Raw genomic sequence first — 71,662 nt, forward strand, 5'->3', positions numbered from 1 at the left:
TGACTTTGGGACTTTGTTTGTAACTGTGAAGAATTATCAGGTTAAAAGGTTGCAAAGTTGATTATCTGAATGGAACCTGTCTATACTCTCAAGAGAAGACCTTTGCTCTACAAAGACAGATGGACCAGTGAAACTAGACAGGAACCGAAAACCTTTTCTCTGCCTTTTCAGTTCCATCACCTCTGATCCATCTTAGAGCAACTGTGTTCAAACTGCTAGCTTGTGACTTTGAATACAGTAACAATCTCAAAGACTGGTTTGATTGCAGTTGGAAAAAGCGAAGACACAGAGAGGCACAGACAACCTCAGCACTATTCCAGGACCCGATCCTCAAACAACTTCTAATGAACTGGTTTGATGAGTATAAACAGGTTCACATGACATTACCACAGACTGGGAGCTCTAAGATGTTAAACTGATGGATTGCTTAATTTAACTCTCTCATTGATGTTAATCTGTAACTGTGAACTAAATCACTTCTTATTCACTAGCTATTCTGTAACTTTGTGAACTGAATCACTTCTTTTTTCACCTTCATTATATAGTTGAATTTTTAAAGTATTGGATTTCCCAGATAATCTGAGACTACCACACGTCTTGGTCAAACTTAAGGGATGATGGTCTTAAATAATTTAACACTCTGAATCTTCTTGACAATATCTAAAAAAGTTGTGCTATGTGGGTGAAGCCTTTAATATAGTGTTTTAATCAATGAATAAAGCCTGAAAAATCTTCAAATGATCCAAGTAAGTGAAAGCTTACTTATTGTGGTTGAGGAAGGCACTGACAGAGCTGAAGTGACTGCTGACTGTAGAGTGGGGGGTACAGTCGAAGAGGAGGGAGATGATGTAGCCTTGTCTGTTGTCTGTGTTGATGTTTCTGCCTTGGCTGTATAAAAAAAGTCATGAATATGGTTTGAAAAGTAAATACAGACAGACAGACTAAAACAGTCACATTTAGATATGTACAGTATATGTACTTATTTGAGGCAGATTCAAACCCAAGTAAAAGGCATGAATGAATACACAATTGGAGAAGTGTGATCTCAGGTGTTCTTGATGGTGAGGCTTATACCTGCTGTAGATGCTGCTAATGGGGTTGGACTTGGAGTCACATTCTTTGTATCCATGGTAACTGTAGTGGTGAAAGTTATCTCTGTAGAGTTCAATGTTATACCTGAAAAGAAATTAAAAGTAACTGATCATTTACATTTATTAGAGTCCCCAATAAAGCCAATTTTGAACATATCAGTTGACACCTGCTGTAAACTGTATAGTTATACAGCACATACCAAGATTCAGAGCCTCAGATCTACTGTACAGCTGTACCGTACACACCAAGATTCAGAGCCTCATGTCTACTGTACAGTTATACAGCACATACCAAGATTCAGAGCCTCATATCTACTGTACAGCTATACTGTACACATCAAGATTCAGAGCCTCATGTCTCCTGTGCAGTTATACTGTACACACCAAGATTCAGAGCCTCATATCTCCTGTGCAGCTATACTGTACAAACCAAGATTCAGAGCCTCAGATCTACTGTACAGCTGTACCGTACACACCAAGATTCAGAGCCTCATGTCTACTGTACAGTTATACAGCACATACCAAGATTCAGAGCCTCATATCTACTGTACAGCTATACTGTGCACATCAAGATTCAGAGCCTCATGTCTCCTGTGCAGCTATACTGTACACACCAAGATTCAGAGCCTCATGTCTACTGTACAGCTATCCTGTACACACCAAGATTCAGAGCCTCAGATCTCCTGTACAGCTATACTGTACAAACCAAGATTCAGAGCCTTGTATCTACTATACAGAACCATGCACCCTACAGTTCAACACAAACACAGTACATTGTTTACAATAGCTACACAACACACATGCAATATGTATTGTATGCAATTCCATGTGCTGGGCCTCTGCCCTGTTGCACTGGCCTTTACACTTACACATTACAATGCAAATCTTTTCACAGAAGCCTTAGTTTCTACTGTGACTGCGCTGTAATATCCAGGTAATGGCTCTCAACAGGGTAAGACTTCAGAAGATTTAAAGACAATGGTAATGACTACACACCTAGCCTGCTCTACTACATGCCTAGCGTGCTCTACTACAAGACTAGCCTGCTCTACTACAAGCCTAGCCTGCTCTACGACAAGACTAGCCTGCTATACTACACGCCTAACATACTGTAATATGCTGCGGTTCATTTCAAAGTTATGTAAGAGGGAAAAGAAGATCAGAAACAAAGCGTCAGGTACACTAGGTATTTGTTATTACATCCCCCCCCCCCCCCCCACAAAGGGATAGAGTGGAGATGGTGGGAAGCCTACAGGTACAATTATATCTGTAATTGTGATGACACTTTGTCAGGACGCTCTTTAGCATTGGTTATGTATATTAGGGTCTGCCTGTGTGTCCATCTTAAGCATTTCAGTTTTAGCTCGACATTCATACCAGCTCAGAAAGATTTACATTTGCTTCAGTAGTTTAATGAACTTTAATGATTGTTTTTCACAATAAATGGGACATGTTATGTTTTTTACCACTTGAAAACAGGAAACAATTTACATCCGTTACAGAGAATTCAGAATAAAATCTTTTTCCATTATTTCCTTTCCCACAATCACTTTGTTACACCGACCTCAGGGTGGTCTTAGAGTTGCCATCACACAGCATGCTGCTTTATAAGGAGGATGAGATAAAGAAATGGACCCTACCTCTGGAAACGTTAAAACATATGATCCACAAGAGAACGCAGGCTCGCAGATCCACCTTTTCCAAGTACATGTTCTCAGGGAGCAGGCTAAACCCAGGCTGTTACTTGTACTGCACTGGAAAAGGTGGGTGTGATTCTGAACTCAATATTTTAGGGCTTCCTGCTAAAGAATGTGAGGAAACAGATTGAATTCACTTGGGAAAAACATTCTGGAAAACTGTTATTCATCCACAGTGTGACTCAGAAGGGTGTGAGCTATCGTTCTGCATCACTGCACATTTCCAGACAGTAATCATTTACACACACACACACACACACACACACACACACACACACACACACACACACACACACACACACACACACACACACATATATATATATCTCACACACACACACACACACAATCATTTTATATCCCTTCTGTGTATCGAATCTGAAACACAGTTTGTTTGTTTGTCTCTCATTTTGTTACTCCAGTTTTGGATTTTAGGAGATGTTTAAAAAATCACATTTAAATGAAAAAAAAAGAGATACTAAACTGTCAGTGAAGTGAAAAGGCAAAGCTGTGCAAAACATTCTCCCTCTGCCACATGACGAAGATCAAGGGTTAATATCAATACAACAAATATTTAATACATTGTGACACAAAAAATCAACCATGGCCTGACCTTTGAGCCATCACATCAATTTTGTGACATTGTAAAATTATCATTTGTCTGGATGACTTTACACGGAGTGACCTATACAGTATATTTCTTAATGATTTATTCTCTTTCCTACTGATAATTAAAAAAAAGGACTTCATCTTTGGATTAAGGTTTTACTATGGGGAAATTCTTTATAATAACTGAGGTTCTCAGAAAATCTGTTCACTAATCCACTGAATGAAAAAAACAAAGACAGAGACCAATGAAAAGGGAAGAGCACACCGAGATACATTCACAGTGTGTGAGATAGTGAAGAACACACCCAGATGCATTCACAGTGTGAGAGCTTGTGAAGAACACACCCAGATGCATTCACAGTGTGACAGCTTGTGAAGAACACACCCAGATGCATTCACAGTGTGAGAGCTTGTGAAGAACACAACCAGATGCATTCAGTGTGTGAGGTAGTGAAGAACACACCCAGACGCATTTACAGTGTGAGAGCTTGTGAAGAACACACCCAGATGCATTCAGTGTGTGAAGTAGTGAAGAACACACCCAGATGCATTCACAGTGTGAGAGCTTGTGAAGAACACACCCAGATGCATTCAGTGTGTGAGGTAGTGAAGAACACACCTAGCTGCATTCACAGTGTGTGAGCTTGTGAAGAACACATACAAATACACTCACAGTGTGAGAGCTTGTGAAAAACACACCCAGATGCATTCACAGTGTGACAGCTTGTGAAGAACACACCCAGATGCATTCACAGTGTGACAGCTTGTGAAGAACACACCCAGATGCATTCACAGTGTGAGAGCTTGTGAAGAACACACCCAGATGCATTCAAAGTGTGACAGCTTGTGAAGAACACACCCAGATGCATTCACAGTGTGAGAGCTTGTGAAGAACACACCCAGATGCATTCAGTGAGTGAGGTAGTGAAGAACACATCCAGATGCATTCACAGTGTGATAGCTTGTGAAGAACACATCCAAATACACTCACAGTGTGTGAGCTTGTAAAGAACACACCTAGCTGCATTCACAGTGTGTGAGCTTGTGAAGAACACATACAAATACACTCACAGTGTGAGAGCTTGTGAAAAACACACCCAGATACACTCACAGTGTGAGAGCTTGTGAAGAACACACCCAGATGCATTCACAGTGTGAGCCTGTGAAGAACACACCCAGATGCATTCAGTGTGTGAGCTTGTGAAGAACACATGCAAATACATTTACAGTATGAGAGCTTGTGAAGAACACACCCAGATACAGTCACAGTGCTGGTGTTGGAGCTTGCAGGTAAGCATTGTTTGAGATCTTGCAGAAATAAATATTTCTTATTTGTATCTATTTTAACATGCTTTCTTTTAAAAACAGACTTATGGTACTTTTTTTTTTAGTAGCTTATCTATAATTTATATCAATAAACACGGTACATAGACATACCAGAGTTTATTCAATTGATCTAAATAGTGGAATATCTAACTGTCATTGATTAAATCATTAAAAGAAGGGGACTTTGTGTGACTGGGGTTTTCATTTCAACCAAAGGCTTGCATGGTGAAGGTCTCAATGGTCGCAGGCCAAGGCAAAAACCAATCTTAGGAAAACGTCACAAGGATAATCGCTTAAAGTTTGCAAAACAGCATTTGAATGATGGATATGAGTTCTGGTCAAAGGTTTTGTTGGAACGATGAAACAAAAATCAAACTACAGGCAATCCTCAACTTACGATGCTTCGTCTTACGACGCAAGACTCTTTTGCATTATTACCCTGCTTCGACTTTACGACGTCCATATGGCATTTATGACACAGCGAGACTCGAGCCATGCATCTTTTGTGCATGCTTGGTGTCCGAACCGCAGAACGTGTGGTCGCAGAACAGTTAGTCTAGTGTTTTTTTTTTTGTTTTTTTTTTTATGCATGTAACTGTTTTTCTGTTTTGTTTTGCTTTTTAATTTATTTGCTTTAGCAATGTCTGATAAGAGCAATTTAGTCAAAACGAAACCTAAGCTGTGAACTCTGTCACATGATGAGAGGCTTAACTTCAGGCGATCATGTTTCCTGCTACGAGTACCACATACACACTCTGAATACGTCATTGGAAAGCCCAGAGTCTGTACTTTTAAACAAGCATCTGAGTAGGTAGGTGTCTGAGTAATATGAGCGTAACCACTGGGCTGAGTGTAAAGATTTAAATAAATATTTGCATGGGTACAATATAACGGGTACTTTTTGTAAAACTATATTAAATGGCTGAAGAGTTAGGAACGTAATTTATAACATTGTTCCTATGGGAAAATGTGCTTCGACTTACAACGCGACTTTCAGGAACCAATCGTGTCGTAAGTGCGAGGACTGCCTGTATTTGGTCGTGCTAATGGTTGTTAGCTTTGGAGAAAGCATGTCAAGCATGGAGGTGGTAATATCCTTCTGGGGCTGTGTGGAAGGGGTGTGGGTAATTCACTGACTAGGAGACAGACAGGTGTACTTGAAAACACCACACAGGTGCCCAGTTTTATTTTAGATCGGTTCTTGTTTTTTCTCCGGCAGAGGGCACTGTTGACCGTGGGCTGCCTATCAACGATGATAGACAGCACCACGGAAATACCACAGCTGGTACACAAACAGCAAATGCACTTGCAGGTGCTCAAAGAAATAATAATGAAAACAGAAGGCGAAAAGAACAATGGAAAATAAAACAGTAATAAAACTACAAATAAAAGGTGCTGCACTCGGCAGCGTTATCCCGGTCGCCGCTGCCCGCACGACCCGGATCACCGTCCTACTCTATCGGCTATCTAGCCTGCTCTTTCACAATACGCCGGGGTCTGCCCAAGGATTCCCCGCTCTCTCTCTCTCTGTGAATCTTTAATTTTTATTTCTCCCCCGGCTGATTCCCGGTCCCGAATCAAAGCTTCCGCACTCTTAGCGCGTTTAAGTGGGCAGACCTGAGAAAACAACAGAGCGTTATTTTATAGGACCAACAATCACCCAAGACCCGCCTCTCAGCCATTCAGAGAGGGGGAAAGTCCACACACCCACTTTCCCACCTCCCCGTGTCACTGCCATGACTCACAGGCGGTTGTTGGGCGACTGCCGCCCTCTTCCTGCAGCCGGTGAACACGCCAGCAGAGTCAGCACAGATCTCTTCCTGTTACAGGCTGTTATTTCTCTAATGGCACAGGAAATTAAGTTATAATACATGATAAAATTGATTCTGTAGCATACCAAAAAATATTAGCCATTCATCTGAAACTCTCTGCTACAAAACCTGGTTTAAAGAGCTACTGGATGTTCCAGCACAACAACGATCCAAAGCACACATCAAAATTTACTTCAGAATGGTTTAAGAAGAATAAAATCAAGGTTCTGCAATGGTCTAGTCAAAACCCCGGTCTAAATCAAATTGTGAATCTTTGGTATGAGCTGAAGGCTGTGAACAAAAGAAGTCCTTGGAATTTGAATGAACTGGAACAATTTTACATTGAAGAATGGTCAAAAATCATTAAAGAATCATGGCAAAAGCTCATTAACAATTATCAATATAGTTTAAAAGAGGTTAATATTGCCAATGGTGCCTCAACTAGCTATACATTTAATTTTCCTTGTGAGGATATGAATACTTTTAAATTACCATTTTTTGAGTTTTGCAAAACAAAATTGCTGAAATAAATAATTATAGACATCTATTCTTGTAACTTTTTGTCCTCAAAATATACTACTACCATTCGCCAACATTTCTGGATCAAACATTTTGCAAAAATGTATTTTATTTGCCAAATATTTTGGTCAGCATAATTAAGTAACTAAATAACATAAATAAATAACAGAAAATGTTTTTGAAATTCATACCGCAAGTTTATTTCTTTGTTTTAGTGTGTTTTGTAATTCATATTCTGTTAAGTCACAAAATTGCCATTCAGCTGTTTTTTCGTGTTTGTTAGGAGTTGAGGTGGAAGGCGTTCTTGAAAAGGAGCAGACTGACAGTGATGTGAACCAATCACATGACAGACGGAGACTATTGCCGGTGGTGTAAGGGTATGTGGGCAATAGTTAAACCTATTTTTGCTCCTATGATGAGGTTTTAACCAATCACAGTCAAGAATTTTCAAGCACTGACTATAATAGTGTGCAGTGCAATATATATATATATATATATATATATATATATATATATATATATATATATATATATATACAGTACTGTGCAAAAGTTTTAGGCAGGTGTGAAAAAATGCTGTAAAGTAAGAATGCTTTCAAAAAAAGACATGTTAATAGATATTTATCAATTAACTAAATGGAAATTGAGTGAACAGAAGGAAAATCTAAATCAAATCCATATTTGGTGTGACCACCCTTTGCTTTCAAAACAGCATCAATTCTTCTAGGTATGCTTGTAAAAAGTCAGGGATTTAGTAGGCATATAATCAGGTGTATGATTAAACAATTATACCAAACTGGTGCTAATGATCATCAATTCAATATGTAGGTTGAAACACAATCGCTAACTGAAACAGAAACAGCTGTGTAGGAGGAATAAAACTGGGTGAGGAACAGCCAAACTCAGCTAACAAGGTGAGGTTGCTGAAGACAGTTTACTGTCAAGTCATACACCATGGCACAGCAACAAGACACAAAGTAGTTATATTGCATCAGCAAGGTCTCTCCCAGGCAGAAATGTCAAGGTAGACAGGGGTTTCCAGATGTGCTGTCCAAGCTCTTTTGAAGAAGCACAAAGAAACGGGAAACGTTGAGGACCGTGGTCGGCTGAGGAAACTTACTGCAGCAGATGAAAGACACATCATGTTTTCTTTCCTTCGCAGTCGGAAGATGTCCAGCAATGCCATCAACTCAAGAATTGGCAGAAAACAGTGGGACCCTGGTACACCAATCTACTGTCCGGAGAAGTCTGGTCAGAAGTGGCCTTCATGGAAGACTTGTGGCCAAAAAGCCATACCTCCGACATGGAAACAAGGCCAAGCGACTCAATTATGCATGAAAACACAGGAACTGGGGTGCAGAAAAATGGCAGCAGGTGTGCTGGACTGATGAGTCAAAATTTGAAATATCTGGCTGTAGCAGAAGGCAGTTTGTTTGCCGAAGGGCTGGAGAGCATTACACAAATGAATGTCTGCAGGCAACAGTGAAGCATGGTGGAGGTTACGTTTGGGGCTGCATTTTTGCAAATGGAGTTGGGGATTTGGTCAGGATTAATGGTCTCCTCAATGCTGAGAAGTACAGGCAGATACTTATCCATCATCCAAAACCATCAGGGAGGCATCTGATTGGCCCCAAATTTATTCTGCAGCATGACAACGACCCCAAACATAGAGCGAAAGTCATTAAGAACTATCTTCAGCGTAAAGAAGAACAAGGAGTCCTGGAAGTGAAGGTATGGCCCCCACAGAGCCCTGATCTCAACATCATCAAGTCTGTCTGGGATTACATGAAGAGAGAGAAGCAACTGAGGCTGCCTAAATCCACAGAACTGTAGTTAATTCTCCAAGATGTTTGGGCCAACCTACCTGCCGAGTTCCTTCAAAAACTGTGTGCAAGTGTACCTAGAAGAATTGATGCTGTTTTGAAGGCAAAGGGTGGTCACACCAAATATTGATTTGATGTAGATTTTTCTTCTGTTCACTCAGTTTGCATTTTGTTAATTGATATATATATAAACTATTAACATGTCTATTGTATAAAACATGACGGGCTGTACGGTTTCCATGATATATACCATGCCTGGGATGATGATAAGGCCTGAGGCATCAGCCAAGTTATTGGATTTATTTCCATAAAATTAATGTCTATATTTTTTTCTTTAAGTACATTAAAAAGCCCATGCTGTCGTTCTTTTTTGTGTGTTTTTTTCAATCTTTTTTTCTTCTGTTTCATTTAGCTGTTCCTCATCAACTGTTGTGTCTGTTCTTGCTGGTGCACTTATTTATTTTTCTTATCAGTTATTGAGTGTACCTTAATGTGGGGGTAAATGCCTTGTCTGTGTGTCAGATGGTGACCTTATTTTATGTTACTGATGGCCACTGTAGCTGTGGTGGGATGTGGTTGTCACTGATTAAGTACCAGGAAATGTTTGAAATAACTGCATCACACACATTAAAAAACTGCTTTATTAGTTTCTCTTGCTTTAGTTCTCTTTAATAGCTGGTCAGAGGGATGAACAATGTGACAGTAGTCCCAAGCCCTGTGAAGGATGCTCTGCCGGTCCTCATCACCATTGTAGTGCTTTTCCTTCTGGTGGCTGCCCTCATAGTTCTGGCTGTGCAGCTGCAGCAGATACAACTCCACTGGTACACAGAAGCTCTGCCTCAGGACATGGAGGATTCTGGTGTTCCCAGGTTAACCCTGTGAAACTGACTGGGCATTCTGTGGAAATTTCTGAGACCTTCTACCCTTAGAGAAAGCCAGCGTCACACGCAGTGCTCTTGCCAGTATCATCTACACTGTGGAAACATGGACCCCAATGTGGTTATCTGTATGTTTTTCATTTTGCCTCACGTGGTGGGTTCAAGGTAGGGTGACAGCCAGGACACTGAATGCTGCTGCATGTCTTTTTTGGGGTGCATCTGCTCAGAGATGTACAGCTGTCACCTGAACTCAGTGTTGCTACATTAATAACAAGTGGCCCAGATATGAAGTTTGATTTGCAAGAATGCTTACTGTCGTACAATGCTATTAATGATGTTGATGATTTTTTGTTTCAAGCAGATACCACAGAAGAACAGGGGTTGCTGGAAGGAGCCGGGTTAAAGCTTAAAAAAGCTAATGAAATATTCTGTTTTCCAGAGGTTCAGATCGGAGCAGAGAAACGGTCTCAAATCAAATTGCAACTTGGGCAAACACTACCACAAGCAGACAGAGTAATGCACTCTTTTCTGAGAAAGAAAGATATAAGAGTACATTTTACAGCTACACACATACTTTACATGTTAATTGACTTGCTTTGGCGGAAACGAGGAGTCTGCATCGAAGAAGGCAAAATAATTATTCACCACAATGATTTAATAGATGTGAGCAATAAGAGATAGAGGGAAAATAATAAATTGATATTGCAAAAACCTTATGGCAAGAAAACAGGGTTTCTTAGGAAATTACAGTCGATTTTATGAGGGTTATAAAAACTAGCTACTTCAAAGAGAAACTGGATTGAACCAGATGCTTTGAAGTTAGGGTTAAGACAAATGGATAATTAATCAAGTGATAAGAGATTTGTGTCTTTTTCTGACTGGTTTATAAGGAAAAATCATGTCATTGACAGACTGCATTTAAACTGAGAATAAGAACATAAGAAAGTTTACAAACAAGAGGCCATTCAGTTAGTAGCTTATTGATCCCAGAATATAATCAAGCAGCTTCTTGAAGGATCCCAGGGTGTCAGTTTCAACAACATTACTGGGGAGTTGATTCCAGACCCTCACTATTCTGTGTAAAAAAGTGCCTCCTACTTTCTGCTCTGAATGCCCCTTTGTCTAATCTCCACTTGTGACCCCTGGTCCTTGTTTCTTTTTTCAGGCTGAATAAGTCCCTTGGGTCGACACTGTCAATACCTTTTAGAATTTTGAATGCTTGAATTAGGTCGCCATGTAGTCTTCTTTGTTCAAGACTGAACAGATTCAATTCTTTTAGCCTGTCTGCATATGACATGCCTTTTAAACCTGGAATAATTCTGGTCGCTCTTCTTTGCACTCTTTCTAGAGCAGCAATATCTTTTTTATAGCGAGGTGACCAAAACTGAACACAATATTCAAGATGAGGTCTTACTAGTGCATTGTACAGTTTTAACATTACTTCCCTTGATTTAAATTCAACACTTTTCACAATGTACCCAAGCATCTTGTTGGCCTTTTTTATAGCTTCCCCACATTGTCTGGATGAAGACATTTCTGAGTCAACAAAAAATATTTTCAGTATCTCCCATATGATATTTATAATGTACATTTTTATTTCCTGCGTGCAGTACCTTACACTTTTCTCTAGTAAATGTCATTTGCCATGTGTCTGCCCAGTTCTGAATCTTGCCTAGATCATTTTGAATGACCTTTGCTGCTGCAACAGTGTTCGCCACTCCTCCTATTTTTGTATCATCTGCGAATTTAACAAGTTTGCTTACTATACCAGAATCTAAATCATTAATGTAGATTAGGAATAGCAGAGGACCTAATACTGAGCCCTGTGGTACTCCACTGGTTACCACACTCCATTCTGAGGTTTCTCCTCTAATCAGTACTTTCTGTTTTCTACATGTTAACCACTCCATGTGTTTCCTTGAATACCTACTGTGTTCAGTTTGAGAATTAATCTTTTATTCAGGACTTTGTCAAAAGCTTTCTGGAAATCTAAATAAACCATGTCATATGCTTTGCAATATCCATTATCGATGTTGCATCCTCAAAAAAATCAAGCAGGTTAGTTAGACATGACCTCCCTTTCCTAAAACCATGCTGATTGTCTCTCAGGACACTGTTACCATATAGGTAATTTTTCATTTTGGATCTTATTATAGTTTCCATAAGTTTGCATATAATAGAAGTCAGGCTTATTGGTCTGTAGTTACCTGGTTCAGTTTTGTTTCCCTTTTTGTGAATACTGAAATGTTCTTGGTATTGCTCTGATCCGTGCTTGGAAAGAGGACACCAGCAAACTGTTGTCACCATGTAACTTTTAAGATGCCTAGTTGTAACTTTGCAACTCAGAACATTCATCTTCAATAAACTATACTTACCTGGACTTGAAAAGAAGCTCTTTTCTTTTCTTCTGTTGTTTCACATTGCAACAACCCCAACAGTATTGTACCTACTGGTCACTATAACATAAATGACACAGTATTGAGCATTCCCCTCCGGGGTGAATTGCCTGTCCTACTGTCCTAGTATCAAACAGCTCACTGTGCCTATGCGTAAGTCACACAGCACTGGCTAGCGGGCAAGGGTTTTATTTTTTTTATATACTGTACATAGAAATGTCCAGACTGTGAAAAACAAATACATTCAAAACACATCTTTGTGTTTTTATCCCAGTGTTTAACCTTGAGTTTTTACCTTCTTATTTATGCTGTAGCCTACTTGTGACCCCATTACTAATAGTATGTATTGCTAACAACTAGTTTCAGAAACACTGGTGTACATAAATAACTTTATTTAATATAAATTGAAAAAAGCTGTATTTTCTGGTAACACTCCAATGAGTGCATTTGTACAAAAAAGAGGCTATAGTCAGGGCCATAACAAGAGCTGCCATTCTCCCGAGGTCATACACAGGTTTCAAGCTCTAGCTGCAGTATTTATGTGACTGCTTGGTGATAACTACTCAACCTCCAAAAATCTGTGTTACATGGCAAACCAACAGAGAAAATTAAATAATCTTTTGTACTTTACCAGAATTTTTACATTTTACATAATTGCTCTTATTGAAATCATTCTCATCCATTCATTGTACTTACTATGTGCTCATTCTGGACTTTACTCGTATAAATACTTTTCATTTAAGCCAACTGTTCTTAGTTGAACCTGCTCCTACAAGTAATTATTTACTGTATTCTCAATTCAGCTCCAGTACTTTGCCACGACACGGTCATTTCATATTACACAACGACAAGTGCTTATCAAAATATCAAACAAGTTGGACTAAATTACTGCCACAAATGATCAAGTATGAGGTGCAGGCCTATGTACAGTATTTTAAAACTTTTCATAGAAATCATTCTTTTTCACAGCAAGTTAATAAAGCCACAATCCAAATCACAGCTCCCATATAAATCTATTTGCAAAGGCTAGAAGTATAAAACGAATCAACATTCATTCATAGATTGCAGTGCCATATTCTTAATTGTTCAATGAATGAAAATATTTCTAAATACATCATTACCAAATGAAATGGTGAAAATAAAGAGCAGCTTTTTGTTCATCTAAATCACAGCAATGGCAAACACAAGGGCAATCATTTTCTTAAAGTGAAAACTCCCACATTTTCCTCACTGGTCAGCGCTAATGGAATTCTGCCTTCAGAATCACAGCATGAAGGGGGCAGTGCAATGCAGCGCACATGTGAAGCACGTTTCTCCACGCTTCCATAGTGTCTTCTTCAATTATTTGAGGCAATATAAATGTTATCAGAAACACTTTCTTTATTTTTTTATTTTGCATATTTTGAAAACAGCTGATTTTACTTATTTCTTAAAAAAGTCAAAACAAATAAGAAATAAGAAAAATGCTTTCTCATTAATAAGAATACTATAAACTGCCACAACCTACACATTCCACCTAAGGCTGAACAAACTGACATTTAAGTGTGGTTACTCAAAAGACTTCCTCACTTTTACATTCAGCCAAGCTCCAGAAAAAACATCGCCATTCTCAGGTCAGGGTGCCGATTACCAGCTGAAAGGTTGGTCTACGTGACTTGTTAGACCTGAAGCTCTAGGAAGCTGTAATTATTAAACCAGTTTACAGTGTTTTTGTTATCCTTAGTGTTTACTGAATACAGTGTTAGAAGTGAGACAACAGTGAGCGCGGTGCTTCGTTGCTGATCATTAACGTGGGGTCTTGAGACATGGCCTCGTGCTGGTCAGTCTGCACCTCCGAGCCTTCGCTCAGGGAGTACTCCTCCTTCTCCTGCTGCTGGAGGTGTTTCAGAATTTCCTTCGAAAGGAAGTGAGGATCCCCCGCGGCCTGGGAGTCTGCAGGAGAAGCAATTCAATTAACTTAAATTCCCTTCCATTCAATCATTTCAATTCCATTCCAATCAAATCAATTTCATTCCATTCAATCATTTCAATTCCATTCCATTCAATTCCACTCAAATCAATTCAATTCAATCATTTCAATTCTATTCCATTCAAATCAGTTCAATCACTTAAATTCCATTCAAATCAATTATTTCAATTCCATTCAAACCAATTCAATCATTTCAATTCCATTCCATTCAAATCAATTCAATTATTACAATTCAATTCAAATCAATTCCATTCCATTCAATTCAATTCAATTACCATGATGAGTGTCCATGTCTCATTTCCAAAAGGCCAATAGAACCCAACAAACAGTTCCAAACAGCTGATACGTATCACAGGCACCACCTCCTGCATCTACAGGTCGTAGCAGGAGTGTGGCTGTTTACAGGGGGACCCAATGAGGGAGGAAGACTGTGGGGTCTTTGCAACCGAACAGATCTAAATATTGCCACTGAAATTCTTCAAATTTGAAAAGGTGAAAATGAAACATCTAACAATGCATGACAGTCTCTTTAGTACACTTCTTTCTGAATTTAGTTGTATTTTTAAATATATTGTTATTATTTATTTTGCTTACAGTTCCAATAGTGACATCCCTTTACGTGCACTTCAGACATGGTGCAGGCATCGCTCTCAACTGACTGCACTGCAAGGGTACTCTTGTGCTATCAGTGAGGTTGATTCAGATATTCTGTCAGTTAACATGTCCAGCTGCTGTCCTCAATGAATAAAGCTACCTGTGGTATCTGCTACTTGCAACCAGTTCTGGTAAATGTACAGGGTTCTCATAATTGCAAAGGTAAGAATGGGAAAGAGTGAATTTATAGGTTAAAATGTATTCTGTAAATATACCAGATTATAGCAAAATCAATTTAAAACATCTATACTGGGCTTGAAGTGTATACCTAGTTTGGTGAAGATTGGTGCATAATCAAGCCAGTTATGGTGCATGTAGAGTGTGACAGATGGATTGATGGACACAATATGGCAAAAATATAAGAGAAAAAGACTGACATGATGTTGCCAGTTACATAGACAGCAGCGCTTTACCAGGCAAACTGAAACTCTGGTGCTTTCAGTTTGGTCTACTACCAAGACTGCTGTGGCCACTGACTGTGTACAAGGTTTCCTTGACAACAGTTGAGAAGCTGGAAGCTTTAATCAGTTCATACGTCAGGAAATGGTTGGGAGTTCCACGCTGCCTCAGCAGAGTGGGACTTTATGGTAAAATAATACTGCAGCTACCAGTGTCTGCTCTAACCGAGGAATTTAAGTGCGCCAAAGTCCGACTGGAAATAACATTAGTAGATTCACACAACAAATGCATAATGGAGGCAGCACCAGTGTTGAAAACATGAAGAAAATGGGCAGCAAAGAAAGCTGTGGAAGATGCTAAGGATGCCCTTTGAATCAGAGATATTATGGGGCAAGTTCAGCATGGAAAAGGAGGTTTTGGTCTCAGTTCAGCTCAAAGTCAATGAGGTGCAAAAGTGGTAGAAGAGGATCAGGTGTGTAAAGGCCATTTCTCAGGCCAAGCAGGGAGAATGGATGAGATGGGACAGTGTGGAACAATGCAAGATCAGCTGGCAAGACCTATGGACAATGGAACACAGCAGGATAAGTTTCCTCATCAGATCAGCAATGATGTTCTCCCATCACCACAGAACCTAAACCTCTAGGTGGGTGAGGATCCCTCATGTCCTTTGTGTTTATCACCTGCAACATTAAGGCACATTTTGACAGGATGTAAGGTGGGTCTTAGCCAAGGCCTTAGCATTGGAAGCCAAGCGTAACCTGACCAATAAGTTGCCACCAGTTCCATCAAAGCATTACACACAAAAGACCATATTGCTCCGTCCAGGAGAGCAACCACCAAGAAAAGGTGTAAAACCAAGCCTCGTCTAGGACAACTGGAAGCTGCTAGAGACTGGAAGATGCTGGCAGATGTTGGTCAACGGCTTATTTTTCCACCTGAGATTGCCACCACTAACCTTCGACCAGACACTGTGCTGTGGTCTGGATCAGCACGCCTTGTTCATCTGGTAGAGCTAACACTGCCATGGGAGGATGCTGTGGATGGCGTATGATAGGAAGAAACTTTGGTATGCTCAACTAGCTGCTGAAGCGGAACAGCGAGGACGGAGAGTCCGAGTTTACCCAGTGGAGGTGGGTTGTCGAGGATTTGTGGCACACTCTACAACCCGGTTTCTCAGAGATGTCGGGTTCAGTGGCCAAGAGTTGTGTTGCATAGTGAAGAACTTACCTGAAGCAGCAGAAAGGAGCAGCAACTGGCTGTGGTTAAGAAGGAAAGATTCTGGATGGGGATCTCAAGCACAATAGAAAGAAAGAAACACACCTGAAGACCCTGGAGATGTACCCTACTTAGCTCAATCCAGACAACTGTCATGCTGATGGGCTGGGGAGACCGCACTGGGTTGATCCCTGGAGCCAGCATCACAGCCTTTATGTGTACTGATGCACTGGGGAGGCAAAATGAGCTGATCCCTGGAGCCAGCATTACATTTCAGCAATCAACACCAGACAGAAATATATCTATATCATCAGAAAAATGGAAAGAAATGCAAATGGATGGAGATGCAGATGGCTCACATTCGTTTACTGTAAAGCTACGTCTTAGTTGGTGCTTATCTTGGCGAGAGCCGAGTTCAAATCAGCATGAAGTTTTTAACATCTATGTTCATGTAATGGAAATCTGCACTGGTTGTAAAAGCACTAATGATCTTGAAAGATTTCTGTTAGTATTTCTAACTGTATAGTTTGTATTTACGGTACACTATACTGCGTCTATGAGTCTGCGAGTCTGGGTTGGGAAAAAGCATCTCTTATAAATTTCAGCTCAGTAGTTATTAGTGTTCTCTCTGTAGCAAAGAAGAATATGTAAAAAATATAGCATTGTATTGGTAATAGTAACTTACTTCATCAGCTTAATATGTGCAATAATAAATACCGGTACGATTGTCTGCAGCAGCTATTTCTGTAAGTGTGCAGCTTGTATGTACTAGATATGTAGGGTGTATGTATGTACTAGGTAGGTGTGGTGTATGTAGGCTATATGTACTAGATATGTAGGGTATATGTACTAGGTAGGTGGGGTGTATGCACTTGTGATGAGTCAAAGGGATTTCGGTCTGTGATTCAGCCTCCCGACAGTAGATGGCGTCAAACCAACTCGGGACTTCCCTTACCAAGATCTCGTGACCATGGCAAAAGTCATCTTTTGAGGGGCGGCACCTTGGTGAGGGGCGGAAGTACGAGTATGTAAATTCCAGCCACTGGAGTCAAGTGAAGGATAAGGACACTTGTCAGTTGGGGATTGGTGTTCCACTGACTACAGAGGTGGGACATTACATACTAAAGGGAACGTACTACTGTGTTCGGGGTTGGTCCGAAAGTAAAATAGGAGGAGTAACGGGTGGAGGGAGAGACTAGTTTGGTGCAGCGGGATTTAAAAAAAAAAACACTAACATTTCTTTTGTCTTTTTTTGTTTATGTATGGTTCGCCATGAAGACGATTAAAGACGAGTTATCATGATCTGTTTTGGATTTCACCCCTGCACTCCTTCCCTCACACCATTTTGTTTTCTTTTGTTATTTAATTATTTTGTTGTGTATAGATAATAAAAATAAATTATTTTATTTCTGTACACATAAATTATTGTCTGGACATTCCATTTAATACACTCGCGCCTCACAGCACTAATTACAAGAAAAAATACAGTTTTCCCCCTGGGGCCATGAATCTGAAAAAGCTTTATGAAGACATTTGTAAGGTCATTTCAGTAATGCTCTCACAGGCATAAAATCATGCTTATTTTTTATGTGCTGATTTCTGGTTGTTTTCAACCTCAGCAATTGCTAGAAGTAACGCTGAAATGACTTGACAACGAGTTGAGTTTTTTACTCTGTGGAGGGTGTACAGTAATACGTCTCGAGGTAATCGTGTTGGCCCAATCCAGTTCTCCAAGGTTCTGAGAAACTGTTACACTGAAAAAGCAGGGTGTTGCAGTATCACTTTAATGTTAAAACTGCAGCCAAACATCACATCAATGCATTGGAGCAAGGGAAACCCTGCATGCAAAGATGGGAAACTATTTTTGTTAAACTTTAACAAATAGTGTTTTGACAATAAAGAACAGTTTTTTCATCAAATTTAAGCAAATGCAATCGCTAAGATTATCGTTCGCTTAAAGAGAATGTCAGTTGCTCCTGATTTGCTAGCTGCTAGACTCTTTTCCCTTTCGTTTGTGTTGTACTACGTTTCCTCAAAATCAGGCCCACTGACTTCTCATTGAAGCTTTGTCCTTTTACATTTCTAAAGGCTGCACAGTGTTGTGCATATCTCTTGTGTTTTTCACTCAGGCAGCCTGGTATATTTGCTCATTGCCTGTGTCTTTGGCTTGTATCCTCCCTCAGCTCTGCCACGCCCAGCTGTTTCACTCAGCAGTAGTTCTGGTATCTCAGTAGTAGCCCAGTCACCCTGTATTGTAAAACAACTTACCATCATACATAATGAAGCGGTAGCTGTTCCTGCAGTCTCGTGAGTTGTCCAGAATGTCTTTCAGAGTCCTGTAGAACAGCTTGGCCTGTTCCAGACGGTCCTCTCTGCTGAATTCTGCCAACGACTCGTTAGACATCCCATACAAGGACAGCAGAGGTGTGGCATACTCCAGCACACAGTGATGAGGCTGTGAACACAAAGACACACTGGGGTTAGGCACGCTCCAGCACACAGTGATGAGGCTGTGAACACAAAGACACACTGGGGTTAGGCATGCTCCAGCACACAGTGATGAGGCTGTGAACACCAAGACACACTGGTTAGGCACGTTCCAGCACACAGTGATGGGGCTGTGAACACAAAGACACACTGGTTAGGCACGCTCCAGCACACAGTGATGAGGCTGTGAACACAAAGACACACTGGTTAGGCACGCTCCAGCACACAGTGATGGGGCTTTGAACACAAAGACACACTGGTTAGGCACGCTCCAGCACACAGTGATGAGGCTGTGAACACAAAGACACACTGGTTAGGCACGCTCCAGCACACAGTGATGAGGCTGTGAACACAAAGACACACTGGATAGGCACGCTCCAGCACACAGTGATGAGGCTGTGAACACAAAGACACACTGGTTAGGCACGCTCCAGCACACAGTGATGAGGCTGTGAACACAAAGACACACTGGTTAGGCACGCTCCAGCACACAGTGATGAGGCTGTGAACACAAAGACACACTGGTTAGGTATGCATCAGACTGTGTTTCCAGAGCGGGCTTGTTTAAAACAACGCCATCAGGATATATGGTGACCACATTACTTTCTGGTTTGTGAAGGTAGTAGTTTATTGGCATGTTTCAACAAATGTTTTTTTCTTGAAGTTGTGTAAAGCCTTTAGTTATTTAGTATAACATTCTCTAGTTCAAAGTGTTGTTGCTAAATGCATTTTAAATTTTTAAAATGCATTTTCTAACCAGACAGCATATTGTTTGCACCCTTCTTGTTTAAAGCCTGAAAGGAAGGGAAACCATCTTTATGAAAGCAGACAACACATTGTATGCACCGTTCCTTTTTCATTTTTCACTTTGTATAGCGCTCTGGGAAGGGTGCTATATAAAAATACATTTGCATTGTATTGCATTGTATTTTATGTACTCTCTCCTACACCAAAATATGTGACAGATTTCAAAACACAGAATAACTTGGAAGGGACATGTTGCCTCTTTTCACAAGCAAGTGATACAAGTGAAATACACATGAATAAAAAAATTGTGTGCCAAATGACACAATGCTACCTAGGCGTACCACAGTGAAATCTGAACAGAAATGGAAAGTGAGGTTTCAGAGGGCTGGAAGTGCACTTATTTTTACATATAGAGTACATTAATTTTACATATAGATTATATTAACTTTACATATAGATTACATTTTAGAACATTAATAAATAGTTCCAAGCAGTTTTCAAATATAGTGCACAAACAGCACTGTTACAAAACTGTACGTACAAATAGAGCACCACAAATGATCACATGCAAGATTTATTAATATTTTCTAGTGCCCACTAGTTGACTATTTTTACCTTGCATGTTCCACGCTGGCAAATATATAGTAGCACTGGTTTCAACACAAGAAAGGGAGGGTCAGTGACAATGCTGAAAATGCTTTAATAGGACAGGGATATGCTGAACTGTGTTTGTATACGTACCCGTTTAGCATCATCATAAATCGCATAGAGGCTGTGCTTGTAAACTCTTGTTCTAACACCCGCCCGGTCAATCACAATGTCTGGAAGATTTTCTAGGAATACTATGTTAGAATCTTCATCTTCCAACTTGTCTGGGATTGTGCAGCTCAGAGGCATTAGAATGTGGAGCTTCCATGTATCCTTGCACTTTAAAATTGAATTCTTATTTTTGTCACAGAAAATCTGGATGGAGTCCTTCAGTTCTGCAATATAATAGAAATTCAGTCATCAGAAGGACCCTTTAGAACACCCAGTTCTCTGTGTTATCTGCTCTTCTATTTCAGAATTAGGTTTCCAGTTTAAAATGTGTTAAAACGTCTGAACAGCAAAATCTCCATTTTGGTCTATAACATAAAACACAAGGACAGTAAGATGCTCATCTATACAAAGTAACATGTCTTAATGTCCACAGAGCTAACAAAACAAATCCAGTGTACCTTACCTAGTGTGAATTACTTTCATTTTGTAGGTCTAACATACATTGTTTGCCCAATTTGGAATGTCTAATACTTTTTTCCCCTCACCACAACAATTCCCCACACAGCTCAGGAGAACTGGACTTTCAGTGGGCATCCTCAGATCCCACGACCAAGCCAGCTTCCTGTTTTACACCCAGGAACTTGTGAGCAGATGTCAGTGAGTTACCAACCACTGGAAGACAAAGACCAGCCCTGCCTTTACCAGGGGAGACCATCAGGGGTCCTTGCGCTCCCCTAACTGCATGACTCACCCTGCATACCATGCGACCAGACCTTACCAGGGGAGCCATCCAACAGGAGTTACATAAGGAACACAGACCACTGAAAAACATGTTGCTGAGAGTTCTGGGAGAATTAGAAGAACTCCAACTCATTTTCAATAACCAATATCAGGTTTTCCAATAAATGGCTGTGTTCTTGTTATTTCTTCCCCTCTTAAAATTTTTTGTATCAAACGTTCCATTTACTAACTCACAAGTGGCAGCTGTAGTCATGCTGTATTTTAAGGGCCATGTTTTTAGTTTATAAACTCTTAACAAACTGTGTAAATTTTTAGCTAAGGTTTGGGGTTAGGGTTAGGAATAAGGTTAACAAAATCCTGATTTAGTTTGCTAAACATTATTACAGTAACAATTTGAACAGATTTCAAGCATATGATTGACTAGGTATTGATCATCCATAGCCTCTGGTGTTTGCAGTTTTAACATGGTTTATTAGCTGTTAACAGTGGCTCTGGCCACACTGACCCCTGCGGCCAAGCAGAGCTGACTTCGACCCCTGGCGAAGCAGTTCCAGAGACTCCAGGCGATGCGGAGCAGCTGGCAACCCCAGGTGAGGCAGAACGGCTGACAACCCCAGGCGATGTGGAGCAACAGGCAACCCCAGGTGATGCCAGGCAGGCATCCTTGGGCGAAGCGAGGCAGGCATCCTTGGGCAAAGCGAGACAGGCATCCTTGGGCGAAGCGAGGCAGGCATCCTTGGGCGAAGCGAGGCAGGGAGTCAGGACAAGCTGGGGTGCGGGTGTTGGCCCTCTTCTCGGCCACTGTGGCCGGATGGTTCTTCCCTGTGCTTCCCTCAGCAGCCTATGAAAGGGCTGCTGAGGACCGCCAGCATCTATTCCTGGTCCTTCTGGTGCAGGGAGAAGCAGCTCCTGATCCTCTCCCCCTGATGGTGATGGAGGCAGAGGCTGCTCCAGCTCCTCTCCTCGTGATGGTGAGGGAAGTGATACCAGCAGGCATTCATCCTCTGCTGGTGGGGGAAGTGATACCAGCAGGTATTCATCCTCTGCTGATGGGAGAAATGATACCAGCAGGCATTCATCCTCTGCTGGTGGAAAGGGACCCAGCAGGCATTCACCCTCTGCTGGTGGACGGAGACCCAGCAGGCATTCACCCTCTGCTGGTGGACAGGGACCCAGCAGGCATTCACCCTCTGCTGGTGGATGGCGACCCAGCAGGCATTCACCCTCTGCTGGTAGACAGGGACCCAGCAGGCATTCACCCTTTGCTGGTGGAGGTGGAGGTGGCAGAGACAGCTCCTGCTGCTCTGCTTCTGCCGGTGGAGGTGGCAGAGGCGTGTAGTCTCCTGCCGGTGAAGGTGGCAGAGGAAGAGGCAGCTCATGCTACTCTACTCCTGCCAGTGGAGGTGGCGGAGGCAGAGGCAGCTCCTGCTGCTCTGCTACTGCCGATGGAGGTGGCGGAGGCGTGTAGTCTCCTGGCAGCGGAGGTGGGAAAGGCGTCTAGTCTCCTGGCGGTGGTGGTGGGAGCAGCATGTAGTCTACCATTATTACAGAGGACTGGTATGGCTCTCCCTCACTTGCAGAGGAAAATGATGAAGGCAGAGGAAGCACCTGCTCTACTCTCCTCCAGGTGGTGACGGTAGGGGAAGTGATACCAGCAGGCACTCACCCTCTGCTGGTGGAGGTGGCAACAGCAGTCTCTCGGGCTTTGGTTTCCCACAGTCCCCCCGTCTGGGCGCTGGATGCTCACGGTCTCCCCGTCTGGGCGTTGGACGCGCAAGGTCCCCCTGTCTGGGCTCTGGACGCACGGGCTCCTCCCACAGAGGCATTACTTCCGGCTCTATATATTGCATGGGGCAGATAGCCAGCGTGTGCCCATATGCCCCACAGCCGGGGCAGATCTCCGCCGCGAGGTTCTTTAAAAAAACCTCCCAATTGCCATCCCCGACCTCTTCCTGCTGTGGCTGCTGCTGCAGATTTTTTCTGCCCCTCCTCCTCCTCACCTTCCTCTCCTGGGCCGGTTCCTCCTCCTCCTCTTGGAAGGGGCAGACAGCCACCATGTGCCCATACACCCCGCAGGCAAGGCACCAGCCTTGGTCCTCCAGACCATTGAGGAGCTCCTCCAGGTATGTGGAGCCATCTCTCCAGACTTCCAACTGCACGTGACTTAATAAAGTGCAATTCCCCGTGCTCACATATTATTACATTTTATTTGCATGTGAAGTGCTGTGCAATCCTTGTGCCTAAATACAAGGATTTACATTTTAAACACCTGTGTTACACAGACCCGTTTATATCCCGTGTAGCAATGACTATACACCAACATTAACACACAATACAAAATACACACAGGGATGGGCACTTTGCCACATCATGGTAAATAAGTGTGTAAGCATGATAATGTTAGTTTGTAAGCATGATAATTATAATGAAAAAGGAACAATAAGGAATGATAAAAATAACAAATATTAAACAGGAAGGTAATGAAATGTAGATCATAGGAGATAAAACACACTTACTTGGCAGAACCAGTTTTAAATATCCTATGTAAAAAGACCAGGCCAAGCCATGAGCAACATTCATCTTTCTGTTCTCACATATTGTCGAGATTTCCACTGCCGTTGGGCTCTAAACATGAAGAAACAGCATTAGAAGCCATTGGCAAGCAGGGATACTGTATTTACTCACTGCAACAAACAACGTTAGGATAGCGTTCAGTTTGCAACACAAACCCACAAAACTAGGGAAATTGAGCCATGTTCTACCAGGACATTGCAGCATAGACTGGGGAAGTGTGGCGTCTCCCCAGAACCCACATGTGTAATAGATGGTCTGCCTCCACTACCGAGGAGTGTAGAAACAAATCAATGAAACAGATAGCAGTGTCTTGTTGAGCAGGGATGAGAGGTTACTCATTTCCAAGCAATAAAGCAATAGCAGCAGCACATAATCACACTGCAATGTAGTGCTGTGACAGACTGCACTGTCCCTCTGTAACACTGCGACAGACTGCACTGTCTCTATGTAACAATGTGACAGACTGCACTGTCCCTCTGTAACACTGTGACAGACTGCACTGTCCCTATGTAACAATGTGACAGACTGCACTGTCCCTCTGTAACACGGTGGCAGACTGCACTGTCCCTCTATTGCCCTGTGACAGACTGTACTGTCCCTCATTAACACTATGACAGACTGCACTGTGACAGACTGCACTGTCCTTCATTAACACTGTGACAGACTGCACTGTCCCTCTGTAGCAATATGACAGACTACACTGTGATAGACGGCACTGTCCCTCTGTAACAATGTGACAAACTGCACTGTCCCTCTGTAACACTGTGACAGACTGCACTGTCCCTCATTAACACTGTGACAGACAGACTGCACTGTTCCTCTGTAGCACTGTGACAGACTGCACTGTCCCTCGTTAACACTGTGACAGACTGCACTGTCCCTCTGTAACAATGTGACAGACTGCACTGTCCCTCATTAACACTGTGACAGACAGACTGCACTGTCCCTCTGTAGCACTGTGACAGATTGCACTGTCCCTCGTTAACAGGGTGGCAGACTGCACTGTCCCTCTACAGCGCTGTGACAGACTGCACTGTCCCTCATTAACGCTGTGACAGACAGACTGCACTGTCCCTCTGTAATGCTGTGACAGACTGCACTGTCCCTCTGTTACACTGTGATGGAGTGCACTGCCCCTCGGTAGCACTGTGACAGACTGCACTGTCCCTCTGTAGCACTGTGACAGACTGCACTGTCCCTCTGCAGCACTGTGACAGACTGCACTGTCCCTCTGCAGCACTGTGACAGTGTGACAGACTGCACTGCACATAAAGGTTCTGACACACCCACTATGTCACTGAGGGCAGGGACAGGGAGATGGACAGACTCACTTATCAGTGCAAAAGAGTCCCCAAATCAATAGATGATTAAATTACTCACCCAAAATTGTGACCCCGTGAATAGCATGAAACAGGCGCATGCTGTGAGAATACAAATCCAATCTTCAAGTTTGATGGAGACAAAACACAGAAAGACTGCAACACAGACATTTTTCCAACTGAAACATGCCTTCAAAACTTCTATTAAACTGCTTCTGTACCTGCAAAGGGGTTACACAACGTAAGGATATTCATGTCATTTAGAGGAAACAATATAATTATGTTATATTTGTGTTATAATTTGTCAATTTGGACCTAGTAGAATATAATAGCGTACAAAGCTATGAACATTTCTTGTAGGGCAAAGAGTAGGCAGTTACTAAAGTAATTGTATTTTACAAAACAATTCCTTATATCTGACTGTGACAAAAGATAGAATGATTCTTGGTGATAAATCTCCCTCTGACCTGTGAGGACGCTGCGTAAAGGGAACAGTGCATTGGACTGGATGGCCTGACGATTCATTCCCAGGGTTAGGTGGAAGTTGGCCATCTAGAAAGGAGGCGGAGCTACGGTACACCTAGTCATCGTCCCAGAAGGGAAGCGATGTGGAAACCTTAGATCGGAGGAGAAACGGCTGCACTCGAAAACCAAGGGGGCATGACTGACAGTTTATAAGGGAACGTAGCAAGGTTCCTTTTGTTACGGTTAAGGTTGAACTGCTAAAGGCCAAGTGAAACGTAACTGTGTTTTGTTTGCTTGTTTCATCTAACTGTTGTATTTCTTATTTGTTAAACAGCTAACACAATCCGGAGCGGTCACTTCAGGTCAGCACAAACCCGGACAACCATCACTATTGTTTACGGATAAATTGTATTTGCACCACTAGCACTAATAGCATGCACCCTGGACTTGTCCTCATGTTTGTGTATTATGTGTGTTTAAATACCATGCTTATTATTTTGGGACTGAACCCCGTGTTTATTTAACTGAGCAGAACTCATCGTTGGGTACTGCCAGTCCTCCATTTATTGTTTACTGTTGTCATCACTATATTGGATTACAAACTAAAACCATCAGTTCACCAGTACTTTGTTGTCTGTCGTTATCTTGAACACTGCATCACCTCTACACCTGCGCACTGCAATCCACATTGCCACACTGACACGTTGCACTTCCATTAACTACATAGGTCTTAAATGTGCAGTTTTTAAAGAAGCATGTGTTATTATCACAAACGTGTATTTACTTTGTAAACAGATATCTGGTGCTCTACACTGGGCTAATGAAAGTTCCAAGTCTATTACTGCTTTACTTTCTTGCTCATTTCACCCAGCAGTGTCTTCTGGGTCAAAGCATGTTACTGGCTGAAGGTGTGTCAGTCAATAGGGGAAGCAGCTGATTATTTTTTGACAGGAAAGAAGCCATGCAGGGGTGGGGACAATTTCACTCTCCAGGAAGTGCAACAGAGACTAAAAGCATGGCTTGCTTAAGCATTATTAAAGCACTGTTGAGTTGTGTGTCGTATCTGCATTGTCTTGCAACAACATCCAAGGACAAGACTGGACGAAAGGCACTGACCATTGTAGTCAACTAGTTTGGGTAAAATCCCAAAAAGGACAAGGACTAAACAAGACACACAGACTAGAAAAGTTGACTGAAACAATAATTATTATTCCCTGTAGGCCTATTAATCTCTGTGTCAAAGAGAACCCAGAACTTTAACTCTTAAGTGGTTCATTTTTATCAGCACTGTGTTAATAAAAGGCACACACACTTACCTTGGTCTGAACTGAAAGACTATTTCCTCTGACAGGTGACAAACACCTTTTAAAATTCCACAAAATGAAAAGATCAATCCAGGAACAGCAAAACAATGAAAAATATCATCAGTTTGAACAATCAAAGCAAAAACTGAAAGCAAAATCCCAAAGCAGATCGCAGAGTATCTTGCCAGCGGCCCGCGGGGTTGAGGGATCTCTGGGTTGTCTGGGTGGACTTGCATCTGAAAGAGGAATGAAAAACTCATGAGAAAGAGGAATAGCCACTGCTATACTGCTCTGATTTACAACCCCACCCCCCAGGTGACCTGTGTGCATGGCTCTCCACACCCCCCAGGTCACCTGTGTGCATGGCTCTCCACACCCCCCAGGTCACCTGTGTGCATGGCTCTCCACACCCTCCAGGCCACCTGTGTGCATTGCTCAACACAGCCCCCTGGACACCTGTGTGCATGGCTCTCCACACCCCCCTGGACACCTGTGTGCATGGCTCTCCACACCCCCCTGGTCACCTGTGTGCATGGCTCTACACAGCTCCCAAGTCACCTGTGTGCATGGCTGTACACACCCCCAGGTCACCTGTGTGCACGGCTGTACAAAGCCCCCTGGTCACCTGTGTGCATGGCTCTACACAGCCCCCAGGTCACCTGTGTGCATGGCTGTACACACCCCCAGGTCACCTGTGTGCATGGCTCACTACACCCCCCTGGTCACCTGTGTGCATGGCTCTACATACCCTCCAGGTCACCTGTGTGCATGGCTCTCCACACCCCCCAGGTCACCTGTGTGCATGGCTGTACACAGCCCCCTGATCACCTGTAAGCATGGCTCTACATACCCTCCAGGTCACCTGTGTGCAAGGCTCTACACACACCCCTGAAGCCACTGACACTGAAGTCGCCAACTACGACCTGGTAAAGCGAGCCATCCTATGCCGGCTCAACATCATGGGGAAAACGCACAGGGTAAGATTCCAGGAGTAACGAGGATCCCCAGTTACATAAGAACATAAGAAAGTTTACAAACGAAAGGAGGCCATTCGGCCCATCTTGCTCGTTTGGTTGTTAGTAGCTTATTGATCCCAGAATCTCATCAAGAAACTTCTTGAAGGATACCAGGGAGTCAGCTTCAACAACATTACAGGGGAGATGATTCCAGACCCTCACAATTCTCTGTGTAAAAAAGTGCCTTCTATTTTCTGTTCTGAATGCCCCTTTGTCTAATGTCCATTTGTGACCCCTGGTCCTTGTTTCTTTTTTCAGGCTGAAAAAGTCCCTTGGGTCGACACTGTCAATACCTTTTAGAATTTTGAATGCTTGAATTAGGTCGCCACGTAGTCTTCTTTGTTCAAGACTGAACAGATTCAATTCTTTTAGCCTGTCTGCATATGACATGCCTTTTAAGCCCGGAATAATTCTGGTCGCTCTTCTTTGCACTCTTTCTAGAGCAGCAATATCTTTTTTATAGCGAGGTGACCAGAACTGCACACAATATTCAAGATGAGGTCTTACTAGTACATTGTACAGTTTTAACATTACTTCCCTTGATTTAAATTCAACACTTTTCACAATGTATCCGAGCATCTTGTTAGCCTTTTTTATAGCTTCCCCACATTGTCTAGATGAAGACATTTCTGAGTCAACAAAAACTCATAGGTCTTTTTCATAGATTCCTTCTCCAATTTTAGTATCTCCCATATGATATTTATAATGTACATTTTTATTTCCTGCATGCAGTACCTTACACTTTTCTCTATTAAATGTCATTTGCCATGTGTCTGCCCAGTTCTGAATCTTGTCTAGATCATTTTGAATGACCTTTGCTGCTGCAACAGTGTTTGCCACTCCTCCTACTTTTGTATCGTCTGCAAATTTAACAAGTTTGCTTACTATACCAGAATCTAAATCATTAATGTAGATTAGGAATAGCAGAGGACCTAATACTGATCCCTGTGGTACACCACTGGTTACCACACTCCATTCTGAGGTTTTTCCTCTAATCAGTACTTTCTGTTTTCTACATGTTAACCACTCCCTAATCCATGTACATGTGTTTCCTTGAATCCCAACTGCGTTCAGTTTGAGAATTAATCTTTTGTGCGGGACTTTGTCAAACGCTTTCTGGAAATCTAAATAAACCATGTCATATGCTTTGCAAATATCCATTATCGATGTTGCATCCTCAAAAAAATCAAGCAAGTTAGTTAGACACGATCTCCCTTTCCTAAAACCATGTTGACTGTCTCCCAGGACCCTGTTACCATATAGGTAATTTTCCATTTTGGATCTTATTATAGTTTCCATAAGTTTGCATATAATAGAAGTCAGGCTTACTGGTCTGTAGTTACCTGGTTCAGTTTTGTTTCCCTTTTTGTGGATCGGTATTACCTTTGCAATTTTCCAGTCTGTCGGTACCACCCCTGTGTCAAGAGACTGCTGCATGATCTTGGTTAGCGGTTTGTAAATTACTTCTTTCATTTCTTTGAGTACTACTGGGAGGATCTCATCCGGCCCAGGGGATTTGTTTATTTTAAGAGCTCCTAGTCCCTTTAACACTTCTGCCTCAGTTATGCTAAAGTTATTTAAAACTGGATAGGAACTGGATGACATGTGGGGCATGTTGTCAGTATCTTCCTTTGTAAAAACTTGTGAAAAGTAATCATTTAATATATTTGCTATTTTTTTTCTTCATCTACGATTTTGCCATTTGTATCTCTTAAACATTTAATCTCCTCTTTGAATGTTCGCTTGCTGTTGTAATATTGGAAAAACATTTTGGAATTCGTTTTAGTTCCCTTAGCAATGTTCATTTCTATTTCTCTCTTGGCCTTTCTAACTTCCTTTTTGACTTGCGTTTGCAGTTCTGTGTACTCTTTCTGCGTACTTTCTTTTTGGTCCTTTTTTAATGCTCTGTAAAGTGCCTTTTTTCGCTGAATATTTTTTTTTAATTGATCTATTAAACCATTTTGGCAATTTAGTTTTACATTTAGATTTGTCTACTTTAGGGATGTAATTGTTTTGCGCCTCTAGTACTACATTTTTGAAGAACAACCATCCTTCTTCTGTGGGTGTTTTCTTTATTTTACTCCAATCTACTTCTGCTAGTCTCTGTTTCATACCTTCATAGTTTGCTTTTCTAAAATTGTAAACCTTAGCTTTAGTCATTACTTTTGGGGTTCATGCCCCAGGGTGGTTGCGCAGCAGTTGTGTGACCACATGGCGCACTGGCTAAGCCCTGCCCAGAAAACGGGTCTGCAAATGGGCGGAGGCATAGCAGTGGAGCAATTCTGCCATGTGGATACGGCGCCACAACCCCGCCACACTGGAAGCAGCAATAAACTGGCTGAGGACTCCCTGGTCTCAGCCCACACCAACCTGTCCACAGCTCCTGTCCGCCAGAGTAGCTGTACACCACCTCCTCTCTCTTCTTCACCTACAACATCTTCGGCCCCAATGGGCAACTTTGCCTCATCTTCATGGAGGTCAAGGTTGGCCCCCAGCAGGGGTAAAGCTGTTACTTTAACCCTGTTGTCATATCAGCAATGAGACAAACATATAACCAATGTTCCCTCCTTCTCCCCTATCTGTTTTAGATATAACCAACAGGGGCACCAGGCCAGGCCAGGCCAGGCCATCCCCATCGGTAATGGAGTGTGACATGGTGGCATGCAAATTGGGCATCTGAAGTGGGTAACAGCGGGTAAAATGGTCGGGAGGGGCCTTGTATTGTTAATGCAGTTTTAGGCAAGGTGAAAACCCACACATTAGTGGACACTGGGTGTGAGCAGACCTTAATTAAGGCAGATCTGTGTCGTGGCAGCCACAAGGTCAGGTAGCAATCTCCTGCGTCCATGGAGATACGGTGTCATACACCACCCTAAAAGTATATTTATCGGTAGAACCGATAAAATGCCACCTAGTAGTTGGGGTCAGAAAGGCTACCACACCCAATAATTCTGGGTCGAGACTGGATAGATTATAGAGAATTAGTTAAATGAACTGCAGTCTCAAAAAAAAGAAAGGGATATAACTGAAGTTTTTCCTTTTCAAACTGAAAAGTTTTCCCCCATTTTTCATCCAAGAAAAACAAATAAGGAGAGACGGATACAAAAATGGGAGGGGCATTAATGAGACAAGGCTAGGGTTTGCTGGGAGAACGCTCCAAAGTGTGGGGCCAACATAATGACTTGTCACTACTGCATGCTTGGGGACAGGTCTGGTCTATTGAAGCTAAGGATGTTGACAGTGCAGTATCAAGGGGCAATTACTGTATAGGGTAAACTTAGCTGCTGTCACAGGACAGCCTGTAACACAATTGGTTACCCCGTTTTTTTGGCCCGAGGTCATGAGCTGACGCACGATATCACTTTTGCGGGGCTCCTCGGAGCTGACAAAACAAGGGGACGGATATTGGCTTGATCCTATTGGGTAGGATGTCATACTGATATGTTGAAATATGTAGCCACATGCCCCGACTGCCAGCGAGTAGCGCCGGGTCGAGTGCACCCCGCCCCTTTGGTTCCACTGCCGATTATTTCTACCCCCTTTGAACGCATTGCAATGGACATAGTGGGCCCATTGCTACCTTCTTCTTCCGGATATATGCATATATTAGTGGTGGTGGATTATGCAACACGGTACCCGGAAGCAGTTTCATTGAGGCCAACTAGTGCAGCTGCACTTACCAAAGAATTACTGCAGATTATGGCTAGAGTAGAGATCCCCAAGGAGAGCTTGACAGAAACCAACTTTCTGTCTAACACGCTACAAAAAGTGTATAAAATATAAAAAATACATCCCATCAAGAAATCTGTTTATCATCCACACATGGATGGTTTGGTGGAACATTTTAATCAGTCTGTAAAACAGAAGCTGAGACGTTTTGTAAACCAAGAGCAAAAGCATTGGGCATTTTTTCTTCCCTACCTCCTTTTTGGCATGAGAGAGGTGCCACAGAGTTCGACAGGGTTCTCCCCTTTCGAGCTCTTGCCTGGCCGACAGCCTTGCGGCATCCTCGATCTGTAGAGAGAGGGTTGGGAGGAGCACAAAAGCTCATCCAAACATGTAGTGCTGCATGTGCTCCTACTATGAGATAGTCTGGATTTGATTGTCGTTTGGCCCAGGAGAACCTCAAATCGGCTCAGCACCGGCAACAGCAGCATTACAATAAAAGTGCACTAATTCCAACCTTTCAACCAAGAGACAAGGTAATGCTGTTGCTTCCCTTCTCAGAACCAAAATTATGTGCTAAATGGCAGGGGCCATATGAAGTGATTCGGGCTATAGGAAAGGTGAATTATAAAACTAGATTTTATCATGTAACTTTATTAAAGCCTTGGGAGGCCTTATATATAGCCCCAGACAAATGTACAGGATGATTTATTCCCCTGTCCAGAGACCCTAGCATTAAAATCATTTAGATGGGGGAACAATTTGTTCCAGAGCAGCAACGGGAGCTGCGTAAGCTTATTGAGGATTTCAGCGATGTTTTTTCTGATTTGCCCGGCAGAACTAATTTGGTTGAATATGACATTATCTCTCCACCAGGTGTCACAGTACGAGAGAGGCCTTACCGGATCCCAGAAAGTCGAAGGAGTGGCGATCGCAAAGAGACATGGGACATGCTCAAACTTGGGGTGATTGAATCTTCCAGGACAGCAACAATCGCTTCTGTGTAGACTTCCAGAAGGTAAACGCTATTGACAAGTTCGATGTGTACCCCATGCCTCGGGTCGACAAACTTCTAGATAGTCTGGGAAAGGCGCAGTCTTGTCCCAAAAGGTTGATGGAGTAGAACACCCATATTGTATATCAGTAAAAAGATGCTCCCTCGGTAGCACAACTACTCCATAGTTGAAAAGGAGTGTTAGGCCATTAAATGGGCTACTCACTCCTTACGATACTACCTGCTAGTACTCTCATTTGATCTTGTTACAGATCATGCTCCACTCAAGTGGTTAAGCTTAATGAAGGATAGCAATGCCCGGATAACTTGGTGATATCTGGTATTGGAGCCCTTCATGTACCACATGGTACATCGTGCAGGGAAAGACCACCAAAATGCAGATTATTTTTCCTGGGAGGGGGGAGTAACAGGAAAGTTAAATTCAACCGAGTGTTCCTTCGGCTCCACTCTGAGCGGCCTGTGAGGGCGCTAAGTAATGGGAACAGAGTACCCTGGACTACTTGGCCTGACACTTTATTCCGAGGGTTTCAAGGAAGTCGGTCATTTAGAAAAGGGGTGGAGCTTCGGTACACTAACTCATTGACCCAGAAGGGAAATGATGTGCCAGCCACGGATTGGAGGAGTGGCTGCAATCGTTTACCAAGGGTATGACTGACAGTATAAGTAGGGGTCGAAGCGATGTAATCCGTTCCTTCGTTTTGGTTAAATAGTAAAAGAACCTAAAAGGACATGTATTGTAACTATACGTACTGTGAGTGTTTGTTTGTTTTGTCTAATTGCTGGCCAGCACAAACCCAGAACAGCACTGCACTCATTTCGCAATAAACTGTATTTGTATCACAATCACTCATTCATGCATTAAACAGACTTGTGAATGTGTTTTGTGTTTAATGTGAGGATACAATAACAGGACTATTATTTTGGAACCAAACCGGGGATTATAAAGTAAGTAATACACATTGCTGTATTACTTACCAGCTTTATTATTTACTGTTTGTTTTGCCGTTAGGCACTGGACATAAAAGAAATAAAAACAAACCTTTGCACCTGGATTGTAATTCTGTCTGTTCTTTGATCACATGCACCTGCACAGTATTAACCACTTTGTCAGAGAGAGGCTGTAGGAAAGGAAAGGAAGATTGTTAAAAAGGGAAATATATTTTAACCCAGGATTGGAATAATTAAACCAAAGTATACTATTAAACCAAACTTTCTATATGTATTATTCTATACTTGCACTGCATTCACTTGCAGCTGTGTTCAGGAACTCCCTGGTACCAAAAAAGAATAACATCAGTTCAAAAGTTCACCTCACATATTTTGGAAATGTAGGGGAGGTGGATTATGGGATGATGGCCCATTAGAAAGAGTTACTGGGTGTATTTGAAAATGTTATTCACTTGAAAGACATGAGCTGTCAAGGCATATTAATGTTTAAGATTTAATTATGACTTATGATGTAAAAAGCAAAGCAAAAGCTCCATGAAAACCGAGGTAAAATCCTAGTTAATTGTCACTCAATTTGGAACTACAAGCTGATGTAATCCATGCTCTGAAGATCTCTGATCCACCTGATTGCTGTTGCTTTGCCTTTGAAGGCAGTTTCTGTCCTTACATTAAAATCTACACTTCCATAAATATTTTGGAAGAACTATTTTGAATCTATATCTATTTTATATTGATGCATTGCTATAAGGGATAGGATTTATGTTTTAGTTGTGGAGAGCCTGATGTCACGAAGCCGGAAAAATAACAAACAGGCAGGTACTGCAGATGCAAAAAGACGCAGCGCACCGTTTACTAAACACACAAAAATAAATAAAATATTTAAACAAAAATAAACCTGCTCACAGAGCTCAAAAAATAAACGTTCAAACAAAAATATATCTTGAACACAAAACGCTCAGGTCCAGCTGGGCAGTAGCTTTCACTGCACTTCTGAGTTTTAGTTTTGTTTCATATTTCCTCTCACTCTGCCGTACTCTATACACCCCACCCAGAGTGCAGAGAGCTGCAGGATTTTATTTACTATGGCCGAGGGGTTAAACTATCAATTCTCTCATTACCCCTCGGCCACATTCTGCACAAGTTTTAAAATTAGCACCTGGCAGAGGACGGTCTGCCAATCTCGTCTCTGCCGGAAAACATCTAAATAAAAAGAAAACAATAACAAAACAAACGTGGCCAAGCCGTCAAAACAATAACAAAACACACGGCATTCCACTGTCATATATATACAAATATACAATACATAAATCATAATAAACAAAACTGGGCAGTAGCTTTCACGGCACTTCTGAGTTTTAGTTTACTTTCGTTTTGTTTTAAATCTCTCCTCTCGCTCTCCCGTACTCTCTCCTTTGTACACCCCACCCAGAGTGCATAAAATAAATAAACAAAACTCAAAATAACACAGGGGCAGAGGGGGGTGACCCCGTTCTAAAAAGAAATACTGTACAGGGCTACTCATATCCCTATATAAGATATATATATTATAGATATATAATATATATTATAATATATATAATATATATATAATATGGTTTAGACTTTAGGTTTAGACTTTAGCAGTGGGGGTTTTAGCTTTATGCATGCACAGCTTAACGGTAAAACATGTTATAATCATAAACGTGTTAAAGTACTAATGCTATCATACCTGTTAAGGCACTGGACCTCCCAGATTGCCTGTCAGTTTGGATTCGACGTAGTCTGTAACCCTTACAAAAGTTTATAGTTTGCGGCAAGCTTGTAGCTAATGTGCCGCAAGTTTGCAGATTAAAAGGTTAACCACAAAATGTCGCCAGATGTTTGTAGTCATTTGCCAGTAGTGGCTAACTTTAAAGCAAACCTCTGGCAACCATCAGATTGATTGTCGCTAAAGGCAAAAACTTTGCCAGAAGTTTGCCAGAAAAAAAAATGACTGCCACCACCTCACCCTTTGTTCTGACAATCTAATTTGCAGTTTTTCTGACCCTTTTTTTGTTCAAATTAGTTAAATGCCTAGCTATTTAGCATCCTCTTCTACGAGAATAATAATTTGAAATTTTTTCTCCAGCTGTCGATTGACGGCTGGAGTTGACAATATCTTTTTTGGCATTTAAATAGAAATACTACTAATAAACACAATATTAAAACATGCATTTCATGGAACAAAAATTAATACATTTGATGTGACAGCTCTGAGTAACAGAGGTAGCATGTAATTAATGTGATATATGGCACTGTTACTGTTGGCTTTAATCTCGTGTTTTTTTTTTCTTCTTCTTACTGAAAAGCAGTGTTATCAATTCTGCCTGTTGTAAACTGAATTTTTTGGGATTGTTGGTCTTCATTTAGAATAGAAAATTCCCCTGGAAAGTAAATACAAGTTGTGTTTCTTTGAAATTATATTTAACCAATGATATCCATTTGGTCATGTGCTTTTCTGTATATTAATTAACAACAACCAATGGTTATATATTCGTTTTGCTGATATTATCTTGCAATGCATGTTTTACTTATCAATACTAACTAGTCTGCAATAACACGGGCCAGTGGGGTCGCGTAGTCATTTTTATTGTTAGGAGGAGGTCGCAGTGCAGCGAAATTTGAGCATCAATTCGAACATTCTGCGAGCTACGAGGTCTCGAGCAGATAGCAGGTCTATTTAAATGCCTAAAAGGCAAACGTCATAGAAAAATTCCAATTAGCATCCTCGTAAAAGAGGATGCTAAATAAATAGGCATTTAACTAATTAAAAGAAAAACCAGAAAAAGGACTGTAAATTAAATAAGAATTGTAAAAAGGGAGGTGGTACAGAGCACGCCCCCTAGGGTCCACTGGTCGACAAATGATGCCATGTCGCCAGCAGACTCCGCGTGGGCGTGCTCTAAATGAATCCGGGAACGGAGGAGGGCCCTGAACATGTGGCCAGCCCTGAGGAAGGATCTCACAGAGTTTAGGATTCTCTCGAAATCCCCCCATTTGTCCAGGGCCAGCTGAACCTTATCCCTGCGGTGGGTGGTGGCCTCCAAGAAGTCCAAGAGCTCCGCCGCAGGGATGTTCGGAGAAGAGGAGGACAGAGCCTCCGAGCCCGCGCCGCACGCGGACTTCGACTCCTCCTCCCTCTCCTCCGGTTCTCCACCGCCCCCCTCGCGGTGAAGAAGCACAACACACTCACGTTGGTGAGTGAGCGCGTTGCGTCTTATTTTGATTTTCACCGAGTCTCCCGGCGTCCCACCCCCGGGGGACGGCGCGGGAGACATCGGCGGAGGGACCCTCGCGGGCGTCGTCTGCACCCTGGATTTAGGGGGCGCAGACGGGCGCCCGACGCGTGCCGCCGAACCCGACGGCATGGGTCCCTCTTTCGGGGGCCGAGGCACGGTCTCAGGCCCATCCCCGACCCTCGGAGTGAGGGGATCTACCCTCTCGGGTTCTTCCCCGCCCTCGGCCACGGCCACCGCCTCCCCGCCAGAGCGAGGAACCCGGGGCGGTTCTTTCTCCGGGAGGGGTGGTTCTTCACCCCCCTCCGGCTCCTCGGCTGGGGTCTCCCGCATTTCCGCGGAGCCCGCTTCTGCCTCGGGTGTTGGTTCAGCCGCCCCCTCTTCGGCAACACCAGGTTCTGGGCCCGTGTCGCGGTCGGAGGAGGACGGCGCCCGAGGCAGCCGCTCCGCGGGGGAACCCTCCTTCGCGATGGAGTCGGGGCCGACGTCCGCGGTCTCTTGCGGCGCGAGGAGGGGAACCGCCTCGAGGGCTTCTTCCGGTCTCTCGGCGGGGGCCTCCTCCATGGGCTCCGCTTCTTCGGCGGAGCCCCGGACCGCCTCGGCAGGTGGATGTTTCTCCCCCTCTTTGACATGACGAGGGCCGAGGCCCCCGTTGCCGGTGGAGGGGGGACGCCGAGGCGGGCGTTTGGGTATCGGGGGGCTTTCTTTCGTCCCCCCGGGGACCCTCGCCAAGAGACCGGTTTTAGTGCACTTATGTGCACAGGTGGGGAAGAGGCCTTGTGCTTTCCTCTTCCCCCTTATGCCGCCAGAGACGGTCCCCCGCCCCGTCGCGGCAGCGGGGAGCTCGCCTTCGGTGGCGTTTCTCTCCACCCGCTCGGGGAGATGTTTTATTTTACAGGCGGCTTTGCCGCCCTGCCTTGCAGGGGGTTCTGGCGAGGGAGTCTCCTTTTCGGGAGCGCCCCCTGACCCGCCGCCAGACGACGACGGTTTCGTCTCCCCCCGCTTGGCCTCCCCGGCGGACCCGGCCGCCGCCGCCTTCTTTTTGCTGCGGCCGGCGACCTTTGATGTTACTGGCAGGGGGGCGGGTGTTGTCTTGCCCCCCTCCGCGGGCCTCTTTGAGGGCCCCGGGGGCGAGGTGGACTCGGAGGGGCGCGGTGCGGGCGCGGGTGGCTTTGCGCCCTGCTGGAGCTTGGGGCACCTCTTCTTCTGGTGCCCCAGCTCCTTGCAGTGGTAGCACCGCACCTCCTCCGATGAGTAAAAGATGACATAATTGGTCCCCTCGAAGGGGACCACGAAGCTGCCCTCCGCCACGTCCTGACCCGCCAGTTGAATGGGCACCTGGCGGCGGAAAGATAATATGTGGCGGAGGTGCTGGTCTTTGCAGCCTAGGGGGAGGGGGTGGATTGATGTCTTTATCTCCCCCAAGGCTTGCAAATGGGGCCTGAGCAGGTCGTCCCTCAAGAAAGGTGGCACGTTTGAAAGGACGACCCTAGTGCCCAGGCCCGCGAGCGGTTCGACGGGGATAAAAATCCCCGCCACCGCGAGACCCCTCTCGATTGCCGTGTTCGCGGCGGCCTCCGATTTTAAGAAAAATACGGCTTTCCCATACATTTTAGAGGCCGCCACGATCGCCGATGGCCCCACCACCTTGGCCATGGCCTTGACAAAGCCCTCAATCGAGAGGGAGTCCTTCAGGAGGCACCGGACTCCGTGCCTCCTGGTAATGTTTTTAAAAGGTGCTGCAGCTTCCGCTGCAGCCACCTTTGCCCACTTTTTCGGGGCTTCTTGAGGTTGCCCGCTCATTTTTAAATTTTTAATTTTTATTTATTTATTTAAACAAAAACAAAAGGAAACAGACAGACTCACCCCTGCACTCCAATAGTGCAGGGGTGCGCAAAACAAAATAGGAAAAAAGAACTAAAGTTTTTTATTTATTTTTTCAAAAAAAAAGATTTAATTTTGTTTTATACAACAAAACAAAAATAAACACACACCCCTGCACTCCAATAGTGCAGGGGCAAATAAAAAATCAAAAGTGTTTATTTTTTCAAAAACCAAACTAATTTTTAATTTTTTTTTTTTTTTTTTTTTTGTAGTAAATATAGCAAGTGGCATTTCAAAATCGCATATGCCTGATTTTACTTTAGTGAAAACGTTTATCTTTCATATCGAAACTTGTCTACTTGCTAATAATTTATTTACCATTCATTAAATAATAAACATTTACGGTACATTGTCCATATTTTATTCATAACTTATTCTAAAAACGATGAGCTAAATAAGCTAATTGTTTACAATTATTTAAACACTGGCTGACCGTTTTAGTATCAAACAATTTATTGTGCAAAAGATTGAATGAGTATTGGTTGCATTTTTATAATGTGTCGTTTAAATGCATGTTTTTCAGATTTATTTAGCCTCGTTTAAAACGCTGCTCAACATTTGTACAATACCACCCTGTCGGCACTCACAATAATGTCAGGATCATTTCGCTGGGGAAAACATTTGTTTGTTTGTTAATATTAATCATGTGCTTAAAGTGCAAAATGCACAGAATTGCGTCATAAATATATAAAATGTATATTTTTGTTCAGGTGTATCTGTTGACAGCCGCTGTTATGAAATGAATCATGCTAGTTTCACGACTGTATATATTTAAGCAATTTCAGCTTGCTGCGATTTACATGGGCTGAAAAACAAGTCTTAGGATAAGTGGAGGTCTGCCACTTAAAGACATAACAACAGCACATTTCAGATAGTTAATGCTTGCAGACCAGCATAGTAGGAAATCCAATGTTATTCATTTCTGTCTAAATGGGCCTGCTGAAGTACTTAAATGTAAGTGAAAGTAATTTTAGTAAGTGTAACTTTTGTGTCTAATACAACTTATAATATATATATATATATATATATATATATATATATATATATATATATATATATATACATACATATATACATACACACACATACATACAGTGCCTTGCAAAAAGTATTCAAACCCCTGACCAATTCTCTCATATTACTGAATTACAAATGGTACATTGAAATTTCGTTCTGTTCGATATTTTATTTTTAAACACTGAAACTCAGAATCAATTATTGTAAGATGACATTGGTTTTATGTTGGGAAATATTGTTAAGAAAAATAAAAAAAACTGAAATATCTTGCTTGCATAAGTATTCAGCCACCTCTGCTGTGGTCCTGATCTCAATCCCATTGAGACTCTGTGGCACTATTTGAAAATTGCGGTCCACAAGCGTCGTCCAACCAACCTGAACAACCTGGAGCAAATCTGCCAAGAAGAATGGGCCAAAATCACTCCGACACTGTGTGCAAAGCTGGTACATACTTACCCCAAAAGACTTAAAGCTGTTATTGCAACGAAAGGTGGCTCTAACAAATATTAATGTGTGGGGGTTGAATACTTATGCAAGCAAGATATTTCAGTTTTTTATTTTTCTTAAAAATATTTCCCAACATAAAACCAATGTCATCTTACAATAATTGATTCTGAGTTTCAGTGTTTAAAAATAAAATATCGAACAGAACGAAATTTCAATGTACCATTTGTAATTCAGTAATATGAGAGAATTGGTCAGGGGTCTGAATACTTTTGCAAGGCACTGTATGTATGATTGTACACATGTATGTTGGGTTGTGTAATATATATATAATATATATATATATAGATATATATCAAACATAATATCTAATGATATTATATATATAATATATTATATATATAAATTAGTTGTATTAGACACAAAAGTTACACTTACTAAAATTACTTTCACTTACATTTAAGTACTTCAGCAGGCCCATTTAGACAGAAATGAATAACATTGGATTTCCTACTATGCTGGTCTGCAAGCATTAACTATCTGAAATGTGCTGTTGTTATGTCTTTAAGTGGCAGACCTCCACTTATCCTAAGACTTGTTTTTCAGCCCATGTAAATCGCAGCAAGCTGAAATTGCTTAAATATATACAGTCGTGAAACTAGCATGATTCATGTTGCTTCAGCAGTTAAGTACTTTCATAACAGCGACTGTCAACAGATACACCTGAACAAAAATATACATTTTATTTATTTATGTGCATTTTGCACTTTAAGCACATGTGTATATTAACAAACAAACAAATGTTTTCCCCAACGAAATGATTCTGACATCATTATTGTGAATGCTGACAGGGAGGTATTGTACAAATGTTGAGCAGCGTTTTAAACAAGGCTAAATAAATCTGAAAAACATGCATTTAAACGACACATTATAAAAATGGAAACAATATTCAATAAATCTTTTGCACAATAAATAAATTGTTTATGATACTAAAACGGACTGCCAGTGTTTAAATAATTGTAAACAATTAGCTTATTTAGCTCATCATTTTTAGAATAAGTTATGAATAAAATATGGACAATGTACCGTAAATGTTTATTTAATGAATAGGAAATAAATTTATTAGCAAGTAGACAAGTTTCAATATGAACGCTAAACTTTTTCACTAAAGTAAAATCAGGTATATGCGATTTTTGAAATGCCACTTGCTATATTTACTACTAAGTTTAAAAAAATAAATAAATAAATTGGTGGGAAGTGAACTTGAACTCGTTCATGGCCCACGGCAAGATTAACTTGCTAACTTATTTCATTTTTAATAACAGTCTGATACTCTCTCTTCCTTACCTTTTTTTGGTAGTAATAAAAATAAAAAAAATGACCATCATTGCAGCCATTACCCTAACAGTTTTTTTTTGTTGTTTGTTTGTTTGTTATTTGTAATTGTTAGCTGACAGCGCACAGACCTTGGGTCAAACCAATATGTTAATGTAGGGGGAATTGATTGTGAGTGTTTATAAATTTGGCCCATCTTCTAAACACCTTTCAGTTTTTGGATTGTGTGTGTGTATGTATGTATGTATGTGTATATACATATATATAATTTTAGTGAATGCCATCAACAAGCTGAGATTTAAGGATTCATACTTCAGTAAAGCCATTTATTTAAAAACCCACACGTCCAAAAGGGCAGTTCTGATGAAATGCAATTTGTTATTTTCAAATTGCATTGAAGATAAGTCCAAATGTATCAAATCCTAATATTTTCTGTTTATTTTAGGTATTCCTTCATGTGCAATGAGGTGTACAGCCAATAAAGCTGTTTTTGATTATGAATTTGATCACATCTCGTGTAATTAGGCATGTACGCAGAATGTATAAAGTATCCCTGGTCTGCAGCGACCCCCCCCAGTAGAAAAAAAGCAAGTCATGCAGTTTACGTGCGAGTCGACATGGCAGGTGTTTTTTTTTTTTTTTTTTTTTTATTATTCTCTTTGTGAAAGTGTTTAATAAAGTGAATACACATTCACTGAGTGGGTGATATGCATTTGTATACTGCATTTAAACTGCTGATGCGTAGAGGCACTTTTTGTTAACTCAGGGAATGAAGTTAAGATCATGAAGGGCAAGGCAATGTTGCCTTTGGACGTGAAAACTCAGGGGCACCAAGTCAGTTCTATGAGGCAAAAAGAGAAAATATAAATCCAACCCAAGGGCACCAAGCCAATTTCATACTCATTCATAAAACAACAAAAAAAGAAATACAGAGCTGATTATGTTGAGATGGTAATTCAAACAAACACAAATCAATGTTTTCTGAGTGAGATACACACTAGTTTGTTACAAAAATAAAATATAGATCACTTTTCCATTGTAAAAAATCAAATGATATAAAAAAATCAAATTAAAAAAAAAAAAAACTTTCATAATGAAAAAATACAATGGGTAATTTTTACTAAACTCAGTCTCACACCACTACCTAATACATAGATTAGACTAGAAGCTTAAATACAACTTTAGTGTTATAACAGCACTATAGCAATGTCAGTGAAGGGAAAGTTAAAAAAAAAGATCGATTTTCAGGCAAACTGAAGATTTACCCATGGTTGGAGTTTAATAAAGATAGTGGTCGAATTAGTTGTTCGGACTGCAGTGTACAAACAACGTGGCTTTGAAAAAAAAAAATTAATAGAAATTTCATCAGGCAATAGAGAATGCTATGCATCACAATGATGACTGAACAGCTGGATGTACATAATGTTAGATGTTTACATTTGAGAGACTATATAGAACATGCCAGCTGATGCGGAGCAAGTTTGTGAATGGGATGTAGCTCACGATGTGCTGGGGCTGAGGGACACTGGCGGCAAAATTTTTGCCGTAAGTTTTTAAAAATCTGGGAGGCATTGCAGTATCTGCCATTGAGCCAATTAAAACAGGACTCATCAATACACTGGCATACAATGTGACTCAATTATTTAGTATTTGATATATTTACATTCAAATTACTTTTTTAGGCTGATAAAGGTGAAGAAAATATGGATCAAGATATAGCTAGCTTGAAACATGCTTATAAGCAGAAATGCAGTTAACAAAACACACCCTGGAGTATAACAAAATAGTTTCTATGTTCACTGTGACTGTAGGATTAAAATGTGTAATGAGAATGTTTAACATGTATTATAAGAATATTTAAAATAAAGACATTAGGCAATGAAGATATTGTTAACGTGTGGATACAACTAGTGATGAACCTAATGATCCTTGCGAACCCGGTCAGACGAACCAGCATAAGAGAGAAAAGAACCTCAACGGACACAAGCCTGGAGTTAAATGGCCAGGAGCTTGTGAGAAAACTGCGTGGGACACCGTAAACATGGATCTCTGTTTTACTTTGGAAAGGTTAAATGGAACAGTTGAAAAGAAGCCGGATAAATCTGGGGACTACACATATGGAAGTGAGAAGTTTGGAAATGAAAAAAGGAAGGAAAAAGTACAAACTATTCCTGGAAAGTCTAGACGGCAGCAGGAGATTGAACGCTTAGTTAGCGAAAGGAGGCAGTTGAGGAAGCAATGCAGAAAAGTAGAACAAAGTCAGAAGGAGGGACTCAATCTGGTACAAGGGGTCATAAAAGAGAAGCTTGCAACATTGTGCCAAGCTGAGCACCTACGGAAACGCTACAAAAAGAAAGAGTAAAGATCCATTCAAATTTGTAAAGAAGATATTCACCAGCAAGAAAAATGGCACACTAAAATCAAGTTTGAGCTGGAGAGATATTTGGAGGAAAAACATGCAGATTCAAAAAGGCTGGAGCCTATGTCAATTCCTTCAGATACCCCACCTATCAATCCACAAGAATACCAAATGGAGGACTGTGCACCTAAGTGGAAAGAAGTAGAGCAAGCTGTGAAAAAAGCGAGGGCGTCATCATCTCCAGGGCCTAATGGCGTTCCATACAGAGTGTACAAGAGATGAAAGTGGCATGGGAATAAATGGTTGTGCCAAGAGCACGGCGTGGCGCAGGTGGAGTCTTTATACCAAAAGAAAAGGATTCTACAAGCATCGGTCAGTTTCGCCCTATTTTCCTATTAAACCTAGAAGGCAAGATTTTCTTCAGCATTATTGCTCAGAGATTGTCAACCTACCTATTACAGAACTGCTTCACTGATACTTCAGTACAAAAAGCAGGCATTCCAGGTTTCCCAGGATGCTTAGAACACATCAGTGTTATCTGGCAACAAATTCAATCAGCAAAAAGGTGCATATGGTTCAGTGCCACATGAACTTCTTTGGGCAGCATTTGATTTTTTCAGCGTACCAATGACAATAACAAATTTAGTGAAAGCCTACTTTGGAGATTTGCAATTTAGTTTTTCAATATCAGAATTCAGCACTACATGGCAATGCCTAGATGTTGGAATAATGGCAGGATGTCCCATTTCTCCACTGGCTTTTACCATGGCAAAGAAAATAATTATTAGGACATCAAAATGGGTAGTGGGAGGAGAGCACTTGGCTTTTGGAATGCGACTACCACCAATTCAAGTATACATGAATGATATGACAACAATGACTACAACAGCAGCCTGCACTAATCGATTACTGGGCAAATTAACCAATAAAATTGAATGGGCACGAATGCAATTCAAGCCCACTAAATCAAGGAGCATCTCTATAATTAAATATAACATAATTAAATATAATCTCTATAACTGACTGTGTACAAGGTTTCCTTGTCAACAGTTGAGAAGCTGGAAGCTTTAGTCAGTTCATACGTCAGGAAATGGGTGGGAGTTCCATGCTGCCTCAGCAGAATAGGACTTTATGGTAAAGGAATACTGCAGCTACCAATCTCTGCTCTAACTGAGGAATTTAAGTGTGCCAAAGTCCGACTGGAAATGACATTAGTAGATTCACGCGACAAATGCGTAAGGGAGGCAGCACCAGTGTTGAATATTGGAAGAAAATGGGCGGCAAAGAAACCTGTGGAAGATGCTAAGGCTGCCCTTCAAATCGGACTTATGGGGCAAGTTCAACATGGAAAAGGAGGTTTTGGTCTCAGTTCAGCTCCTCCTACATGGCACAAGGCAACCCCAGCTCAACGCAGGAAGCTGGTAGTCAATGAGGTGCAAAAGCAGTAGGAGAGGATCAAGTTTGTAAAGGCCATTTCCCAGGCCAAGTAGGGAGAATGGATGAGATGGGAGAGTGTGGAACAACGCAAGATCGGCTGCCAAGACCTATGGACAATGGAACGGAGCAGGATCAGTTTCCCCATTAGATCGGCATATGATGTTCTCCCATCACCACAGAACCTAAACCTCTGGGTGGGGGAGGATCCCTTGTGTCCTTTGTGTTCATCACCTGCAACATTAAGGCACATTTTGACAGGATGTAAGGTGGGTCTTAGCCAAGGACAGTTTACTTGGCGCCATGACCAGGTGCTGCGATGTTTGGCCTTAGCATTGGAAGACAAGCGTAACCTGACCAATAAATTGCCACCAGTTCCATCAAAACATTACACGCAAAAGACAATATTCCTCCATCCAGGAGAGCAACCACGAAGAAAAGGTGTTAAAACCAAGCCTCACCCAAGACAACTGGAAGCTGCTAGAGACTGGAAAATGCTGGCAGATGTTGGTCAATGGCTTATTTTTCCACTTGAGCTTGCCATCACTAACCTTCAACCAGACATTGTCTTGTGGTCTGGATCAGCAAGCCTTGTTCATCTGGTAGAGTTAACAGTGCCATGGGAAGATGCTGTGGATGAGGCGTATGAGAGGAAGAAATTTCAGTATGCTCAACTAGCTGCTGAAGCGGAACAGCGAGGATGCAGTTTACCCAGTGGAGGTGGGTTGTCGGATTTGTGGAACACTCTACAACCCGGTTTCTCAGAGATGTCGGGTTCAGTGGCCAAGAGTTGCGTCTCACAGTGAAGAACTTATCTGAAGCAGCAGAAAGGAGCAGCAACGCTGTGGTTGAGATGGAAAGATTCTGGATGGGGATCTCAAGCATAATAGAAAGAAAGCAACGCTGATGTACTGGTAAGTAAGCTGGGCTGAGCTGAGTGGGGGATGGAGGGGGGTGAGGCTGGGACACCAGAATCACTGTTGAGCCCTCTTCAGGTGTTGTGGGCTAGTTGACGAAACACAGAGGATGGAAGGTGCCCACTTGAAGACCCCAGAGATGTACTCTACTTAGCTCAATACAGACAGTTGTCATGCTGATGCGCTGGGGAGACCACACTGGGTTGATCCCCGGACCAGCATCACAGCCGTTGTGTGTGCTGATGCGCTGGGGAGGCAAAATGAGCTGATTCTTGGAGCCAGCATTACACTTCAGCAATCAACACCAGACAGAAGGATATCTACATCACCAGATGGAAAACAACGCAAATGGATGGAGATGCAGATGGATCACACTAGTTTACTGCAAAACTACATCTTCGTTGGTGCTTATCTTGGCGAGAGCCGAGTTCAACACTGCATGAAGTTTAACATCTACTCTCATGTAATGGAAATCAAATATTTTTTATTGTGTTCCACTGTTTAAATATGTGAGCTGAATTATCAAAACTCTAATCCCAAACTGGTGTGTATATACATTATTTTTTTGATATATGTATTTTGTTTTTTAGAAAACAGATTTAAAAATACATGTTGTAGTGATAGCTTTCTGCATGAGGTATTAATAATGTTATTAATTGTAAGTTTTACATAGTATGTGTCTTTTATAGTTAAGTTCTTTTTAATCATTGTTTAAATTGTGTGGATGTGTTTTTATAGTCGTTTTAATGTGCTTACTAATTCAGTTGCTTCAATATGCTTTTATATTAAGGTTCTATACAGTATTGTGTAAGTTTTGAGTTCTTTCATTTCCCATTGGCAAAACCAGCTACGTGCAGTTTTTTATAGCCTAACACGACTGAAAGTCACAGATGGGTGTCTGAGCTAAATGCCAAAAGGCAGGAGATTAGCAGATAGTGTGAGATGGGGGAGGGGAACTGAAAGACAAGATGGCTGCGCCCCGCTAGGTACAACATGGTATGCAGCCCCCTCCTTTTCCCCCCCGAAGAGGGAATGTGCAATGAGAGTGGAAACCCCTATCACTGGACAGAAGTAAAACAAATGGGAGTTGAGTCAACAGTTGTTTACAAAGGTATAAATACTGAAAATGGTAAAGTGTTGCCAGTCTTTTCATCTCTTTCGAATTGACTCCATGGATATCCGTGCTTTCTGCTACAAACGTATGCACTGAGCTGTACTGAGGCCATGTCTGAAGTCAGTTTAAATCTCATGCTTATATGACTGTATTGGAGGTATACCTTTCTTGTATATAAAGTGTTTTTGAATCAAAAACCATTTGACAGCTTAATCTTTTTCACTACAATGTTAGGTTTTTTAAAGCTTCATATATTTCTAGTGCATCTCTACAAAAAAAGCAAATCCCAATATTCACAATGGCCGTTCTCAAGGTAGTTCACCAGAAGTTTGCTATCACTACACCATAAATGTTTGTCACAAGATCACTACAACTGTTTACCAGAACATCTCATTTGCATGTGAAAAGTGACCTTGTGGTGAGTTTTCCGCAAATATTCACCATAAGATTGCAGCAAACCTGCGCAAAACTTGCCACTACAGTTTGCCAGAAGGTCTATATTTTGGTAAGGAAACTACTCAATCCATTTTTAAGCATTTAATAAACTGAAGGAGTACTGATATTCCTTCAGTTTATTTAATGCTTAAAAATGGATTGAGTAGTTGAAAACTTCAAATCGAATGAGTCTGTGTGATTTTCTTGATTATTAAAAGTCATCTAGATACGTTGCAAACCCAGTGCATGAACGATCCACTTACAAGAGTGTGACACATCTTTATGTCCTCCTGAACGTCTCCCCTGAGTTTAAGAGTGTGCTTAGAGTATACTTGTAAATAAAAAGAGTAAGTGCCACTCTGATAGTGTCCTAGAGGCTCCACCAGGTCTTTGCTAATAGGGACACAACTCCAATCACGGTCATCTACCACACGGTAGTGCCCGCATCGATAGGCTCTATCGCTTAATTAGTACCCACTAAAGTTGGAAGCTGACTGGCTGACAGTACTGAATCGTTTTCTAATAAGGACTAGCCTACTTCAAAAATGTAATATTATATTTTGTCATATACAATTACATATTGTTCATATTAATGTGTCATATTTACTGGGCCTGGGGATGTAGCGTTAGATAGTGGTCAACCAAAATAAGGATAATAAGCAATGAAAAAGGAGCCACACTCGTTATGAAAAACTAAAATATAGTTTATTGTTTCACAGGTTAAATACAAAAGAAAAAGTGATCATTTCAAAAGAAAACTAAAAAATCTGACACTTTGGTCCTAACGGGACCTTCCTCACAGAGAAAGCACTGTAAGCAGGACTTTAGACCTCAGGTAGGCTGAGGAAGCTGAGCTTGTGAAACGTCTTTACCAGGAAGTGACGTGTGATTACAAACTGTACTGTCGGAGTATTTAATATGTGTATACAGTCTGTGTGTGTGTGCAGTGTAGGTATACAAATATAGTTGTCATCAAAAGCTTACATTCCTCAATATATGGAGATTTCCCTACACTGGGGTATGTGACTTTTGACGACAACTGTACACGCACACCTGGAGCCACTGTCCCTCACTTTTTCTTTTGTTTTTAACATGTGAAACAATAAAGTATATTTCAGCTTTTAATAACGAGTGTGGCACCTTTTTCATTACTAAGCTTCATGATTATGCTACAACACTGAGTTCCTTGCATGCACAGACTTGGCTGAGAAATCCTGTGGTTTTACTTGCACAAACCTCACCCACAAGTGAAACACAGGACTCTTCTCGTTCAGAAACCTGTGGATACAATGGCCAGACAAGATGGAGTTGCTACAACCCCCACAAACGCACTTGTTTACCATCACAGACCCCGTCTTTCACATTGTGTCTGTCTGTCAGTACAGCGTGTTCCGGCCTCCCACTACATCACAGATGGAACATTTTCAGTGGCCGTGGTTTAGGATTCGCTTTTATCACAAAATATGAGCACAGAAACAATGTTTTTACATTTTATTTTTGCAGTTTTATAACAAATTAATACCGCTGATTTCATTTTTTAATGAAAAATAAAAACATGATAAATCATGTTTTTATTTAATAAAAACATGACAGATGCACTTTAACCATTTAGCTGTCACTCACTCTACAGTCTTACTGACGCTTCGTAGAACAGAAGTTTATTTTAACAGGCATACGTAACACCGGTAAAAAAAAAAATATTAAAATGAGGACGTACCTGGTACGTTAGGCAGCACTGCACAAATGTTTTTGAGAATGTACAAGCTACGTCCAATAGCAAGGGGTAACTGCTTCACAAAATTATTTGTTGCTGCCCGCACTCTGCACTCTGTTTACAGTATATATTTAAAGTGTCCTTCCAGTGATTTGTAAAGCTAATAAAAATAACTAGTTTACACAGCCCCAGGACAAACACCAATGCAGTTTTACTCAAAAGGTTGCTGGAAAGCAGCATTATTTTAAGTTTTAAACTGGCGTTTTGGTAAGCAGGAAGTGTTCTTAAGTGGTTGCTGTGGAACTCCTCCTGTTGCTATATGACGTGCAGGGGAAGGGAAGTGCAACAGAAGCAGCATGGCTATGCAGGGAGCTAGCAAGTGTTTGCAAAAAACATTTATTGAACACTCATTCATCTTGGCAAGTACTAGTAAAGATTGCAGGTACATTATCTGAGTTCAGACAGGGGGTGCCAATACTGATGTCTGCAACTCAGGAAGTGCCCTGATTGTGAATTATGGTAGTATCTTGTTTTTATGAAAGTACCTCTACAAAATGTGACTCTTTTATTATTGTGTTAAATTGTACTCTTACTCACGCTTGTGTAAGACAATCTCTATTTCGGTATTTGGACTGCTATCTGACATCTTTCTACACCCTCACTGCGCTGCTGGAGGAAATTATTCTGATTCAGTAGTGTCCTCTATGTTAACCTCTGCGCTATCCTTTGCTGCACTGTCATTTATGCTTATGTGCTCTTTACAAGACTCTTGCAAGATCTGTTAAAAATAAAATAACTTATAGTAGGACTAACAATGAATCTGATCATCTGCGCAAGTAGTCAGAAAGAAAATTACAATAGACACACAAAAAACAAACTTCCTCTTCATTTTTCTGTAGTAACAGCCAAGGTATTAAAAGGTAAAAAAAATAAAATTTACAAGAAATTAAACACTTCATATACAGTCTATTTGTCACACTAGACTACACACACAGACACACACACACACACACACACACTCACACAATAAATTAAATTACCTTGACCATTGGTTAAGTGTCAGAGAAAGGGGAGGTGGACCATCTATACAGAAGGGTATTTAATGTCATGCAAACATTGTAATGTTGAGTATTCTGTTTGTCCTGTACCTGGGACCAGACTCCCTGCATATTTCAATAAACCTGGCAACTGATTGAAGAAAAGGACTCTGTGCATTTTCTTGAATCTACTTACTCACCATCTATTTTTTTTTAAGTTACTTCATGCAGTTTTTTTTCTTCGTATGGATGCTATACAGCTGCAACAGGGCTTCAAAAATTTTCTTCGTTTACAGTATGTGTCTTTGTATACTGTTGTGACGGGGAACTGCCCCGTCTATATGAATGTGTTTGGAACTGGCAGGGAGGGGGTTAAATTTCTCCCTGCCAGGAAAACATGTGAGAATGTGGCTCCAGCCACAGGAGATAAAAGCCAGGGAAGAGGCCTGTGTTTTTTTTTTGTTTGAAGTGTTTGCTTTGTGTTGGAGAGTTTTTGTGTTTGGAAAAAAAGAGTGTCTTGTTTTAAAAGCCTTGGAACCTGACCATTTACTTTTGTAAGTTCACTTATAATTTTTGTTTGAGCTTCTTTTTGTTGGCCCTTGTGCCTGTTTATTTGATTATTTTGTTTAAATAAAGACCTTGTCTCTGAGCCTCAGCCCTCTGTCATCCTGTCACACTTAGTGTCAGAAATGGGATAGCACCACCTAGAGGCTCAGAGCAGTATTTTTTTGGGGGGGGGGATTTTTGAATTTTTTTTTTTTTTTTTTGAATTTTTGAATTTTGGAGTTGTTGCGGAGAGCAGAATGGGCAAAAGGCAGAGGCAGTGGAGGCAGCAGCAGCAACTGCCATCACCAACCCAAACCCTGTGGGAGGACCCAGCAAGCTTGTTCCCGTGGTGCACCTGGTGCAGGAAGGAAAACCACCAGCGGAGGTCCTGTCCGGATGGGCCATTAGCTGACTGGTGTGGGCGCTGTGAGCTGGATGGCCACAGCTGGGCAGGATGCCCCCACAACCCGGACCAGGAGCAGCTACCAACCCCGTCCTCGGCAGCCACCCCACCAACACCGCCTTCAACACCAACAGCACCCCGGAGCGGACCTCTTCCACGACCTTCCCGTCGCCATCAACACGCTGTGGCATTGAGATGGGGAGAGGTGGGAGAGACAGCATCACCTGGGGTCCTTCCAGGAAATATTCATCATGGTCCTGGCATACCTGGCGATAGACATGGGGGAGATCCCCCACCTTGAAGAAATGGGGGTGGAGCCGCTGCCGTCGCCCAGAGAGGGGGAGCCGCCGCTGCGAGTGCCCAGAGAGGGGGAGCCGCCGCTCCCAGTGCCCAGAGAGGGGGAGCCGCCGCTCCCAGTGCCCAGAGAGGGGGAGCCGCCGCTCCCAGAGCCCAGAGAGGGGGAGCCGCCGCTCCCAGAGCCTGAGGGGCAGGAGCCAGAACATCCACAGCCCGAGGGGGAGGAGCCCGAGCGGGAGGAGTCGGTGCGTCCACGGCCCGAGCGGGAGGAGTCGGTGCGTCCATGGCCCGAGCGGGAGGCGTTGGTGCGTCCATGGCCCAAGAAGGGGAAGCCCACAGGCCCAGGGCTGAAGGGACCCGCAGGGAAAGAATACAGGCAGTTCCCACCACCACCACCACCACCAGCAGAGGAGGATTACCTGCTGGTCTCTCCTCCACCCTCAGGGGAGGACTACCCGTTGCTCCCACTGCCACCAGCAGAGGAGTACCTTCTGGTCCCGCTGCCATCGTCGTGGGAGGACTGCCCGTCGCTCCCACCACCACCAGCAGGGGAGGAGTGCTTGCTGGTGCCACCCCGGCCAGTAGGGGAAGAGTGCCTACTGGTGCTTCCACCGCCAGCAGAGGGAGAACAGCGGCCGCTGCCTCTCTCTCTCCACCACCAGCAGAGGGGGAACAGCCGGATCTGTCTCTCCCTCCGCCACCAGCAGAGGGGAAACAGCCGGAGCTGTCTCTCCCTCCGCCACCAGCAGAGGGGGAACAGCCGGGGCTGTCTCTCCCTCCGCCACCAGCAGAGGGGGAACAGCCGGGGCTGTCTCTCCCTCCGCCACCAGCAGAGGGGGAACAGCCGGGGCTGTCTCTCACTCCGCCACCAGCAGAGGGGGAACAGTGGTCACTGTTTCTCCCTCCACCGCCAGCAGAGGGGGAACAGCGGGCGCTGTCTTTTCCTCCACCACCAGCAGAAGATGCTGGAGGTCCCTCCCAGCCTCTGTACTGGCTGCTGAGGGGAGTGCGGAGACAAGCTGCCCGGCGGCTAAGAGGCACAGCACCCCCCAAGGATGCCTGCACAGCACCACCCAAGGATGCTCCGACCACTTCACTCGGGGATGCTTGTTTGCCATCGCCCGGGGAGGCCAACTGCTCCGCATCGCCCGGGGAGGCCAACTGCTCCGCATCGCCCGGGTTGCCTGCCTGCCTGCATCGCCTAGAGAAATTCGCAGTGTGCTTTCTCCTAGGGATGCTGGTCTGCCGTCGCCTGGGGTCATTGCTTGTCCAACGCTGCCTGGGGTCGCTGTTGGCCCACCGTCGCCCAGGGGGAAGGTCCTGCCGTCCTGAGAGTTAGAGAGGATAGAGCTCTCTAACTCCAGAGGGGGTCCAGCATCGCCAGGGGGTCCAGCATCGCCAGGGGGTTCAGCGCCGCCAGAGGGTCCAGCATCGCCAGCGGGTCCAGTGTTGCCAGAGGGGTCAGGGGGTCTAGAGGGAGCCGGGCACAAGGTCCCATAGCCCTCTACATTCATGCCAAATTTCGTGTGTTTTGGTGCAGCCGTTTAAAAGTTATAGGCATTTGTAATTTTGGTAGAAGAAAAAATAAAATAATAATAATAATAATATAAGACGTAACTTTTTATTTGGCTCCAGACCAGTGCATGCATTTTAATTTCTGATTGTCTTGCTAAGCTATAACAGCTGTTGAGATCTGCTGGTGTAACCTTGCTTATAGTTGGCAGTAGCAGCACTAATCGTATGAGTGACACAGCATTACAGTTTCAACATGTTTGAGTCCCTCCAGCTTCAACTGCCATAAGGAAATGGCAACGTGCCAGATTGCATAGGACTACATGAATGAATATACATAAAACTGAAAACATAGTGGTCAGCTCAGTCTTCTTATGGATACAATAGATTTTGCACAAGCCCATAGTAAACATATCAACGAATACTGTATAATGCATGCACAGTGCAAAATATATTTGGCATTGTGGCAGGCTGGCGAGTGGATAGAGGCCCAGAGACAGACTGCAGTTCAAAAAAATAACTATTTTATTATAAATAAACACAAAATGAAAGGGCACAAGGGCCAAAACAAAACAATTTAAACACAAAGAAAGACAAAAAGCAAAATTTACAAAAATAACAATCTCCAGGCTGGGCAATGCCTTCACTGGATTCAAGCTCTCCAAACAACCAAAAAAAACCAACCTGCTTCCTCAGCTCCCTCTCTCCAAATGAGAAGCAGAGGCCTCCTTTTATATCAGGTGGCTGGGCGCTGATTGATCGTTAATCAACCTAATCAACTAATCAACCCCAGCCACCTGAACATAATAAACCCAGGCAGGCAGGGGAAGTTAACCCCATCCCTGCCAATTTAAAGGGCAGAGCTTTGCTCTGCCACAGGCATCAAGTTCGTAAGAGAAATTTAGGTGTAAATTACCGTACGTGTTAATACGTAAAGTAAATAATAAAATAATAATAATAATAATAATAATAATAATAATAATAATAATAATAATAATAATAATAATAGAACAAGATATCAAGTGCTTGAAATGGAAAAAAGTGGTGGGACTCACAGACTCCCTTTCCACCTCTCCCTGCCCAGCTCTCTCTCTTTTCACACTGTAGCCGAGCCCTCACAGTACAGCTAGTTTCACACTTGTAATTTTGTCGAGCCGAGCTGGAACCGTGAAACTTTGGCTTTGCAAGATATCTAGTACTGGCTCGGTGCTGAGCAAGGCTGGCGGCAGGGTTAACTCATACTGACCGAAACGATAGTCTACCAAAACTTTTGACAGGAATTGAGAAATACGGGACTAACCACAGCGCAAAACAGTGTTGTGAAAAAATAAAAATAAAAAATTGAACAGGATTCCAAAAATAATAATAAAGATCAGAACAATAAAGCGGTCAGACAGCAAAAAAGTAAATATTATGATTTAATGGATGCAGTTCTTGGTCACAGACCTGCAACGACCGATATGGTCATTTAAAAAAAAAAAGAAAAGTATATTAACATTGCATGTATAAAAACAAGTTTAAAAGAAAAATATTTAAATATGTTTAGATTTTGCTTTTTATATATTTATATTCCAAGCAGATTAATCTTTCTAATCATGATTATTTTAAAATATGGAATAGATAATTAAGTCAATTTACAAAAGTTACAATTGTTCAGCACTGCTATTTGAACATTAAAATCTAAATAGTATGAAAATAATGTTGTTACAGTACATTTCTGGCTCCACTTATGATGTCTGCTCCCTCTCCATGGATAAATGTGGAATTTACGCTAACGAGCTATTAAAAAATCAACATTATTTCGGTTGCAATATCATGAATTTAATTGTAAATTAGGCCTATTTTATGCACGAGACGAGTTCATGACCTTATCTACCTACAAAGTAAAAAAAAAAGATTGGCTGTTGCGTGACCCACGTTAGGTGAGGTGCGTTTGTCATTCTCTCCATCTAGCAGCAGAAAAAGCTTCCAATGTGCTCCCAAGAAACCTGGAGTTTCTAGTTCGGGAATCTTACAACTGGTTTGCTCATAGCTGCAACAGGCAACATGAATACAGGCAACTGTTCGATGTCCTAGGACATGAAAAATGCTGGCCAAAGACAAGGAAAGATACGCAGGTGATCAGCTGTATCAAATGTACAATGACAGAACTTGTAAGATGTACCTGGTGTTTCTGAAGGGAATACTAAAAGATGTGACCAGGGTAAATACATTCTTCCAAAGTGATAAAGTTGAGCAAATTAAATTACTTGAAGACGTTACTGACCTTTACATGTCTTTACTGACCAACATTGTTGTGCCGGCTCAGCTTCAGACCATGAAAAGGAATGAACTGCTAAGCTACAATTTCAAAGATTACATTATGCCAATATCAGCCATCAATTTTGGATATGAATTCACCTTGGAATGTGGGAATGCTGAAAATAATGTCCTTCTAACTGAAGTAAAGGAACGTTACAAGGAATTCCTTGTAAGTCTCTGTACTGAGATTCAAAAACAACCACTAGACAATATTTCGACACTTGAAAAAATAACAGTGTTGCATTCACATTTAATGTGCTCAAAAGATCTGAGCACATTAGCACTCTGGCATTTGCCCTACTTACCCTACCTGTGTCCAACACAACTGTGGAACGAGCATTCTGAAACCACAACTGCATTAAAACAAACTAAGAAACAATGCACGGCGAAACTGCAGAAGCCATAATGAAACAGCTCGAGACGAATGAACATAAACTGTGTACTGTTCAAGCCCACCAGAGAAATACTAATACGTTTTATATCTCAGATCTACGTAAGCAGCAGCACCCAGGGTGGACATGAAGAGCAGTTTGGTATCATCGATGACGCACTGGCATGCTGATTTTAAGGTAGGCTTTAAGTTTAAGTTGTACTGTCGGTTTAAAAACTGCTTGCATACTTCACACGTCATTTAAAAATGGGTGCGGTGTATAGACCAGTAGCAAATACCGGTAGGGCTAAATATTCTATTAACAAACCATGTTTCGGTACAGTGCGTTTTTTTATAAAAGTATTCATTCCTAAAATGTGGGGTGATTTGGGGGATTTTTAGGATCAGTTTAGGGGGAAATTATGGAGAGGACCTGGCAACACACCCCGATGACTTGCCATACACTGGCCCATATAACTCGCCACTAATGTGTACAGCAGTAAGGAATCCCCACTGAACTATATTAATATCATTTCATTGTTTTACACAAAATAACCCTGTTGTTGTTGTTATTATTATTATTATTATTATTATTATTATTATTATTATTATTATTATTATTATTATTACAGATATTACTGGTAGCCCCATAAAAGTACATAGCGCACTGATATTATTAAAGCTATTCATTCCGCGTTACCATATATTGTCTGATAAACACAGATAAATAAATAAAATGCACAGGATTGGACACACAGTGTTTAAACTACAGAACACGTGAAGTCTACAGTCGAAATTCTAAATAGCATTTTTTTTTAAATATATTTCATACAAGAGAAAGTTCTTTCATGACATCTTACTGAAGTTATCACACCCATGCATATGGTAAATAACAATAATACTGTACCATACCGCCACATTGAATAAATAGTATCTCTTTCATTGCTATGCATTCATAACACTAACGCTTAGAACAAACTACAAATGCATCGAAATAAAAACGCCATGCTTACCATTTCTCAGGAGCAGTGTAATGTTTCTAAGACCCTTCCAACTCTTCACATGAGGGAGCACGGTGTTACTGAACAAAGGCAGAAAAGAAACAGTCCATTGATACCTCTGCTGTCACGGAGTGGACGAGTTGAAACTTGTAAAGGAGCGGGACACAGTGGGGTTAGTCAAATATTAAAAGAGTAAGGACATTTAATGACATTACTAGCGAACAAAACTGTTAAAAACACCAGAAATAACAAACTGAACAAAGTCTGCAATGTATTATGTGCAAAAAAGAACGCAGTATAATGTTTTGTACAAGTTGCCTTTACTTTCGTTTTCAGCCAAATGATGTAAATAGCAATTGCAACAGACTTCCGCAATTCAAGATAGCCCCAGCTACATACTAGAAATGTTCTCAATCACTTTATCAAATTAGCTGATAATTGCATGAATGAACTTCCAGTAATATTATATTGGCACACCATGGTTACATTGAAATAAAAAAGAAAAAAAATCTGGAAATGTAGTTTTTTCTTCATTTTCCAGAATATATACTGATGCACAATGAAAACGCAACATTGCTCAATGTTATTTACATTTTAAATAGTGAGCAGATCTATGGTTTAATTATGATATTGTTAGTTTGCCTACCGTAAACCTGGTTTACTAAAAGAGAAGATGGCCACCAAAACATTGTTATGGGATGCAGTCCTGCCTATCGGTAGGTGTCACTGACCTTTTTATCAAAGCTGCCAATAGGCCCTCTCCCCTAGGTGACCCCTTCAGTGAATACCTCAGTCCCGTCTACCAAGGGTACTTAACCGTCATACAGGGGAGAGTCATTCTCTTTCGCGACGAAACCGTGATGTTGACCGAAGCGACCTCACGGTTGGTGGCCAGCTTCTCATTCAGGGAACCAGGTTTACGGTAGGTAAACTAACGTTCCCTTTCAATTTGAAGATGGCAACCAAAACATCATTATGGGAAACATGTACCAGAGCCGTCGCGAGGGAGGAAAGAACGACAGCATATGAGAGACTCTAAGTCCTGCCTGACCAAGGTCAGCGGCGTAAGCGTGCAACCTACGAGGACCTAGTGCCCACTGAGGGCAATGAGGGATCTACCACAGCTAGCTACATCCCAAATCTCAGCCATAGAAACACCTCAAAAGAGGGCCTATGACGTAGCCACACCTCTCGTGGAATGTGCGGCTCCCTGCCCGGGTGGGGGTAAGCCAGTACAATCATATGCAGTCTGTGTCCGCAATCCAATGCGACAGTCGCTGCTTCGAGAGGGTCTGTCCCAGGGTCTGTGATCCATGGCAGACGAAAAGCTGGTCAGATTGACGCAGCGCTCTCATCCTATCCACATAACATTTCAATGCCCGAACCGGGCAGAGAAGGTTCAACTTCTTATCCTCCTCCGTAGCAAACAGTAGAGGGTGAAAGGACTCTAGTTCCACAGATTGATTCAAGTGGAAGGTTGTTACTACCCTGGGGAGAAAAGCAGGGTTTGCATGCAGTGACACTCTGCTACCATCATCCCAAATATGCATGCAGGAGCTATGCACAGACAGCGCCTGCAGCTCACTAACCCGCTTTGCGAAGGTGATAGCCAAGAGGAAGGCTGTCTTCATGGACTGGTGCTTCAACTCGATGCTGTATATAGGCTCAAACAGGGCCTGCGTGAGAGCCTCCAGTACAATTCAAGGTTCCATTCAGGGAGAGTGGCCCTCCTAGGAGGGCGTAATCGCTGAGCGCTTCAGAGAAACCGGGTAGCCAAAAAATGCACGCCCGGGGACACTGAGTCAACAGGGGCATGGCAAGCAGAAATAACCGCTAGGTATACCTTCAGTGTGGAAGGTGATCTACCAGCCTCAAGCAGATCTTGCAGAAACTGCAAGATGACAGGCATGGGACAGGAGATTGGATCATGACCATTAGTACAGCACCAATCTTGAAAATATTTCCACTTATAGGTATACAGTGACCTAGTTGAATGCACCCTAGCATTGTGCAGCATACCCACCACCACGTCTGACAGCCCTAAGGCTGACCAGCAGTCCCTTTCAGGGGCCAGACCCATTGCTGGAGCCTGCCTGGCTCCGGGTGCCAAAGTGTGCCTTTCACCTAACCCTAAACCGGCGAAGCGGAATTTTTCAGGGCGGGCCATTCAATAGCTGGCACAGGGATGAAAACCAGATTTATCTGGGGGCCACTAGGAGAACTGACGCCTTCTCCGACCAGACCTTTTCGAGAAAGGCCGGAAGCAATGGCAGAGGCAGGAACGCGTAAAGGAGCTCTCTGGGCCATATGTGGGCTAGGGCTTCGACGCCGAGTGGACCGCCGCAGCTGTGGAGGGAGTACCATAGGGGGCAGTTTGTCGTCTCTGCCGAGGCGAAGAGATCGACCTGCGACTTCCCGAAACGTTTCCAAATGCACTCTACCACCTGAGGGTGGAGCCGCCACTCCGATGGATACAGGCCCTCCCTGAGAGGAGGTCCGCTGCCCGATTCTCCATGACCGGTACATGCGTCGCCCGAAGGGACAGTAGGTTCTATTGGGCCCAAATCAGAAGCCTGAAGGCTAGGAGATGCAACCCCGGGGACCGAAGGCCACCCTGGTGGTTGACATACACACTGATGTACTGTCTGTGCGGATCAGCACATGTATGTTCCGCACCACGGGTAGGAAGTGCTGGAGGGCAAGGGACACAACCGCTCCCTCCCACGACTGGGAACAGATTAACCAGTCGTCGAGGTAATTCATCACTCTGACTCCTTGCAGCTGCAAGGGGACGAGGATAGGGTCTACGCACTTTAAAAATGTAAGGGGAGCTAGGGAGAGGCCGAATGGCAGCACAGAAAACGCATTGCCCTGAAAGGCGAAGTGGAGATATTTCATGTGCTGTGGACGAATTAGAACGTGAAAATACGTATCCCCTCAGTCCACCGTGGTGAACCAGTCGCCTGGCCGGACAGACTGGAGTATGTGACGATGAGTCAGCATGTGTAACCCTTTCTGTTTCAGAAACCGGTTGAGAAACCGCAAGTCCAGGATGGGGCGAAAGCCACCGTCCCTCTTCAGTACCAGAAAGTATCTCAAGTAACCCCTCTCCGAGAGGAATGACGCGCTTGTCCAGCAAGGCTGCCACTTCAGTCTGGAGCATCGAGGCCTGATGCGGATCCGGCTTGTATGTAGTCATGATGCTGCGAAAAGGAGGGGGTCCCAAGTCAAACTGAAGCGCGTAATTGTATTGTACACTTGCGAGCACACACACGTCGGAGGTGCAAGCACACCAGAAGTGCAGCTGTTGTGCCATGAATTGGGTCTGAGGCCACCAGCCTTCAGGGGCCTGCTGGGGCAGGGCTAGCGGTGGTGGTTGTCTAGGACGTTAACCCTGGAACCTCCTTCTAGGTTGTTGCTGTGTGGGCTGGCTACGCCACGTCCACCACGCTGAGGTGAGGCCTGTAAGAGATGCCTAAGGTCACCTGGCGGGGCTGTGGGAATTGGCACCATGCGGTTGACTGTTCTCTTCTGTGTAGAGTGCCAGCGGCTCGACCTGACCTGCACCGGAGCGGTGGGAGGGAGCAATGCGGCTACCTGTCTCAATGCCTCGCGTTCCCTAAGTCTCTGCTGCAGGATCTCCTCCACTGCTGGGCCAAAGCTGGGTGCGGCCTTATCAGCAACAGGCACCTGCGACAGCCACAACTGTTTGTGCGCGACCACTAAACCCGCCAGGCTCTGGCCCAGGGTCTGACCTTGCAGGCCAGAGATCTGGAGTAACTTGTGCGATAGTAATCACAACTCCGTGGCCACCGGCTCTGGGAGCAGGGCGTCACGCAAAATCCCATCCAGGTATGCAGTGAGCATGCTGGATGTGTTCGCTAGGCAGGTACTTTGGGCTCCCACCACATAAGCTCTTTGGACGTGTTTCTCTGTGATCCTGCACTGCAGGTTCGGGCACACAGGGTCCTTGGGCATACCTCCCACCTGTGGAGCCTTAACCAATAGGGGCAAATCCAGCCAGCCCCAGCTTCTCTGCACCCTCCAGCGAGGCCAGAGTAGAACCATATCTCAATTGCGCCGGCACTGTAGCTGGGTGGTTCCAAGAGGAATGCGGTCGAAAGATCGAATGGCATGGCTCTGTCTGTGCTGTCCAGGGGACCTGCAGGTACGTCGCTGCACGCGCCACATGCTGTGCCTGTCCTGGGATATATTGGTCCCCACAGGCCTCACAGGCATGGAAGCCAGCCCTGCCCGTTATAGCGCAGGGTAGAGAAACCACCATGTGCACTGAACACCGTGTGCACCTAGCACCGTGAGCACCAAGTGTCGTGTAGCACAGGGTCTAAAGAGCACCGAGTACTACGTGCACCACTTGCACCCAGTACCATGCAACAATAGATACCATGCGCACCGGGCACCGCATGTACTGTGCAGCACTGGTATAATGTGCACCACATACACAGAGCACCGCTTATACAAAGCACCGCATGCACCGAGCACCATGCAGCGCCAGGCACCGCGCGCACCAAGCACATCGAGTACCATGTGCACCACGTGCACCGAGTACCGTGCCGCTCCGCTAGCGCTAGCCTGTATCGGTACAGCAAGACAGTGGGCAGCATGCGCACCGTGGTAACAAAGTAGCACGTGCAGAGTCTTACGCACTGTTGTATTAAAAAACACTGGGGCAGCTAGGCACGGTGCCTACCCTAACCGCGTGGTCACGCACCTGAGCAGTGCGTAGCGTACAATAGGGGCACAGGGCTGAAGCTGCAGCGGGCGATTGACTTACACACACAGTAATACAAAACAGTTTTGTAAATACAAAAAACAGTTAAAATATTACAGGACAGATGGGGGAGAGCACACTGTCTGTAGATTGAGCAACCTACACCAGAGATGAAGGTCCTTGCAGCCCGCGTACGTCTCAACCCAATAATGAGGGAAGCCTCATTATGGAGTATACGGCTGGCCCGGCTGAAGCAGCCGAGGTGCGGCTAGTCCTCTGCGGAAGCACGGGGACACGTAGCTACAATCAAAACAAGGCCCAAAAACACACACAATTCTTAACAATAATACTTACCGTACTAGGACGGACAGACAGAAAGACGCAGCCTGACACGCGGAGTGAGAGGGTTCTGATAGTCAGAAATAAAAGGCTATGAATTTTTAAACCACTGATTCCGGGAAAAGTGGCGAAGGCCAGCTTTCAGCACAACTTGCAGGGGAACTAGCAGTAGCTTACGCAGCACTTTTTAAAAGAAAAAAGGCTCAATGCAACACAGATAGGTTTCTTATCGTTCCAATCGTGAGAAGCAAAAGATACGGTTAAGTACCCTTGAGAGGTGGGACCAAGGGGGTCACCGAGGGGAGAGGGTCTATCAGCAGCTTTGCTAGAAAGAACTCAGTGACACCTACCAATAGGCAGGAGTGTATCCCATAACGATGTTTTGGTGGCCATCTTCGAATTGAAAGGGAAATATATTTCACACGGATGTGTGGAGTTTGGTTGGGAAGTTGGACAGCAAGTGGGTTATTGTGTGTATTGTGGAAGCAGGGCAAGGAACTATTGGAAAGGTATAACGATTTGAATTGTGAATTGGTTTTGATGACGAGGGAACAGGCTTAGCCTGCCTCGTTATTAGTTAGGGAAAGAACTGTTTAGGGCCCAAGAATGGGTTAGGTTTTTTTTTGTTTATTTTTTCTTTTTAATAATGTAAACAATAAACACATGCGGCATTTCCTTACATCCTGTGTTTAAAGTGTTTATTTGAAGAAGCAAAACGTGTGACTGGAGGTCAGTCCATCACATTGTGGTACCAGAAGTGGGGCTTTCTGTCTGAGTGCCAATTCAGACTTTTACCCTGTGAAAGCTTGAGAATAAAACACCAAGATGGAGGCAGAAGTACAGGCACTGTTGCAGGTGAGTGCAGCCCAAGAGGAAGCCAATCATCTTGTACAACAGCAGCTGAATCTAGTGCAAGAGAAACTAAGTAAAATAATGAAGGAACGAGTTGTACCAATGACTCATGTTTTGTCAAAAATGACTGAACGGGAAATGTGGAGGCATTTCTCCTAACCCTTGAACAGACCGCGAAACAGGAGAACTGGCTTCAAGAGCAGTGGGCCAGGATGCTCGCACCGATTTTAATCGGCGATGCCCAAAAAGCCTACTTTGTCTTGTAATCAGATACAGCGGCTGACTATATGCAGTTGAAAAAGGAGATCTTGGTATGGGCAGGAGTTACCTTCGCAGTAAGAACTCAGCGGTTCCACGATTGGCTGTTCCAGAAGGATAGTGTACCACGATCACAAATGTTTAACCAAATCCATCTGGCACGGAGGTGGTTACAGCCTTAGGTCAACTCATCAGCTCGGGTGGTGGAGCTACTCATTATGGACCAGTATCTGCGGCCATTACCTTTCCATTTAAGGAAAACGGTTGGACAAACCAACCCTAGTAATGTAGAGGATCTTATCTCTCTGGTTGAGAGACATACAGCTGCAGACAGGCTGGCTCGTCTTTCAGCTGAGAAACAATGGCACTTTAAACCACGCACCCCATTCCTGAAGAACCGAGAGCCCACAGAACAGGGTAAGACTATGTTTTGGAAACAGGGTGACGAAGAGAGACAAGAGCTGTGGAGGGACCTTGGGGAGAGACTTAGGGGGGGAATTAATACTGACATTATCAGTTTTAAATGTTATCAACGAGGACACATTGCCAGGCACTGTAAAACAAAGGTGGAAAAAATGGATTGTAGTTGGGCTGATGCATATAGAGATTTGGTTGATGAGGAGTGTAATTATGTTACCACTAGTAACAACTTGTTTACCTCACGAATTCTGCCCGACGACTATTTGTGTAATGTGCATGTAGCAGGTCAAGAGACATTAGCTGTTTTGGATTCAGGCTGTGTACAGAGCTTAATCACTGCCTTGTTAATTGAAAATTTAAAATTGCTTAGTAGTAACGAAGTGTGGATTAATTGTATTCATGGCGATATTAAAACTTACCCAGCTAAATTGGTGGAGGTAGAGATAGGAGGGGACTTGGTACGATACAAGTTTGGGCTGGTTCCTCGTTTACCTTACCTGGTAGGTAGGGATTGCCCCAATTTTGAGTAAATATTAAAGGGAAAGACAGGTTTATCCTTGTTACAGGCAGAGGATAAGAAACCCAGAGGGGAGGTTCATGAGGTAGACCAGTTGTTTGCATTTTCACAGGAACTGTTTGCTGAACCTGGTAAAAACAGGAAAACAAGAAAACAGAAAAAACAAGATGGGGTTACAGGGAAAAGAGATAGAATAATAGGAAAATGTAATGTGTTGGTTAATTCAGGGAAAGAATCTGAGAGTACTAATGAAAGTGTACCGAAAAGTAACGAACCGCCTAGACCACAAAGGTTGCCATCAGGAAAGTACAATAAGAAAAGTGAAACAATGAGGCAAGAAAGGCTTAGAAAAGCAGAAGCTGTGATTGGAGAAAGAGAAGTGTCAATAAAAATGTGGAATGAATTATCTGTATCCCAAATGGATTTCAGGAAAGAGCAACTTATCTATGACTTAACCAGATCTATGAAGTTGATGACAATTATGAAAACACTAGAGACAGCTTACCAGTTCCACATTTTATTACAAGACACAACTTATTGTACCGCGTGACCAAAACTGAGAAAGGGGATTGGTTGGAACAGTTAGTGGTTCCCTATAAGTTTAGTCTGTAAGTTTATCCCATAGTCACATGTTGGGTGGTCATCTGCATGCACATAAAACAAGAGAGAGAATTCTGAATAAATTCTTTTGGCCAGGGGTTTATCAGGATATTCTTAATTATTGTAAACAATGTAGAGACTGTCAACTGTTTTCAGAAAAAAAACCCAGCACCAGTTCCTTTAATACCACTACCCATTATTGATATCCCGTTTACTTGTATTGGGAAGGATTTGATAGGGCCCCTGGAAAAAAACAACTCTAGTCATTTGTAGCATCTATATTGAAGGAGTTGTGCAAGTTGTGTCAAATTAAGAAAATAGTGACTCCAGTTTACCATCCACAGATGGATGGGCTGGTGGAACGATTTAATAAAATGTTGAAAAAGTGATGCAGGATTATGGTAAGGACTGGGACAGGTTGCTACCCTATTTATTGTTTGCTTTTAGAGAAGTACCTCAAAGTTCCACTGGATTCTTGCCTTTTGAATTGATGTATGGAAGACAACCCTGGGGAATTTTAGATGTCATAAAAGAAACGTGGGAGGAAAAACATAGTTCAGGCGATAATTTAATTGAGTATGTTTGTCAAATGAAAGAAAGAATGAGCAAGGTTGCTGAAATCATCAAGCAAAATATGAAGGATGTACAGGAGAAACAGCAGCAGCACTTTAATGCCGGGGCTAGGCTACGAGAGTTCCAGGTAGGGGATAAAGTGTTAGTTCTGCTTCCCTCGCATGCACATAAGTTTTTAGCTAAATGGCAGGGGCCATATCAGGTAGTAGAGAAGGTATCTGACGTAAACTACTGACTGTTTAGACCAAACAAGAGAAAATCCTATCAATGATTTCATATTAATCTTTTGAAACCATGAGAGGAGGGTTAAATGGTGAATGTAGCACATGCACATGTGGTAAGCCTGAATTCAGAAAATGTTGTAATTGGTGAGCATTTGTCAGAGATTCAAAAGAGTGAAATAATAAATTGAGCACAAAATTGTTACACCACCAGGGGTAGTGGTCAAAAAAATGCCATATAGAATCCCTCATGCTAAATGGGAGAGCATGACAGAAGAGATCCAAAATATGTTAAGAATGCACATAATTGAAAAGTCAGACAGCAATTGGTCAAGTCCAGTTGTGATGGTGCTGAAACTGAATGGCACCATCTGATTTTGTATTGATTTTAGAGCTGTAAACGAAGTGTCAAAATTTGATGCTTATCCCATGCCAAGGATAGATGAAATGATTGAAAAATTGGGACGAGTCAAATTTATGATGACACTGGACCTAACAAAGGGTTATTGGCAAGTTCTTCCTGAAGGTCTTTTTCAGTTCACAGTTCTCCCATTCAGTCTCCATGGGGCCCCAGCTACTTTTCATCACCTCGTGTATAAGGTTCTTAGACCATATCAGCAGTATGTGGCTGCATACCTGGATGATGTGGTTATCTTTAGTGAAGATTGGGAGTCCCATTTATGCCGGGGGGGGAGTACTGAATTTGTTGCGGGTCAGTAACTTGACAGCCCATAAAAATAAATGTGCATTTGCATTTGGAAACGAAGTATCTGGGCTTTATACAAGGGAATGGGGAAATAGAACCCCAGGAAAAGAAGATACATGCCATACAAGCCTGTAAACAACCAGCAAACAAGAAACAACTCAGGGCATTCTTAGGGCTAATAAGATATTATAGGCGGTTTATAAGAGATTTCGCCACTAGAGCTGTTCCCCTTACTGAGTTGACGAAGGGATACAAATCTGATCAGATTGTTTGGAACACCGAAGCAGAGCTGGCTTTTAATGATCTGAAGTCGGCTACTTGTAAAGAGCCAGTGTTAGTTAGCCCTGACTTTAGCAAACCTTTCATTCTGCAGATAGATGCTTCAAGTAGGAAGTTGTTACGCAGAGAAGTTAAATATGCCACAGTTGAAAAAGAATGTATGGCCATTAAGTGGGCAATAGAGGCCCTTCGTTATTACCTGTGGGGAAGAAGGTTTACCCTGGTTACAGACCATGCACCATTAAAGTGCATGTATCGTAACAAGGATGGGAATGCAAGGGTGACCCGTTGGTTTTTGTCGCTACAACCATATTGCTTCGATATCCAGCATAGGAATGGCAAGGACCACGTCAATGCTGACTTTTTGTCCAGGCACCCTCAGTCCAAAGTTAACTTTTTTATTCAACCTGAAACTTTAAAAAAAAGAGGTTGGGTATGGGATGGAGTGCATGTCTCTAACCAGCATCTAAAAGCCCTGGGACCGTGGTTAGAGACATAATAAAAAAAAAAATTAAAAAAAGGTGTTGTATGGGGTGTATTCCCATCTTCTTTTGCATGCCTGATCCCACGGGATCATGCAAAAAGGGGGGTAGTGTAAGGGATTGGTCGGTTAAAAAACGTAAAAGACAATGTAAACAAACTGGTTGGTAAACAAAGTAATTAATATAAAGTGTTTGGGATCAAAAACTAAAGATGGGTTAATTAATACACTATTAATTGATAATGGTTTGTTAAATAAAGGAGATGAAAATTAATTAAATCATGTTTAAAATAAATAGTTTTTATTGTGCAGAGACAAAACATTGAGGGAGTTAGGACCTGATAGTGGCTACAGGAGTCGGTACCAACTCCAGGTTTATTTAATAGACTAATTAGCAGATTAATTAAGAATGTTTAAAAGGGTGTGAGTGTCTGTGTTTCACAAGGAGAACGTGTGGAGTTTGGTTGGGAAGTTGGACAGCAAGTGGGTTATTGTGGGAAAAGGAACTATTGGAAAGGTATTTGGGATTACGATTTGGATTGTGAATTGGTTTTGACGATGAGGGAACAGGCTTAGCCTGCCTTGTTATTAGTTAGAGGAAGAACTATTTAGATAGGGCCCGAGAACGGGGTAGGTTTTGTTTTGTTTATTTTTTCCTTTTAATATTGTAAACACACGCTACAGCATTTCCTGGCATCCTGTGTTTAAATTATTTTTTTGAAGAAGGAAAACATGTAACTGGTGGGCAATCCATCACTAATATATATATATATATATATATATATAGTACTATATTATATATGAGATATAATACTGTATGTATCCATCCATTATCTGTAACGGCTAAAAGCCTATAGAGGAATTAGGTGATCTCCCAGAGCCCTTGGTCTTGACTGACATAGGGTATCCCCAAGTTCAGTCCTGATATGAGACTTACCCTGGGAGATAGCGTCAATATATATATAATATATCAAATATATATTATATCTATATATATATATATATATATATATATATATATATATATGATAATATTATAATATATACTACGTGTTACTGATGCACAATGAAAATTCAACAGTCTAAGGGGCACATACATAATGTTATTTAGATTTTATATAGTGACAGATAGGTTTGTTGATTTTTTGAGTAGTATTGTTCCTTGGGACTGAGCTCAAGTCATGTGATTTCATAAAAACGCCAGGATCTCAGTGTTTGGTATTTTAGTGCAGTTAAAATTGCCAAAGTTAGTTGATTAAGAATCTGTATAAACGGCCATTTTGAAAATACATATTTTAATTAACGCAAGAACAGCGAAAGATACGACCATGCCCCATTTGAGTAATGAAGATCGCCTGGTTGCTATCGGCATGATTGAAGGCGGCCTGTCTGTGAGAGAAGTTGCCCGGAGAATGAGATGCTCTGCTTCAACAATCAGCAGACTAGTCCAGAGAAACCAGGAAACCAGCTCTGTGAGGGACAGGCCATGTTCTGGAAGGCAGAGGGTCACCACACCTGCCCAGGACCGTTATGTTGACTGTTGCATTGTTCAAGCCAACCGGTGGGGTGGGGGAAGTATGAAGATGTGGGGAGGAATCTTCTTTATCACAAGAACGCCTTTGATGCAGATTGAGGGCAACGTTACTGCTCAGCGATACATTGATGAAGTTACTGAGGCAACAGTTTTTCTATTCCTGCAAGCCAATGTAGGAACAATTCAGTAATTGATAATTTAATATTTATCTTGGTTGATTAGTTCTCTTACTAACAATATTTAAATTGACGTGTTTCAAAGATTGAGGATTTACTATGAATACACATTCACGCGCAGACACAAGGAATGGTTAATCAATAGTAGTATTTTATTAAGTATACAAATAATAAACAGAAATCAGAAAAGTTAGAAAGTAAATGTCTTAGTTTCTAAGCACAAAACACAATTCAAAAACCTCTCACTGCACTCATGCTTGATTAGCAGGCAATTGAAATATGACACCGCCTGTCTCCTAACACATCAGCAGCAGCCAGCAGCAAGCAGGCTGTGACGTACCTAGTCACTCTCTCACACACACACACACACACACACACACACACACACACACACACACACACACACACACGCACACACATCCAAGCACAGAGTACATTTGAGATAATGCAGACAATCTTAAGACTATATCACATTAAGCTTATTAATGGGATATAGATTAAATATATGGAAAGTTTACTTTTAAAGAAATTCTTCTACAACAATATGAGGTAGATTACTTATAGTTACTTCTTCAAGTTTCACTAAAAGTTATTTCACACGCAAAGTGTGCAAACTAAATAATTAACAGTTCAATTTTATGTGAATGTGTTACAATTAATTAATTTAGTTCGATGAAAGGAAAATGCAACTGGAATTATACTTAATGGTTCTTTGAAACTTAGACTTTTGGTCCACTGGTTTGGAAACTCAATCTGTTGAAATGTCCAGTACAAAACTCTCCTTTCCGCAACAAAGTCTTCAATCCCACTTTGGATCAAACTCGGCAACAAAGCTTTCAATTCTCGATAGAATCAACAAACAGCTGCAACAAAGTCTATAGTACAAGATCCACAACAGCGCTCGTCCGCTTTGTCCTATTCCCTGAATCTTTTAGCTACGCAGGTAGCAGGGCACAGTTTCTTTTGGATACTGTGGTTTTAGGTGTATAGCAGATCCAGACTGGTTTGTCTGATAACAGTTGCTGTAAATTTTCTGATAACAGTCGTTGTAAACTCTCCTCTTGCCAGGCCTCAGTCTCGTTGCTTGTGGTCGTTGACTCGCTTGCAGCTTGGTTCTTCATCTTGGGTCCATTTCAGGTCCCATCTTGATTCCGTTTTTAGGCAGAGTCCCTGAGTTGCAGCTTTGCTTAGCACCTTGTTTAGCATTCGATGTGAAGTGCAAAATGTTAAATTCCGCTTTGATTTTTATAGTCTTTTTCACTCTGCTGATTAGCTCTTTCATGAGGTCATTTGTGTATCTTGCCTCTTTAAAGTCCCAGTCCTTTGTTGTTTAAATGTTCTTTTCCACTGGGACATCGCTAGATTATGTCTTCTTTGCGTCAAAACGATTGTTGTTGTACGTGTGAATTATCTGTCCATAATTCAACTGTCAGTTCAGCCTAATCCAGTTCAGGCGCCGGTCACCTAATCAGTTGGTCACATAGTTCAGTATGTCTGCAAACCAGAGGCCCCTGTCACACCTAGCTTTGGCAAAGATCATGTGTGCTATAAATCACTGGGACCCTTTGCATGGCAGGTCTCAGTTGCCAAAGTAAACAGTTCTTTAATGGACCCAGATTCATTTATAATAAGTCTGCCCACTGATGATGTGCTAGAGAATCTAGGTTGGAAACCAAATGATATGGAAAATAGTGAATTCTGGCCCACTCCTGTACTTTGGATGGAGGAAGTGCCTCCTAAAATTACCCTCTGTGAGCAACATGAAATGTGTCAAGAGAACATTTATAGAGCCAGGACTATTGTTCACGGTACAGATCTAACTTTGAACAGAACAGTTGAACGCAATCCTTTTTTAAAGTGTGGATGTGACCAGGGCAGATGTGATAGAGGCCGAGGTGAATTACCCCTGACTAGGTCCAGATCTTGCCCAGCCTGTAGTCACTTAGTCAGACACTGTCAAATTATTTTTTAATGTAATAGTCCTGAAGGGATGTTATCTTCACACTTGAAAGTAGACCCACAGGATGTAAAGAGAATTGAATGTGTGGGTTGTGAAAGTGGTCATCCAGTGACATGGGCTCATTTGGGTAAGCTTGAATGTGAAGAGGGTGTTCCTGCAACACGTGTTCTAATGTCTTGCAAACCCTGGTGGCCCACACCTGTGATGTGAAGAATTGGATGAAATGGCCTGTTGTCGTGTTTGCAGAACCAGTCCGACCTGAGCCTAGCGCAGAGTTCGAATCTTGCTGGAATGAGCTGAACGAACATGTATTGATTTAAATAATGTGATATGCTCTTAATCAATAATCATAGTAATATTGTATGTACTCTGTTTCAAATAGACCTGTATACTTGGTATAAAATATTAAGTAGCAGTTATGTATGGGCAGGCCACAGCGGGGCGCTCCATAGGGCTTTGATGCAGCGTGCAGCTGCTGCCACGGACGTTCCCTGGCTGGCAGAACAGGAGGGGAAGGGGAAGGGCTTTCTTAGCAAAAAGGGCACCCACAACAAGCCCTACCCTTGTGCCAGGACTTCCTGGAGCTGGTTCACACTTCTTGGGGAAACCCGGCGTCTGCTCCCTCAGGCTCCAGAATGGCAGAGTCCCTGCTACACACCTCAGGAGCACAAGAAGCTGGCCTAGGCATGTTCCCTACCATTGGGGAAACGATCACAGTACTGGTGCAAGAATCCACCTTCACCAGAGGGGGCAAAGACCCCACTTGCCCGTCCAAGCCTTGCAGGACTACTGACGTCATGATCAAGAAAGCATATGCGTCAGCGCCGTTATCAGTCCGGGCGGCAAATGCAGTGACCATACTAGTGCTGTGCCAGTGGCGGAGAGGCTGCAGGAACGGGTAACTGAAGCGGACATGGGAGAGCTCCAGGTGGTGAAGAGGGCAATAACTAACCTAATGGGGGAGTTAGGTCAGGCATCAGGCAGGTCTCTAGTGGCACTGGTAGCTGCTTGCCGCTCACTGACACCTCTGGCTAATGCACCAAGGTCGTGGAGACCGAGAAAGTGGCGCTGTTAGATGCCCCTATAACACCGGGGCAGACATTTGGAGTGACCATTGATGTGAGCCTTGAGAGGTCCCACAAGTCCACGGAGGTTGCTTCAAGATTTTCGCGCCTTCTTGCCTACCACCAACGCCTAAGAAAAACATGCCCT

At 42.7% G+C, this 71,662-nt stretch overlaps 2 protein-coding genes across 4 annotated transcripts in view; both read right to left on the bottom strand.

Moving 5' to 3' along the window:
• The window catches only part of LOC121296817 (endothelial cell-specific chemotaxis regulator-like), a 24,063-nt gene extending 21,201 nt beyond the window's left edge, over nt 1-2,862 (bottom strand). The window contains exons 1-3 of the mRNA XM_041222641.1: nt 2,732-2,862; nt 1,075-1,176; nt 763-888 (exon numbers count right to left, since the gene is read on the bottom strand). Coding sequence (XP_041078575.1) covers nt 763-888; nt 1,075-1,176; nt 2,732-2,801 — 298 coding nt within the window. The 5' untranslated portion in view covers nt 2,802-2,862. The remainder of the gene's footprint in view (nt 1-762; nt 889-1,074; nt 1,177-2,731) is intronic.
• A 10,650-nt stretch (nt 2,863-13,512) lies between these two features.
• On the bottom strand, nt 13,513-57,153 carry sting1 (stimulator of interferon response cGAMP interactor 1). Of its 3 annotated transcripts, none has more exons than XM_041223685.1 (8): nt 56,815-57,153; nt 33,520-33,598; nt 26,796-27,019; nt 25,076-25,235; nt 23,638-23,746; nt 20,363-20,604; nt 18,656-18,842; nt 13,513-14,082 (listed from the first exon to the last, which is right to left on the bottom strand). In XM_041223685.1, the coding sequence occupies exons 3-8, from the start codon at nt 27,017-27,019 to the stop codon at nt 13,892-13,894; spliced, it is 1,113 nt and encodes a 370-aa protein (XP_041079619.1). In that variant the 5' UTR covers nt 33,520-33,598; nt 56,815-57,153; the 3' UTR covers nt 13,513-13,891. The 3 variants fall into 3 exon arrangements, with proteins under 3 accessions (XP_041079619.1, XP_041079620.1, XP_041079618.1); XM_041223686.1 differs by lacking the exon at nt 56,815-57,153 and adding an exon at nt 49,339-50,183; XM_041223684.1 differs by lacking the exon at nt 33,520-33,598.
• Nucleotides 57,154-71,662: the final 14,509 nt, after the last annotated feature.

Source organism: Polyodon spathula, chromosome 22, assembly GCF_017654505.1.
Source record: "Polyodon spathula isolate WHYD16114869_AA chromosome 22, ASM1765450v1, whole genome shotgun sequence".
Taxonomy (NCBI): domain Eukaryota; kingdom Metazoa; phylum Chordata; class Actinopteri; order Acipenseriformes; family Polyodontidae; genus Polyodon; species Polyodon spathula.

What these genes read in the sequence shown, in the direction of transcription:
- sting1 (XM_041223684.1), bottom strand. An exon ending in TCACGGGGTCACAATTTTGG is followed by an intron (nt 23,747 to 25,075) that starts GTGAGTAATTTA and finishes CTTCATGTTTAG; the next exon opens with AGCCCAACGGCAGTGGAAAT. An exon ending in TTTATGATGATGCTAAACGG is followed by an intron (nt 18,843 to 20,362) that starts GTACGTATACAA and finishes TTGTGTTCACAG; the next exon opens with CCTCATCACTGTGTGCTGGA.